Genomic DNA, 60,513 nt, shown 5'->3' with positions numbered 1-60,513 from the left:
GGAAACCTCCGAAATCGTCATTTTTAGAAGCCTAATTTTAACATACTGGCTTAAATGAGACATATGCCAAGGAGACATATTCTGAGGGATATGGAAGAGATTACAGTTTCATTCATTAAGGTGAAGCTCTTAAAATTTTTATGCCAGTATTTTCTAATCTATGTTTAGATAATCACAGGATCCTTCACAGCTCTTCACAAGCAACTGATAATTCAAGATAAATAAGGTCAGGAGAAGATTTATTGTCACTATCGCCACATTGCTTTAGGAAGAAAAGTTCATTTGCTTGCAGCGAGTGACTACATAGCACAGATGGATTCTGTTTGTCTAAAAGTAGCAAGAAGGGCAGAATGCAAGAATATTAATTTTCACTAATGAGAAAATGAGTGAAGAAAAAGTCATGTGGTTGAGAACCTGCAATATGAAAGCCAAGAAGGAATGTTAAAATATATTTGTTACCATGATACAGTACAAATTTAACAGGAATATCATTTGCACAATACTGTCCGAAGTGTTACTTAAATTTGAAACACAGACTATGTATAAAGCAACACACACATTTATATCAAGTGACATATAACCCTGGGACAGGTAGATTGAACAGTCACTAATTATTAGCAGGATGCATCCACTCACTTAGGCACCCCAAAGGATTTCCTGTTCAGTTCCCCTCTGATCCCATTTTGAGGTTCTGTATTTTACTTCCTACATGCCTAAGCATTTCTCCTGCCCGTATATCATTCCTTTCAGGGAATGGTCTCTTTTTATGCCTAGTTGCTATTTATTCCATGGCACTGATCTCTGATGACTCTGCCTCAGAGAAGCCAGCAGCTTGGCAATGAAGAGCTTCTGAAGTCTTAAGTAACCTTCACAAATACCAGTTTTGAATATTTCTCTCCCATCCATCAAGCCTTTTGGGACAGGAGAATGAAKAAGGCCAGGAGCACAATATATCTGAATTATTTTCAGCAGCTTCTAGGAGCCTGCTGAGCAAGGCCACACTATTTGCCCAAGTGACCTGAATGTGAGCACACTGCATACCAATTACATAGCTAATTTGCCAATTTACTTTGATGTCAGTTCAGCTGAGTACTACTGTTTTCAAATAGAAAGCTTAAATGAACCTCCAACTCTGTACTGCTCTGGAAATCTAGAGTCAGAATCAAGCCCTGAACAACAACCTTTTGGGACAGCCTTCACATTGCATTGTTTTTGCTCCAAACTTGGTGAATGGCTTCACTCACAGCTCTGAGGAAGGGGTAATGAGGAAGCTGCAGGAATTTTTGGAGGTGTTGTTTCTTAGAGGAGCTTACCTGATTGCAGTAATTGCTCCTGGTTTATACCATCAGTTCCCATCACTACCAGACATGCAATAGTTTGGCTCATCTGTACGTAACTGTAAACATTGTCCTTTTTTGGCCCACGCAGCCTATAGCTTCCAGAATGATCTCTGCCCTTCACGATCCAATGAGCTGCATAAAAAGGAGGAGCACAAAGCAAACCATTTCCTTAGCCTCACCGCAGTAAAACATTTGCAAGTTGCTCTTGAAACCAGCAGCCAAGGTAAATCCTGATCCTTTACTTCATCTCTACAATAGCTGTAGCAGACAAAATTGGATTTTTTGTGGACCTGAACTGGAATTCCTGAGCTGAACATATTCAGAATTTTCATTTTAATTTGCATTTATACATTAAATTCGGATATTATACAGTATATTGGAATAAAATGTTGTAATTGCTAGAGTGGCTTCTTAAGTCTTTCTTTTGTCCTTAATGAAATTGTTTAGGTGGGAATGAGGCATTATCTTCTGTGCAAGTTTGCAAGATCAGACTTGGCAAAGTTGCCTGATGGGAAGAAATATAACAGTGAAAAGACTTCCGTGCTATGCAGTGCATTTCTTTTTTAACAGTAGGATAATTTACATAGTAATCAATTTTCCATGTGCACTGAACAATTGCACTGATTTACTGCAATTTTATCAGTTATCCYTTGAGGAATGAGAAGATGYTGCTTCTCTTCTGAAACTCCTGTAATCACRGAAGCGTAATATCGTAGTCAAAAAGAGAGGTTTCTGTGATGAATAACAATCGTTATGCATTACTGTGTGAAATCACAAATTTTACTATCTTATTTAATTCCAAAATATTTTCAACTTCTTAGAAACTGTGATGATAATTTATTTATAGCAATGCCATGATGATGGATTAGTATTACCTTACAGTAAAATAATTATGGTGAGTTAATAATAGTCTTATTAGAAGCACGTCTAGACTCTCGTCACTGTGTCTGGCTAAGCCAGAAGACTCCTCTGGCTAGAAAATTGCTACTGTTTTATCTCTGTCTCTCTACCTTTCCTTAGTATTCTTATCACCATTTCTGCTGTTCTCAGGAAAGCTACAAGGAACACTAGTGCAAAAATGCATTTACTTTCTTACATTTGTACAGAGGGCATTAGATGCCCTTTGCAATAAGAGAGGAAGATGTGGAAAGCAAAAGAAAATATACCTGTCCTGGGATTACAGTAGCAAGACAAGAATTGTGTGTGGGTGTAGCATATTTATAAAACACTTCAGCTGAGAGATATTGCTGCTGTTATTGGTGAGGAATGGGATGAAGTAGCCAGAACTGGGAGGCAAACAGGCACACACAGGGCTACCCTCTGCACCCAGGGTGCTTGCAGGGACACCAGGACAAGCACCGATGGAAAGCCAYGGCGCAGCTCCGGATATCTGGGAGCAAAGTACATTACAGAAACACCCGAGAGGACTCAGACGTTCAGAATAACAAAATTTTGTGCAAGCACCCAAGTGGAGTATATAACTATAAAGGACTTTGAGGGAAAGAGTAATGAAGTGATTGATCATTTGCTAAGTGCAACTGAATGTATATGAAAAAAAACTTTTACTCACCCATATGTATTTAACCCCTTTTGATCTAGAATAGTCACACACCTGATAGGAGAAATCCTAAACCACACAAACTAGAGCACAATGCACAAAATAGCACAATGCAGSGGTCACCTTGCAAACAAAACACAGCAAATCATTCTTGCACACAAACTGCCTAACAAGCAATCAAAAATAAGGATCTTATATGTAGGAATTATCAACCGTTTTCTGAGAATTTCAGGACATTAGTAAGGACATTAATGATAGATGTCACTTATTCTGCAACATAAAGGTGAAAAAAATGCAAGTAAATATCATTTCCATAACTTAGAAACAGAAACACTATTAGCAACAGCAGCAAAAATGAAATACACAATAAAGATAACTTCATAGACGGACAAATTCTTGTAAAAGGATGAATATTTCAATTATCATCTGCCCTGAGATTTAGGCTTTGTCAGAAATGGAACAATACTCTGCAATGCACCCTGAAAGAATCTCCTGCTAAAATGGGGTGACCTGAATTCTAAGGCAGATAAAAAAACCTTGTTTTTCTCTTTGAAATGGGTACTCTAAGTAAAGTACCTAGGAAGCAAACTTGAGAGAATCAAATCTCTTTCCCATTCAGCCAGATCACAGAGCTCAAGCATTACTCACATAAAATGTGCAAGTTGTCCCGTATGTTTTGTCTACAGAATTTCCCTTATTTTGATCTGTCATCATTGTATCTACTGAGAACAGCACACTTTCAAACTTATCCTTTAAAAAAAGGTATGAAGGATTCTTCTTCAAACATGGCTTGCTGTAAATGCATTTAATGTGGTGCTATCTTTTATGTTAACTCAGCATCAGTATACTACATAATCAAATATTATCTATGTAAATATAGATTCTAAATCTAAATAAATATATCCCATTATTTTAAAGTACAGCCTCACTGTTAAGACACAGAATGAAAACTAAAGACTGAGAGAGCACTTAGTTACTTTTCTGAAATTTTTTGTCACCTTGCAGAAGACTTAGCAGAACTAATCTTGCAGTTCAATGTTTCATTTGTATGCTACACATTTAGTAAACTAATCTCACATTTCTCCTGTATGCCGCTTTAGTTTAGGGACATTTAAATAACTAAACTGAAAAAGAATGTTTAATGTAAACATGTTGTACAAACATGGGAATTTCTGCTGATAGCTAATTGACTGATACAGACACTACGTGGCATAACAGAAATCAAATATATAACAATCGGGCTTCTGGAATATTTGGTAATACAAATGTATTTGTATTACCAATCTAATATTGTATTGACAATGTATGTGCAAGGTACTGCTGAAATTTTAAGCCTATATAAATTCTACACTGAGGACTGATCAAAAATCTAATGAAAGCAATGAAAATAATTCCTTGGACTCTAAAGGCTTTGAATCATTCCTATGCCAGAATTAATTTGCATCAGRCTGAATTTAGCAGTAAATCCAGAATCTGAAATTCAAACAGAAAAGATTTCTTCTGTAATATACTCGGTTCACTTCATATTCTTTAAACCACATCTGCAATTTCTAGCTTTTTACCTGCCTTGCTTCCCGCTGCTATCTTCTATTATCCAATATGGATAGCTAATTAGGGGTTGCTCTAGAAGGTCTTCCAGAGAGGGGCCCATACCTACAGCAAAGTGAAAGAAAACTGATTATGCTTCTTTTCAGTTTCACACATCATTGTTTCCGTGAGTTTAATATCATACATTTTCATGATTTATAACCCATTTTTTCAAAAACCATCAGAGCTCAGTAAGCACAATGTTATTATAAATTCATAATACTACCCTACCAGTCATAGCATTACAGCACATCTGCAGTGTCTTCCAGATAAGTATTTCCAGGTACTTTCTAATGGCAATGACTTACCCATGGAATCCAGATGAGTAAAAACAGAACACATGAAGTTACTAACTCAGTGGCTGTAATAATGTGGCCTAAGGTCAAGGTTTTGAGTAATACTGATGCTGAGCAGCCTTAAAACAGCCTAACTGAAATAAAAATCTCGGCACTATTAGAAGCCAGAGCTACTCAGGCACCCTAAAGTCAACTCTTCTCCTACTGTTTATTAAAGGAGGGTACTGATCCCGGTTATTTGCTCCCTCTGACCTCAGGGGAGCTAATGCTTCAAAGGTTGTCCTCCTGGGTAAAGATATAGAAAGCCCAAATACAGTATCTTCAGTCTCTCAAATATCACGGCTTAGAAGAAAAGCATATGGCTCAGGCATCTGGTCCTATAACACAGCTACCTTCCATCTCAATTTTGATCTTTGCTTTTACTTTTTGTTCTAGAACTTTAAGATTTATCACAGTTTAAGCATCTCTAAGTCTCTAAATCTTCAGAAACTTACTTAAAAAAACCCACAACAATGTATAGCACTATATGCTATATAAGAGTAAATCTTTGGATCAACTATTAAAAAGTCAGAGCCATGTAAGAAAATGAAATACTTCTACATACTGATGCATCTTTTCTCCTTCAAGGCCATCCTTTCTATTTCTTCCTGGCAATTCATTCTTGGGTTAGTACACATGCATTTGCTTCCTATTTTTGGAAAGTCTGAGTCAGATAAGAACTAGCTATTATCATCTAACAGTGGCACCAAGATAAGACGATGTCAAAGTGGTGGAAGCAGAACCTTTCAACTGCTTAATAAATTAGTAGAAATGGCACGTTGATGCAAAGCAAAACATAGGTTGTAAGGCATAAATAGCGAGAAAAAAAAAACGCTTTCTGTTTAAGCATTTGTTACTTTATATTCATGTAACAGTCTATTTGTCTAACTTGCCCACAAAGGTACGTRCAATTTCTGATAAGAACATTTTGAATATCTGACTGGTTCTACTCAAGTTCTGGAGCTAGTCTCTTCTCAGCTTCTGTGCCAGTGAGCTGTTAGTGCAACCACAGTCTTCAGTAGGCATCTTTTAAGAAAAGGAATTACTGTACTTCTTGTATCACAACACATGCTTTAAAATTACTATCCTTGTTGTGTCTATTCTCTGCATTCACAACTGCACACTTGTCTTACCTTTTTTCATCATCTTACTCTATCCTGACAGTCATTTATAAAATGTTTCAAGTTTCCCATGTCGACTGTGTAAATGTAGGACTGCATTTTGTACTGGTCTCAGGAAAGAGAATTATAATTCACAGTTAGAGTTCAAAATAAAACATGAATACATAGTGCATCTGGCATATAAGTAAGAGTTCCACATTTAATACCTAAATGCAAATGCTATCAGGAATTGGTGATCACAAACTTCAGCAGATTATGTACCACTTCATCTTTAAAGAAAGACATCAGGCACTTTGCAAGAAGCCCAGCTTCTTAGACAAGGAAGGCTTACTGGTCAGCTTGGTAAGCTCAGGTGTGRAGGCCAGTGCTGTACTTGTCCAGGTGCTGTTCTCTGAAGGGTAATGCTATGTTTCCAATTTAATGTATTACAGGAAAAACAACGTGGTAAACATAAGGCCAAAAGGCTTCCCTTCAAAAGGCTTAACTAGAATTTGTTCAGATTAACTGCATTTCAAAACAAGAGACATTTCTATTTAAACAGTTACCTGTAAGGATGTGTCACAAATATTCCCGCTTTGGCTAAGATACTGGACTGGAAAGTGAAGCAGCAAAGAAACAATTATGTGGAAAGAAAACAGGAAAATGAGGGTGATATAAAGAAGGAAGTTGGATCACCACATAGAATAAATATGAGAGTTTCRCTGGTCCTGATCTAAGAATCTGGACTATAAAATTCATACATCAGATCCTTCAAAAAAATCCGATGCCAAATTCCTGTTTATCCATCACAGGATTCTTTTAACACTTCATTTTTAGCCTATCTTTGACTCAGGCAAGCACATATGTCAAGCTCCAGGACTTTGCAGCACCCTGCTAGATACAAGCACTATTAGATAWTTTAGCTTAGATTTCAAGTCTTAAAATTGGTAGCATTGCTGTTTTTTAATGACTTCATTTTTCAAGCAGACTATTTTGACACAGATCCATCAGCATTATGATAAATTTGTCCTCAATTCATTTTAAAAGGCAGTTCTTATGGTAATTTCAACAAGTATCAAAAACACATTATCCTATCACATTTAACTAAATATCATTGCTTTACAGTGTTTTAAGAGGTCATTTCCTCTTATGTTCTGTAATAGATAATTGTTCCCTTTAAATGTTTTAAGAAATTAAATTCTATTTAGAGAGAATTTAATTACAGACCATGTGTTAGAAGAGCTGACTCAGCTGCTGAAAATATGAATCARTTGTCATTTAATTTGAGAAAGTGCAGCAAAACAACACCAGAACAATTTCATTCAACTTGGTGAATTTAATCTCACTTAATAAGCACATCTCACAACTTGACCTTACGAAGTGTAGTAAGAGGTATGAGAAATAWTTTACAGTACCAGGAAAGAGAGAGAAAGGGAGAGAAAGAAGGGAGATATCTAGGGGTGACAGTTCACTCTACCATGCTACCTTGGCAATGCTGGATTGCTAAACAATATTGAAGCCAAGAACTTTTAAGCAGGGCTCACACTACCTGGGACATTCATCAAATGTAGATCTGCAGCTCCTAAGTCTTTCCTTGATCCCCTCCTCCTCAGTCAAGGCCTCAGACTCAATAAACCCTTTCCATCATTTTTTTCTTTCCCTCGTGTTGCTTGGGAAAGGATTCCCCTTTATATACCCTGCGGAGGGTTAATAGATTACAATATTTTGTTCAACTTTTTCCAAATATGCACATGACATTTCCTACTTTCTTCAAAATTACATGTGCTTAGTTATCCAACAAGGTCATGCTTCCTACAGATATTTTGGCAGTTAGTGAAACATTTGTTATGATTCAGTCAGTTCTAGCCTCAGGCTTTTACTTGCAGGATAGACAGTAGCCTGCTCAGTATTTTTGTAACACTTTCAGATGTGGTTTCCTACCAAAAAAAAATCATCTTTTGATCTAAATATATCATTTTTTTCCATACCTGCAAGTTAAGGGAAGTCCTAATGAAATCTGATGGGCCATTAACTATAAAAAGTCACCACTAGAGCTCCATTTCAAGCCAGAATTGCAGAGATCAAGTGGATAAACCTATCCCTCAGGTGAAACACTTCAGCACAATTGACTAGAAGCAGTGTGTTCTGCTGCTCAAACATCTGACCACTGGAACTTCCATCTGCGCCTGGCTGAACATGGGCAGCAGGCAGGATTATTTAGTCTATTATTGTTCAGCCAGCAGAAAGACTTTGTTAGGGCAGGAGATGTGGGGCAACCTTCTCAAATGAAGGCATCTATGAGAACAAATTAGGAACTCTGAAGAAATAGGATTCCACTCGAGCGAGCTTATGGCCTGCTTGTCTATAGGCAGAATAGGCTTCAAACAGAATTTGGAACAACCTGTGCTGTAGGATATTTAGATTTTGATTCAGTGGATAATCATCCCTGCACCTTCAATCAGTTGTCAGATGCTACCTTTGCATACTCTTAAAATCAAAGCTTTCCTGTTTAATACACAAGAGAGGTATTTCCAGCATTAAATAACAATAGCAGAGATGAATTAAACTTTTTCTTATGAAGCATATTTTAACTAGAGCATAATACAGGATAAGATATTCATGCTTATTTGGTATGTCACGCAGCAGCAGCTGTAAGCCTTCTTTTGAAAATATTAGCTTACACTGTGTTGCTTCAAGTGAAAAATGCTTCTAGATGTTCTTTAGTGGTTGAAGGCTGTACATGCTGCTTAAGCAAGTTGGATTTTCATTATTTAAACATGTCCTTTAATTATAAGATTAATCTTCAAAGTATTATGGAGTACATTTGCAAAGTCAGAGACAACAAAAGGATTACAGAGAATAAAAAAACACACAAAGCATAAGATGGACCAATGCCTTAAGTGAGGGGTGATTATGAGAAGATGCACACACGTTAAAGCTATATTTATATGCCAAGATTACACAGCCTACAACTGAAGGAACTACCATTCTTCTATCTTTATACCTGCAAAACATATTAAGCAACTGTTTATGCTAGCTATTGTAAGAGTTTAAAATCAATCCTTTTATAAGGCTTTTTCTGTTATGTATAACTTCTTGTCATCCCTCATAGGGCAAGATGAAAATGTTATTTCTATGTATGATAACAGCCTTCTCAATTACAGATCTTTATTCACCTGATTCAGAAAGTAGGAACTTGTGGTCTACTGTTGACTCCTCTTCTGTCATGTCATTAGGCTAGGATATTAAAATACCTCCCTTATCCACTCATACTTTTAATAAGCTCCCCAAGATCAGTGTCCCAGCTGCTCAGACATAAAGGGACACAAATGGATGAGAAATACATTGGTTAAGAACTGACAAATAAATCTGCTGTGCAGGGTGAATGCTTACAAAAAATGATTACTGGGTCTATTTATTTATTGGGACCCAAATCCAACACATCTGCTCTACTATGACATTGCTGTTACAAAGGATTTCCTGGCTGACAACCTGTTARGAGGAACATGGACTCATAACTGCTCTTTTAAGCCTCTCTGTGCTCTTCTGTGCTTTAAATCCTACCCTAGGGCACACAGTGGAGCAGAAGACAAACCAGCCAAATTATCTACCATTCCCATACTAGTTTCCTTCTCCATTTCCTAATACACTGTATTTAAGTTAAATAGGTTTGCTATTACACAGAGCTCCACTTTCTCTTTCTAACTTGGTTTTTGAATGCGAAAGCTGAACTTTACCGGTTAAGAAAAAGTTTCTGAAATGCAAGCATACTCTTTTCAAAAACTATGAAGCTGTGAGCCTATCCCAATCCTTAGACCTTTCTTCTAGTCAAGATTTTGGGGCAGAAAATAAAAACAATAAAAATTAACAAGCTCTCATTGTGAATGCCCTCTTTTAATTTCCCCTAAACAAAAAACACTGCAAAAAACCCAAGCATTCATTTGGTCCAGCCAAGAAGAGGTAAGAGAACAAAAACCTAAGCGCATTTTCAAAGACTATGAAGACACAAACAATAGCGCTAATTGYATGCTAAGCATCAATCTTGGGGGGAAAAAAAAGCATTAGCTGTATTTCAAGTAATACTGATCTAATTGAAAGAATCATGTGGTCATAAAAGAAATATGAACCAAAGTTTTATAAACTATTTCCCATTTACATTTTGTTGTCAGTATTAGGAAACCAAGTTTATGACTCAAAATTTAACTTTCAGATGTGACCAAATTACACAAGATTAAGACTCCAACTTTTCTTTTAGCATATTTCCTCTATGACTTGTCTTTCTTTCCCACAAATTCTTCAAATATACTCTCAGGCTACTGCCCCACATTTTTTCTGCAATTTTGGTAGGCTCTTATTCAGTCTGGCTTCTAATATTAAAACACAAGAATTATGTATCTGTCACTTTTTTTCCTTAAATCAATTTATCTCATAGCTCCCACTTGAGGAGGAAAAGTGCAGATAAGACCACATATTAAATTACATATGAATTTCTGACATGCTTGTTCTTGAGTCAGGCTTTTTTTCCGAAAGCATATGATTGCTTGTTGAATTTACATGCACGTTTAAATCGTATACGAAGTAAAAACTACTTTAGCAGGTAAAAGTTTCAACAACAAACACCTCTGCTGTGTAGTTCCAGTGCTACCATGTTGTTTGCTATCATGATCCTACATGGTAGAAGCTTGAAAGAGCTTCTAAAGGCTGCACGCCTGCTAAGGGGCTGGAGGGACAGAGTAACCCAGGTGTGAGGAAAACAGACCAATGCCTTCAAAACACTTTGCAGGTGCCCATTTGGAAACTAGGAGTACTCCGTGGGTTCCCCTCTGCATGATGAGGCTCAGGAAACCACGTGCACAGAGCGGTACCTGTGGGGCTGAAGCTGAAGCCTCCCCCTGCGCGTGGCTGGGCATCAAAGCAGCCGCTCCGAGGGGTTGCTCGGCACGCAAGGCACAGGTAAATTACTGCTGTTAAGCACTGTCCRCTTGGATTTCTCCACGCTCACAGCTGCTGCTATCGGCCACAAACAGGGAAAAACTGGCTGGGAGAAAAGATGCAAATAAATGTGCTGTTCATTAAAGGAGCATAAACTGTACTGAAGCCAACTGTTCCCGTTTCTGTAGCGCATTTGGAGCACGGGGGTCTCTGCAGCTCCGCAGCTGCGTGGCACTAGGCTGGGCCAGGCTGTGCAGGTCCCTCAGCCACGAGGGGGAGCGGCAGACCCGCTCTTGCCTTGGCGGGGCCCTTCGTCCAGGGCCCCGGACCCCCCTGCTGCCCCTCGCCCAGCTGGTGGGAAGCAGCGGGGCTGCGTGTGCAGGGCAGGTGGCCCAGCACCAGCACCTCRCACACAGCCAGGCACCCAGAAGGGACCGGCAGTCGCCTCCCGCCTTGCTCCRGCCTTCGTTCCTCCAGCCTCCCCAAGCTGCCATGAAGGCACGAAACACCCATGCAGACACCTGGCCTACACCAGTGCTCCCTCAAGTGAAGTTATGCTGCTGGGGCAAAAAAAATTCTTCTAGATGGAAGCACGGCCCTTCTGCAATGTTTTAAGTGCATCCTGAGGCCAGGTTACTGCTTCGCACTGGTATCACAGCTGCCTGACTAGGGAACTCATCCATCTACAGCCCTGCTGTTTTGAACAAATGTATTGCCAGTACCTTTCAATTAGATTTTCTCACAGAACGTTATGGTCTCTCTGGAGAACTATCTTACATCTGATTCACTAATCCGAATATGACACACATTCAGCTTCCCCATTTCTTTTTGGGATMCAAACATAACTGGATTCTACACAAGCCTCTTGCTCTTGTGTACTGTAAATTATCAACCTCAGTAATGCAGAGTCATGAAACTATATCTAAGGGAAAAACACCTCATGGCAACAAAGTCAGTCCCAGGGCATACCTCCTCCTCTGCTGTCTTTATTCTGTCATGTTTGGTTTGGAACCAGTCATGGAAGACATGAATTAACATCTATTAATACAGCATCTATTAATATAACATCTTTCCTCTTTGAGCAGTACTTAGGTAGGATTTCTAATCRCAGCATAGGACAGAGCTCGCAGCATTGCCTCACATACAGGTGAATGTTGCATTATTACACAGAAGAGAAASTAGGATTTAGATGAGTGCAGATGAATGTTTTTAAGAAGCTAATTACAGTCTTCTCACTTGTTGTGTCCATGAAAAATTGACTGGCTTGTCTGTTTTGTGTAGGCAGTTTTAAGAAGTTAATATGCAATAACCTTTTTCGCTAGTTATGGCAGATTTCTGTTAGCTGTCAGAGTTAAGAAAATATAAAACACATTCCATGTTGATGCAAAGACACCCATGGTATTTACAGACAAAAAATRCTGTATTACAGACAGAGCTTTTGCTAGTGCCTACTTTGACCTTGATTTTCAAAGCCAGCACAAAAGATGGCACAATCTTAGGTTACAAAATGTAGCCTAACTCCCTTCATCACTCGTTATCACTACCACTAATGTTAATCCATCATTAGATGTGGAATCACTCCCAATCTGCCTGCACCCAACACTAGTTTCAACAGTACACAGGGACARCTGATTGCCTTTCACTACACAGTTGTACTGGATAAAATAATATGAGCTGTCATATGGATACTGCTGACTACCTAGCCATGCAGCACTATGTTCTCCAAGGAGATTTGCACATATTATTAAAAAYTATTACTAAAAATTACATCATTACTACTCAACACTATTCTCTGATTATGTACAGGCAAAAAAGTGTTATGCATGTCTAAATCTGCTTTCAGAGGAAACATTCCTGCTTCCTGAAAGCAGAACTTCAACAATTATTTCTCCGTTCTGCTGTGCATTACCAAAAATGCACAAGCTAATTCTTTTCCCATCAATGCATTATTTATTTAGAACTATTTACCTACTATTATCTGCCTCATATTTAAGCCTATGAGAAAACCTATTTCTTAACTTTAAATTTTAAACCAGGTATAATCAAACACCATAGTCACATATTGCTTGTGTTACCTAATTAAGTGTGATATATTTTAAATGGAAGAATAATGAAGTAATATCATGTGTTTTCAATAAATCTCTTAAAACTGAGGGACTTTATGACAAATAATAATATGGCTACTCAAAATCCTTCATATAGTACATGATCAAGATATTTTCAGTGAATTAAACTATTGCTTTTGCTATATTTCCAAAAAAAAGGTTCCTATGTTGCTGTTTTATTCAAGTAACATCACTCCTGAAACAGTAGGTTATTCTGGAAATTCACTGCAGCTTTTCAAAAGACAACCAAATACATTCAGAATCCTAGTGCATAGTTCAGGCCCTCTAAGTAACAGCAATATCATCCCATCATGAAACCAATTTTCCTCTTCTCCATTGCCAGAGAGCTGTCATTTTGAAATGAACAGATGAAAAGCCATTCCTTCCCAGCTTTTCTGGCTGCTTCACTGTTATATGCTATCTTACATATTTCACTAAAATTCCCTAACCCTGAAAAGAGACAGACAAGACTTTCCATCCTGAGCTGCAAAAGTATTATTTTGCTGGAGTGAAGCCCAATAAATTCATGGGAGCAAATGTTTTCATACCCAGACTGAGTCTGTCTCAGACTTAGAATAYATCAAAAGGATAGTTTCAAGCTACCAGTCCATACCCAATTCACTTTTTGATAGCTTGGTCAGRGATAAATTCATAAAATGAATATTAGCTATATTTTAATCTCAATTTGGTTAATGAACAGTTATGTACATAAACTTTGAACAGACTCCTGTCCTTCAAATCAGCATGAAAGTGGATGTAGGGCAAAACAGTGAGAGAAAATATAAAAAGGGATCATTGGAGAAAATGTAGAGGGCCTCACACAACAAATGGGCTGGAGGTGGGTAATGGGCTACAAGAAGCCAGTCTCCCAGCTTGCTGCTCGTGTGAACCTCCCATATGTTCCAAGAGATGTCCCTGCCTATCCGGAGATGACACCCACGTTGAGAGAACAGGCAGACAACTATAATTATGGCATTGAAAATGCACACACTAACTTCGTTACAGTCATACCCCTCATCTTTTCCTTACTTGCCTTGAAAGAATTACAAACATTAGATCTTGAATATCTTACCTGTTAATGCAAGAAAATGACTAATTACTGGGAAAAGTGTACAGTAGATGCCTCAGGTCTGCAGGCTTTACCCATCCATCTCATTTCACTAGGAAAAAAAAACAGAGATTTGGTTCTTTCTCAATGATCTCAGTAATCGCATTTCACAATATTTTACTTGCATTTAAAATCAATAAAATATGTATCATTTATTTTTATATAGTTTTGTGCATTTTTAATTGCCATGAGCATYTTTCAAAGCATCTTCCTATTTCCATGAGCATCTTTCTTTTCAGGTCTTTGGCTTTCATGAGGAAAATTTAAAAACAGGGGAAGAGTTAAAATTTAAGTTCCAGTTCTCTTTTCAGTTCTATTTTCTTGATCTGCACATATTGATAGGCTTTCTTAGTGGCTAAAGATTCCTRTTCTTATCCTCTGTGCTTTAAATGTAGAAATGGTTTTGTTTAAGAGTTGTTTAGGATAATAAAGGATTCCAAAGTGAGGACAAATATCTATTCTATGAAGAAATACTCTGCATCCCATTTCTGTTTTGTGACCTTTACCTCCTATCCCATTTCTGGGAGAAACACCAGGGAATGTGTAAGTAAATAATCATTTCTAGTAGAGGATGTTTCCTAAACATTTTACTGTAATATCATATCCAAATTGTATTTTGCTTCCCTGATGACTGCTGTCTATAAATATTCATGTGCCAACACCTAGGCTGCTGTTTTACTTTCTAAAAACTGTAAAMTTGTTATTGCAGTTGGGGTTGTGGACTGTAATATCTCATTTGAATTCATGAGACCTGTAACCAACTTTAAATATATATGAAATAATATTAAAGCCTAATGAAGAGCACGAATCCCATCTGCTACCTGAAATTTAGTAATATCTACATAACATAAAAAAGGAAAACCATAAAGTAAGCAATGAAGATGGAAAAAAATTGTTTGCTATTCACAATTCCATTTTTTTTTCCTTTACATCATCACTTCTAATGTCTTTTGGTGAATCCTGCTTTGAATAAGATCGGGTGGCTTTTCCTTCAAGATTTCTATAGAGCTCTTTGTGTTCTAACTTACTAAGAGTTTGGTAAAGCATCTAACTCAATTTTTTCCTAAAGAAGAAAATTATTTAAAATCCCTAACAACAGCTTATTTTACATGTAAATTTGTTCATGCATTTGACTCTTTCAAAAAAGGAAACTCTCACTTCTATTAAGGATCTTAAGCAGAATTTACCAAATAATTTGGGGCTTCCAATTAATTTTTTTTGGTGCAGTGCAGAGACAAAGTTTATATTACATGAAAATTTAAGCTACTTGAAAGATGTTGGACGTTCTACCTGATGCTACAAAACATGTTTTGTCTTATTTGCCAATTCCTTTCAGAAGAAATTGAAGTGATTTTCCTCARGCTCCATTAAGAGCTATTTCTGAGCTGAGACACAGAAGAAGATTCTAAGGTGAAGCATTATTGATTGTAACTTTTCTTAGTGCCTAATTTACCAAGAAAATAAACACTTGTCGACWTTTTCTAAAACCTGGAGAGTAACTGAAGAAGTTTTGCACATTTGTTGGGTAGGTTGTCCCACGAACACCCATAAATCTCTGTATTTATGTCTATTTTGCTGAGGTTATTTACATTTGCTACAGAAAAAATCCATAAAAGCAGTCTGTATCCATCAGCCTGATGCTTACACTCAAACTATTTTCATGACTATCTTTTAAAGTTTTGTTGCTCCTGTGATTAAGTGTGAGAAGTCAGCATCTATATAGCATCTATACAGTGTATGCACATATGTGTGTACATGTCCTTCATCTACCACAGTTTCCATTAGGCAGGGTCAAATATTTTCTAAATTTCTCAAACAGAAGGAAAAAGACGCAAACAGGGATGAAAGAGTTGAACGTTTTCTTCTTTCTTTCTTTTTTTCTTTCTTGAGAAGCTCTGGTGGGAAAAGGGCACAAGAGCAGAGAACTGTAAGATTAGAGCCAAGTATGGAAATGCTCAGGAGTAAAAAAAAAAAGGCTAGATAGATAGAACAGAACAAGAACAAACAGCTGACAGCCACTATGAAGCCTTTAGGAAGATGCTGTTTGTTTGTTTTCTTTTTTAAACTATAGATTCTAAGTACAAAATGTTAACGTACAAAAATCTTCTATATTGCCTAGATACACTCAGACATTTGCTACAGACATTTATGAACAGTCAATACGGGGCTTCTGTGACTGCCTCTATCATGTACCATAATTACAGAATTTCTTGCTCTGTGTCACTAAAAAATGTGCAATCAACTACAGGATTCTCCCTGACAGATGCATGTAAATGTTCCAGCAGTGCCACTCTTACAACTGTCTTTCACTCTGCAGCTGCAGAACGAATAAGCCACTGCAAAGGTAGGAAGAGGAGCAGCAGCAAAGCTGAGACTGGTTACAGTTGTCGTGCCCAGCACCAAAGAAAAAATCCTGCTSTGTTAATTGAAATCTTGTTTACAGATGTCTCCAGTGATACAGTGCAACGATGAAAATTGTGTAGACAATGATGGTGCAGAAACATGGTTGCATTGTACTGAACAACATCTCCTACTCACAATACCACAGGAACTGGATTTGCTTTGCCAACTGGATTGGCAGGGCCCTAAGGTAAACTTCTGCTCTTTCTGAAGTACTCCTTGGGGGTTTTGCTTCCAGATGGAGAAATGATAAAGTCGAGTTCATCATGTCATCTTCTGGATGACATCTCCTGTAATGAAACACTCCCTGTCACAGAGATACAGTGCCAAGCATTGGGTATGAGCCTAGTACACAAAGTGGAAATGGAAACCACAGCCTTCTGCTGCAGAGAAGCAAGCCAATAGTTGACTCATTCTAAGACCTTCATATAAATCCTTATACTCTGTTTTCTACATTAGAAAAATGTAAAAATTGAAATAAAATTTATAAAATGGTTAAAAAATGCAGTCATGATCAGTTCATTCAGGTGGCAAAAAGGAAATAAAGAGAACAAACACTGCAGTGGGATCGAAGAAGAGCTCTGTTTTGTACAGTGTGCTCTCTATGCATTCCTGGAAGCTTATCAGACTGTAACAAATCTTAATTAGAACTGAATACAAAGAAATAATTCAAGATTAGACATTCAGGGAAAAGATAAAAATCAGTATTACCTGAAAGATGATAAAACACCTTACCTTGACAAGCAGGCTACAGAGGAGATGACAGGCCAAGAAATTGTTCACAGCTAATCTGTGCTAGACTTGCTGTTTAACTATATCTGATAGTACCTTATCTTCTGATTCAGAGTCTGTCTTTTGTTAGGTTCTTTCTCTTACTCTCCAATTACAATGGCAAAATGATTGCCAGAGATTTAAAGCTTTCCAGTCCTGAGGACAATGTTCTTGAAGGATTTCTACATACCTCACAATGATAAAGGAGAGACCAAAGTCACCAAGAAAAAAAGAATTATTTGTKCAGTGTTGCAAATAAACAGAGTTGCTCCTGTTACTATTCACAACATCATTTATACAAAGTTTACAGATTCACCTTAGATGTCAGCTGTTGATTTATTCACTAGTAAATTACACTGGTTACATAGATTTGAACACACTAATCACTATAGATCCAAAAACTCATATTCAAAGTGGGCATCGTTCACTTCTCTTCCAATTTATCATCTCTTTTATGAGATTGTACGTACAGCTTATGTAAACTCAGTCATCTTACCTTGGTCATGAAATTACATATCCTAAGCAGACACACAAAAACCTTCTAGCTTAGGATAACCTAGAATTGGAGTTTGTGAAGAAAGATTTAGCTGGAAAGAAGTGAAAAGTAACTTCCTAAATTGCACAGCAGCTGCTACAGGCAGTGTTAACGTGTGGGGCCTGTAATGGGACAGAGCGAGCAGCGATTTCAGTGCCTGGTCACAGTGAACTGGGTGGCACAAGCGCATTGGGAAGAGCGGACTAGGAAGGCAGCCTAATGCTCTGCTTAGGCACTTCACACACACTGCTGTTCACAGCTCTGGTCTGCTCTCACATGCTGTTCCCAAGGCAGGTAGAAGATCAGAACTGAAGCTTATAGCTGTTGGCATCTTATTTCTCAAGATGTTTGATATGTTCCACCCACAGACAGCCTTTCCATGCCTTACCTCTGCCAAGCATGTTAAGCACCAAAGGCCAAGTTAAAAAGAGAAGGGAAAATCCCCCTTTTTTTTCCCTAGATATAAGGAGGTTTGCAACATAAGCTATAACAGTCTCTCTGTTCCTCAGCAACCCTATACAGACACCGTGGGCGCTTGTTTAGTCCTTCATGACAGAAGCTGTTCTGCACAGTCCTTGCAAAGGGACTCGCGTGGGTGCAGCRACACCCCGGGACGTGCTGGGCTGCGGAGAAGGCCAAACTGGGGCCTCCTGCATAGTCCCTAAGCACCCATCGTTACCTCAGTCCCTCCCAGCACCTAAAGGTAACATAAATGACAGCTGCTGTGAGAAGTAAATTATTTCCTATCTATTATAGCATTTCACCTATCAGCCTCAATTACACCGCTTAGGAAAGGCTGCAGAATTGAAATAGGGATCTATGCTGTACGGATAACATTACAGATATACTGTTTAATATTTACTTTCCCCCTCCCCAGAAATCTATTAAGACCAATAGGCATTTCAGAAATATTTCTTATTTCCAGTTTTTACTATATAACATACACATCTCAAAGGGGGAGATAAACAGCAGTACCACAGCAAGCGGTGTGTACAAATGTACACATTACAATTTTGCAGCTCTCCTGTGAATTGAATGGATTCCTGTAAGCTTTTGTTTAAAAATAACTAGAGTGATTATAAGGGAAAACAATACAAGCTTGCGAGGATATAACCTTACATCCGAAATGTGTTTCCCCGAATATTTTACTCTTTCTTTCGTTTTTCCTTAGCGAGTAAATTGGGATCAAATAGATTGCCTGAGTTAGCTGAGGTTTTGCTTCAAGTTGTAGTCAGCCAGAAAAGCAGAAAATGCACAGGGCACCATTATTACACAAAAGAGACCCAAATGTCCAGTTGTTGTAACTGCCCATTCGTGCCAAAATATTACCCACTTCTGTTGGCAGTACAACTATATGCACTAATTACTCACACATACGGGTTTCAAATTGACTTTTGCTACTTGACTTTATTAGATATACATGGTACTTATGGGGAAACAGTCAGAGAAAAACAGAAGAGGAGCTAAAATAATAAATAAAACCTAACACAGTTGGTAAATATTCATTTTTCTAACTATACCTCATAATACCGTCAGACAGTTTTTATATATGTATATGATAGACATCAGGGTCAGCAAAGGAGAAGGACAAAAGAAAGAATGGAGCGGTTTAATGCATTAAAAAGGAGACAGAAAATAAGAGAGAAAGAGAAGGACAGAGAAAGAACAGTTTTAATTTCATGATATTATGCTGATTACGTGAGTTTGCTTCCCCTCACCTGGAATTCTTTTATAGTGTAAAAACTTTTGATGGATACTCACATCTCCACGTCCCAGAGAAGCATCCCAGCCTGAGGCTCACACGCTGCATGGACATCAGTGCACAGAACGACACATAAGGAAGGTGTGAAAGATGAGGGAGTATCACAGGACAGCTACACAACTACTACAGCTGCAATATTTCCTGCTTTCAACAACTGCTACACTTACATTTCACTTTACAGCAACTGATACATTTGCTATAGAAAAGGAAAGTAAATCAGAAGTTTGATTTGTGCAGTGTGGCTTAGGTGGAGCTTCTACTTTAGATTTAGTCAAAAAGTTCTCCAGCCCTTTTATCTTCTCAGAAATGGTATGTCCTAAAGACAGATCATTTTTTGTTGACTATAAATCAGACTAAGACCATTCATGCTTCCAGAGAGCCATGATACCATGCTAAAGGCAAAGCTATGCAGAAGCAGTAACATTATACAGAGATTACTGCAAACATAATTTAGATGAATAATTCGGGGGTTATTAATTATAACTGTGAGGATTTGTACAAGAAAAATATTGCAAGGAAAAGAGAAACCTGCTGATATACCACATAGCACAAGGATTGTGTTAGTTTATGAAGTGTCTTTGGTAACCATGGGTACTAAACAATTTCATAAAGATTTCAGATGATCTAGGAACTATAAATAGATTTGGAAAAAAAAGCATCTTAATTGCAGTATCCATGGGATATGAAGTACAATATTCCTCATAACAGAACTCATTTTTATATGCTTCAGCAGGCATTTTAAGGTGTTTATGGCAATACAACTACTCTTACTGACATTTTAGAGAAAACAAGGCAGAGAAAGTAAAGGTACAAGCAAACACTAAGAAAAATTAACCAGACAAAGAATGAAAGGAATATTAGTCAAAATGTGATAGAATTTATTTATAAAAAACTACTGTAAGTATTTATTCAATGTTATCGCTTCTTTTTTTCCCTCATTGCACACTTGCTTCTAATAAAGAAGCAAAATAATATCTTCCTCAAACAAATGAAGCAGCATATCAGGCAGTTCCATTAACTCCACAATGGGGCTGAACTGTGGAGAACCCAACATGCAGTTAACTCAGTTGATCAGATAATGTAACTCATGATCTAAGTAGCTTCAAAAGAAAATCAACAAAAAATTGTGTTCAGTATTGCAGCTTTTGGGAAGAGCTCAGAAATTCAGGATAATATGGAGAACTTTGCTTCAACAGAATAGAATTGCTATAATTGTACCTTCTATTCATATTTTAGCATCCTTCATCACACACACCTGCCCTTTCAGTGTCTACCCTTTCAGAGGAAGAGGCACTTATGGATGCTTTGGGGGATTATTTTGGCATGAACAAAAAAAAACAAAGCAGAGCCTCTCATGATTTTGCACAACAGAATGAAAAATCTTAGGCCTCATAAGCTGAATTTGATCGGTATATTTGTGAACATTTCTGATAAGCTGCTTACATTAGGGAGACTTAATATCCTTACTCAACCTTGCATCATTGCAGTATTAACTCAAGTTACAAGCATATGTATTTTCACTAAACTGACTCACATTCATTCATAGATATCCCTAAATGATTTTAAGAAATGCTTCCAACCTGAACTAGGCCAGTTTGAGGATGGATAAGGCTTAATCCTTGAATTCTGCTGAGACTCAGAGTAACCACACAGTGGGACTTCACCCACAAGCCACAGTTCAAAGGAGCCTAATTCATCATCTGCTGTTCAAATGACCCTGAGCTCCAAGGCTGTGATTAGGCTGGGTGGAATAACTGGCAGTAATGCTCTTGCAGGGACCACACTAGGCCAAATCTAAGCAAATGCTCCAGAAGTTTTTCTCTGTCAAACTAATCCACGGGTGCTCAGTTTTTAATGAGAAAGTTTTAATGCATTTAACATAAAATAGCTCTTTTTTAAAGGCTAACATATGGATTTATACTTATATAGCTGGAGCTAATTGCAGATCTTTTTTCAATGCTTTTTGGCTAGCTCTATCATTGCAGCGGAAAAATATGTACAATACAACATTGCAGCACAGGAATATTTTTCATATCCCAGAAAGAAGTTTTTGCTGTTAGATTTTTTTCCTTTTAAAAATAAAAGTCACCAGTAATTTTTGCCAGCACAGAGTGGCTACAATTACCTGTTTAGCCGTTATCACGTTAATGGTCTGATGATTTTCAGTACTCACAATCAGTATTTAGAAAGTTTAAATTGCTGAGGAGTTGCCTGCACTCCACCTGCTGAGCCAGACTGAAGGAGGTGCTGGGAGCCGAGGTCAGGGATCCCAAGCCCCATGCTGGGGCTCTTCATGCACTCCAGTACCCAGACCAGCCACCAGGTCTGCAGAGATCCCCCTCTGACCTGCCAAAGAAAGAGGCTCCAGATAGACAGTGGTTCGTAAGGTCCTCATAAAAAGGAAACTTATGAGAACAAAGGTGTTAAAACAAACCTTGCTTTCCTCTGTTTATTCCAAAATTGTGCTTGACTTCACACACATAGGTTGGAATCTGCAAAGGCACGTGCGATATTCCGGCTAATAGCCTGTTTTAATAAAGCTTCGAAAGTGAAGTACAATATTTATAGTCTTCTCCTTTGCAGGGTTTTTCACTGGAAATGTGTTAATTTAGATATGGATTAAGTCACATAAGAGAAAAAAAAAAGAAAGCAAAACACTATATTGGCCTTATATTGGTATCCCACTATGTCCACGAGAAAGAAATCTCTGCCATTTATCCCACTGGATAGTACTGTTTTCAGTGAATGATAGAATTTAATTATACCATAAACCAGAACTTTGTAGAAGGCAAGGAAATTTCATTAATTTGTATCTTTTACAGATGTGGCCACCCACCAAAACACTTAGCTGCCAAATATTTTGTTCCACGTAAGTGGAAAAGCTAAAGACCCCTCACAAAGCACAAAGATCCCCAAATGTAAGGTATTTTATAAACAGATGTAAAATGGGATACAATTTGCACCTGTCAAGGTGGAAGGACACCCTTCTCCCTATATCATGATGGGTGTATATCCAGCCACAAGAAGAGATGTGAAATATTTATTACGCTTGTTTTAAGAACTCCCTTTTTGGGCATTAATTCTAAGACGCAATCACCTCCCTGGCCAGTGGAAACTGAAAGTACAGCAGAAATTAATACCTCTTTAGTTCAGGCCATTTTCTTTTTTTTCTCAGCAGCTACAATTAAAATGCTCTTGTCTTTGCTAAAGTTCTTTTAAGCTTGCTGAAAGTCTAGAAGAAAAAAATAATTTGGCCATTTTTAATACATACTAAAATGACGTAAATGATTTACTCTGTTTCTGCTTATCCAATAAGCTCATACCGTATAAAAATAAAAGAGATTATTTGATCTAAATATAAATCATAGAACAGAAATATCATTATACAAGGAATAAGTTATAATGATTCACCTGTTAGACCTCTATTTAGCTAAGAAGTAAAATATGACACCATTTTCACCACTTACCTTGAAGAAGTTCTAGTTTGTGGAAGAATATTTTCTGTGCATAGTCAGAGTAAGAGAGTATTTTTAAAAATATAAGCCAAAAAAACACACTGATTATATCTGAAGGAGACTATAAATTCTTAAACATTTTGTCTTGCGCTGTATTAGTAATGACATCCAAACGTTCCTGTTCTTTCTCTAGCAAGGACCTACTTACGTCCCACAGCACATCAAGAAGGATCCCAACTTACAATTTGCTCAACATTTTTGAAAGTTTAAGAGAGATTCTGAAAATCCAGTGAAGATCCATACAGACTGTGAACACAGATGACCTATTCTGAAATAGGCACTTTTTTTTTTTCCTTCTGCTTTAGAAGGCAGTAACTGATAAAAAGCCTTTTAGTAATAGGTTATTCTTCCTTTAGATTCCTGCTTCGATTACAGTGAAACCAATAAAGCAAAATCAGCTCAAGTACAAACAGTAAAAGTCTTTTAGAGCTGAAGAAACGTTACACTGCCTTTGAGGTGAAACTGCTCCATACCATGGATCTATCGTTAGGTCATTCCTGCTTCACTCCCACTAACCCATGGGCTTTCACGTGGTTCTGATGACTAAGGATCTCTCTCTGCCTCTTCCTAAGCCTCATTCTCCTCCTCCAACATTGCTATAAAACTTTGCCCCTAGAAGAGGCTGCTGATATGGCACAGAGGATTATTTGTATTAAAAACAAATAACAAAAACGTCTGACGACCTTTATACCTCCTTCTGTTCTTTCCCTCTGGAGAGACCACACTTGGGAAAGATTCTTTACTTCTTTCTATACACAAAGTTTCTAAAAACAAAGACAGGCACATTATCGAACTATGCTTCACTACACAAGTTGCATAATTAACTTAACATTGATCTTAAAAGGTACTATATTTTGACCTCCCAACACCCTTCGAAGGGATGACAGACAAATATTTATTGGACATAACAGTGCAAGAACTTGCTAAGATGAAGTTTGCACATCAGTCCCTTGCTTCTTTGTCCTACTCGCCCACAGGAGAAATGCTAATTCACTGACGCGTTTCTTCTCCGTCTTTAAAATTAGCAGCAATTGTACTTAGCTTTTAAGACAAGACAGACTCTTGAATTTTGGCAGGATTTAATTAAACCCAGCTTAGACTTATTTAATTTTAAAATAACTGCCCTAGGGGCAGGCAGGAAAAGAAGGCAAGAACAGCTCAAGAATCAATGAGAAACACAGGACATTAATCATACTCAAGTTGTGCAGTTTAAAAATTCTCTGAGGAGTTGCTAAGCATCAATTTGTAAGTTACAGGATAAAAATGAAGAAAAAGCCTTAAATGTTGGTAACATGGATACTCGTATACTACTGCAAAATTCAGAATCTCTGAGATTTTCTAGAATAAAAAGTTGATTCCTTTGCATATTATTTCAAGGTAAATTTTCAGTTTTTTTGAGGACTTCATTAGAAGCTGTTTTCATTGACTCCATTTTCCATATTTTGTTGGATGTCTGTTGCAAGGCTATGTTAAACTCAAATACAGGCAGAGTCTCAAAAGCAGTCTAGGAATATAGAAGGTACTTGCTTGAATTAGTTTATCAGATTAACTAAGCCATTACAACTGTGCAGATAATTCATTTCTCCAATCAGATGCAAAATTTACAAAAGAAGGAAGAATAAAATTTTTTAGGGAACTAACCTCTTAACAATCTTTTAGGCCACCTTCTTTTTTCTGGTTTTTTATTTAAAGCAATATTTTTCCTTTTAAAATTTAAACTCTTAAAATGGCACATCCATGAGATTATGTTTAAGCATTTTGTTTAATGCAAAATGAAATCACATTAGGTTCTCTTTTTAGGTTTGGCAATGCTGAAATAATTTCAACTATCTTAAATTAAAAACGTGTTTATGAACATTTCACAGAATGTCCTGTAGCTTCAGGATTCCTCAGGAAAAGAAAGTGATGTTTCACGCCTTCACTTCTGTAATGTTCAGAGGGACATGATAAGCATTTTCATTTACAAAGCTGACTACTGAAAATCAGAACTATTTATGGTATCCAAAACGCACTGCGACTTTTGAAAACATCGGTCAGGTGAGATTAAGCCTGTCCTTAGAGGCAAAGTGCTCTTATATTTTTGTTCTAAATACAGCAACACTGTCATGCCCTTTGAATAAATGCCTGATACTGTAACTTCCCAAACCAGCTGATGGGCACAAAGGCACAAAGCCTGGTTTGAGTCGAGTCTTCTGGCTTGAAAGATCAGTTGATGAACTGAATGAGACKGTTACGGTGCAAGTGCCGCTCTGTGAACAAAGAGGGATGTTGGAGCATTTCTAAACTGCCAAGGCATTGAAGAAAAAAAAAGACGAATGCAGAGGTGATCTGTACAATCATGTAGGTTTTGATATGCTAAAACATGAAATCGAGGGAAATTCCCCCTGGCCCCCATCTCTGTGCATGTTTTAAAGCTCTCTACATTTAAAACAWGACATAGAAGACACAGCAGGGCTCAGCAGTAAGGCAAAAAAATGGCACACCAAACCTGCCTTTTCCAAGTTTTCCTGAGGAAATGTGGAATTAGCTGTTCACTGTATTCCAAAAACAACTGCGTAACGAAAACATTTTGTAATACCACATCTGCCAGTGTATATTATTTCACTGTTACTAAACTAAGGTGTTCAAGCKGACATTACAAGCAGACTGATTTAATTTCTATTTAAAGGGAAAATATGCAGTTTTTATTCCATTTACTTCTGTGGTGCCTTTTTAGCTCCGCTCTGCAAGAAAGGATGTCAGATATTTGGATAAACAGAGTAGGCTGATAGAATATTGATGGGCCAATTTTTAATTTATCAAGGTTATCTAGAGGTACTAACCTGCCGCTGCATATTAACAAGAAACACCAAGGCAGCAAGTGATGTGTGCAGCCAAGGGTTTCTTCGGCAAAACAGAGCTCTGGACAGACTGGGATCCTTGTGATCAGAACCCTGAGGTGGGAATAGGAAGCAGCTTCCTAAAGGGAAATTGGAAGCAGGTGAGAAGGGTAACAGAGAGACCGAGATGCGTTGGTGGCCARTTCTATAGCCTTGCACAGACTGCAACATAAGTCACATGAAATCAGTATGGATGAGAAAGCGAGAGAGAACTACCTTTGTGAACATTGAAGTCAACATGGCACAGAAAACGTTTATGTTTCACTTCCAAATTCTCACAGCAAGCCAGGTAATCATTACAGACCTTACAAAACACATTACCCACTGTCAAAAACCTGCAAGGCTTGGCAACTCCCTACAAAACATCCCAACAGCCRAGAGCAAGAGCAAGCATTTTTCTTCAGTCCATAGGGAACTGAGAACAGAGCTAGCTACCCCATCACAGCTCTAACACCAAAGGAGGATATGGTATTTCTGAATTCTTTCAGGTTTCTTTCCTGGCTCATGGAGGAATTCTAATAAATGGCCTTTAATAAGAGCAGTGGATGCCAACCTCAGAGATTTGCATGTTTCTTCTCATTAGAGATAAGTATTTAAAACACTTAATTCTATACATTTGTCAGTACCTTAAAAGCAATGCAGGGCTCTTGAGGGCACATGAATACAGGCAGGCAATATTAAAAACAGCTTTTCTTTAGAATTCCTTCTCTAGTCAAAAGAAAAGCAGTAAAGCTTTTCTTAAGAAACACAGTAGGACTGAGAAAATAAAAATGGATTTTGAAGTGTGCAAGTGCACTCAAGTATGGCAAAAGATTTGCTGAAATGCTTCAGACCTTAGAAATGCTATTTCCTTCAAATATCCACCAAACCTTGAAATATTCAAATACTTTTCAATAATCTTATCTCAAAGTTTCACACTTTGTGAGAGAATAATTAAAAGAATATCACCCTACATTATCCTATTTGCTTTATATTTAAAAAACAAAGACACTCTACCTTCCTCTTAGCTATCGTCAGGATAGCTTCACTTTCTTTTCCCTCCCCACTTCTGCACACTCAGCAGTAAGCAGCATGTCCACGTGGATTCATTCAGATGGCTCCCACAGTCACATCTAGAAGCGACCCAGCTTGAGCAGGGGCAGCATAAAGCAGGATTTCCTCATTGGAGCTGCATAAAGATCTGATTTCATGGAGGTCTTCTCTGTTGCTGTCCTGCATGAAAGAAACAGAAGCCTCTGGTGAAAGGCTCGCGTACCTCTAAAAAACAAGGCAAGGGAGCACACAGTGAAGCTGAAATTCATTGACGTGCAGGTTGAATTTCATCTTTTTTGAACAATTCATCCAACTCTCGTTTCAATTATTTCTAACTGTTAAACTCTACAAATTGCACATAGAAATCTGAAACAGTGAATTGATAATGTACAACTTTTAATTTCCTAAAGCCATTATGATGCTGCATCAATTTACACAGCTCCAAGAACCATTCTGTGTAAATTAATGACACATTTCCATATCTGTATGATAAAGTTAGGAGGTTGTGACAACGTTTACATCTGATACTAGTAAAGTCTCTTTAGAAATAACCATTAACAAGTCCATTAATGAGAATATAGTTTCCTTAGCCATTATGGCAGCTCGACATCATAATCTAAGTCTATACTCTCCAGAAACTATCCAGAAAGCACTTAAATCCCTGAACTATACAAAGGTTATCAGTCAAATTATCTTACTTAGCAAAAAAAAAAAAAGAGAGGAGGGGATTTCTTTCCATACTTTCAGTCTGGAAGACAAAAATGTACTACTGCCTCTTAAAAAACAAACAAAACCGAAATCAAACTGTATTAGACATGAAATGATGAAAAACTCTTTCCAAATGGCTTTGAATAACAAAGCAACACACGCTCAAACCCTTAACTTTTAAAAGATCATATTTAATTGGAGTAACAAAGTTCTGAAATTCACTGCAGTAATTTAATCATCTAATAAAAATGATTCATTGACATGTTAAATCACAAATCCAGTTGGCTTGAAGCCTGTACCATAATTAAGCAAGATTTGACTGAAATAAGAACTACTGCAATATGCAATTCCTTATTCCTCAGCAGATTATTTAATAGCTCAAGGCCGCTCTAAATGAAAGGAAAATATAACCAGTTTACTATCTTGAAACTGGTTTCACAGCAGGCCTGCCAGATAGTGACTAGGTAATCATGGTTTACCCTACAGCAGCTACCTAGGCTGGTAGCTTCACAGCTGCAAACGCATTGGGCAGAGAGAGACGACTGCTCCCAAGTCCTGGTAGTTACTGAAAGCATGAAATTAGGAGGGCATCTCTCCCAAAATTCATTTCTAAGTAACCAGAACTTCAGCCTCCAGGACTATGGACTCCCTATCATGTTAAATCAAAATCTKTTAAGAGTCAACAAAATTCGAAGTCTTCCTGTAAATCGATATTTCTGGGCATTTTATTGCTTCTTAAATTGCCATAAAACCACATCCTCTSTTCAGTATTATCATTAGATGAAAGGGTCTTTGGCCCTGACTAGCCATAATGTCAGTATCATGAAAAGCAAAATAAATTATGCTAAAATACAAACCGTGGATTGGTGTACTGAAGCCACAGGTGGTCATTTGCAACAATCTTGACATTACCACAATAAACTCAGGGCTGAAATAGTCCACTTTTACCACAAATCTGCTCTGACAATTGTGGATTTTGCTTTTGCAAATAAATGTCTATTTATCTCCAAAGTTGGAAAAAAAATTAATTTCTTATTGTGCAAATTGTGCAGTGCAAATGCAATTTAATCCAACAAAGGAATTTCTGTCTGTGTAAATACARTATAATTTAGAATAGGTTTACATCACTTTCCTCGCACAGCCATCTTGGCAGTTATATATATTATATATATTATTCCTTAGCCAAGGTACAGGTGAAAACAGCTTAAATTTTTCATGTATTATCATTACTGCTACCTGGAAAGGAAAACACACGGTCAACAGTCATCTTAAGAGCATTGAACTTTTAAAGCTATTATAATTTTAACATTTAAAAAACAGCTTGAAATCTCACATATGTGATATATAAATTACTTAGTGAGCATCGAGGTCGCTCCTAAGCAGCTACTTACGAATTGCGACATTTCAAAATGTAAATCCAGATTTGTGTTATAAAATAAAATGAACCTCTTTACAATCCAAATCCTTTCCCTGCCTTAAAAGGAACACATTATTCCTGGAAAACAGCATGCTGCTAGATTCGGAGCATTTTTTTGCCAAATCTGAGACTGTTTCACAGTCAAGATACAATGCCTTGGAAAGAGAAAACACACATAATGAGCCTGACAAGAACAGCAGCGCACACAGGGCCCAGCCATGGGAATAAGCACTGTGCCAAAACTAATCGTATCTAGAAAAGTATGACTCCTTCATGTTCATCTTTAACTCTTGCCAATGGTGCTGGCAACTTTTAACATGCAGGAATACATTAGAGTTGTCTAAAAAAAAATGCAGAGCTAAAGAATGGTAATAAGTCTTCTCATAGTCAACTGAARCAGTTAACAGTGATGAATTTTCAGTTATATTTATGATGACAACTGAAAAACACACTGAAAAACCTGCATCGGCACACAAAGGCGCTACAAGCATTTCTGCGATAATTTACACTATGCACTTCAAAAAAATTCTGACTTAAAAGTTCCAGGGAAATGCCTCTTTCCCAATACATTTGGCCACCTGCAGCAGCCTAACAATGTCTCTCTCAGCCATTGTGGCACTGCAGAAGTGTAATGGCAGAGCTACAGATCAACACTCATTTGCAAATGCAGTCGATTCAAATTCTCCATGAATTATGGAGAATTATCTCCATGAATTCTCCATATTAAAAAAAAAAAAAGAATCTTTCTAGGTCTTCAAAATCCATAGCACCTTTTTTTTGTGATATACTGATACATATTTGTTTCACTTGGCAGCTGCTTTTTTTTTAACCTGCTCACAGGTATTTCTACAAATTTTACTGCATCCAAWGCCTCAAGCAGCTCTGTTTACTGTATATGCACAAACAACAGAGTTTAGACCTTCAAATCTTAAAAGAGACACTCTATGATTAATTGAATCATCCTGACAAGATCATTTCTATAATGTTTTATATGCAGCAGAGGATTGCTGTGTTCAGTTCTGTTTCCAGAGCAGCAGCCAGAGCTGTTTTCATGATTCATTATATTCTGCTTAAGAATCTAGTAACACACAAATTGTTGTACTACTGAATTGTCTCCTTGAGACATGGTATCTTCTTGACAAGAACCTCCTTACCAGGAATGTGGCTTCCCTTCCAAGACAATAAAATACTAAAGATCTTGTAGACACTTAAGCTTCATTACTTTTCGATGACTCCACTGAGTTTAGTGTTTCTGGAAATCACTCAGCACATGCACTGGCTCTACACAGGCTGATTCTGCAAGACAGAAAAGAAGTCTGTTTTAGTGATTTGGGAAGAATAATGAGAAATATACAATGAGAAGACATGCAAAAATAGGAGTAAAGGAGAATCACCAATGTTATGCAATGATATAAACATCAGGAGGAAATAAAACTGGAGTGAAAAGAAAAAGATAAGCAGGAAGGCAAAGCTGGGCAGATGGTAACAGAAATGGAGGGAAATTTAAGAACAATTTACTTCTCTTGGTTCTCTGTGAAAGGAGAAATATTATGTAGAGTATTTAAGTTTAAATATATACATAGAGAAATGGCAATTCACTCTACAAGATTTATGCTCCCAAATACTTTTCCAGGTTCATTTCAGAAGATAGGCTCAGACTCTTCCAAAAAGGTTACAAACTGAAAGAAACATTAATTTGCATTGACAATGGCTCCGTGAACTGTGTAGATTTACAAGAGCAGCAAACTTCCTGGATTTTGCACAAATCATTTGGTAGCTCAGTTTCAGAAAGAGGAGAGACTGTTGGCAGTTTAGAGTCTCAAAAAGGCACTTAGTCAACTTTGTTAACTTCTCCACATCTGATTATAAATGAATCTTCTGTCATCTTCTTAAGTACTGGGTTACACAGAGTTTCAAGAAAGGAGAGAGTCTACAATAGCTGTTGCTGCAAATATTACTTTTACATTTTACACCACATTTTTTAAATGTCATCTTAACGTATATTAGTGTTTCTGAGAGTATCCATTCATAATTCAATCCATTTACATCRATTTACATGGGCTTACTCAACAATAAACTGTCAAATCTGTTTATTTTGGTGGTGTTTCCCCCTTTTCTGCTTTTGGAATCTGGGAAACCTTGATGGGAATGCATTATTCCTGGGAAATTTAAGATCTGCACAGTCTTGCTAATGAAAGACAAGATTCACTAGTTTCATGCACAATTAACCTCTCAGGAGCATAAAACTAAACAATTTTCCTACTGGTTTTAATGTAAATAATACATAGTAAGAAATATATATAAGAAAACTGACCGGACATGCCCGCATTTGTATGCTGTTGACATATTCTTGCTGCTKTGCACTTGGGAAAAAAGAGAGCTACATAGTCTTTGGTCTGACTGCCCAAATGAAGCAGGCAAGCAGCATTTCATCATTTGTGCCCTGTTTATCACAGCATCTTTTGACAAAATAGTGCCCAAATTATGGTTTCTGAAAAGCTCATGACTGCTACAGAGCATCTGCAACCTTTTCACATTTCACAGTTCCAACTGTTGCTTAGATTAGACAAGTATTCCATTTKTTTTCCCTCTCCCTCTTTCCTCCTCATGATTTCATAATAATTTTCCAGGGAATTTTACATGCTAATGATAAGAACTGCAAAATTCCACATTTGAAGTATGATGGATAGTTACTTCCTGTGCAGACAGAAACCTTCAGCTTCAGCGCTGGTGCCAGAGAGCACAGGGATAGTGGGGAGCAACGTCAGAAGGGAACAGGAAGACTTTCTGCCAGATTAGGAAGTGCCAAAACTTCTAATGATCTTCATTCCCAAACCGRAATCACTGTTTTTCTAATTTGAGGCTTAATTCATCTATAAATTTCACCTTTGAGAAACTACGGAAAAAAATGCAAAATGACAGTCTTGTTAAACTRTCTAGTATTTATAAACTTGTAAGAGAAGAAGGCTTGAAAATAGGATAGGGTCCAAATCCTGCTCATGGAAGGGCACTGCAAACATTTAGTCCAAAACTCCTTCAGTTCTGCAAAGAGTCAGCCAATTCATCTGTTATTTTGGCATTTGTAATTACTCAGCTGAGGTAAGTACTAATTTCTAAACAGGACAAAAAGGTGAGTGGCAACAGAGCAGCAAACTTACTAAAACAATTTGAAGCTTTTTGAAGGAAAGGAATTTCAGATGTCTTCTGAGATGAAAACTATTAGTTAATAAATTTTTTAAAATAATTTTTACATGGTGTCACATGTAGAACTATTTTAAAATGTCAAAATATTTTAAATGTTTAAAATGTTAGCCTCATCTTAGCAACTAATTCTAACACAAAAAATAATTATCTAGTTGGTCTTCACATAGGTAGTCTACAGTTTTTTGAAGTAAAATCTATAATATCATATTGTAAGGGGTACTTTTGTAGTACAGTGAATATAATCACAAGTATTGATTATAAACCTGAACTATTCCATCTTATAAACMGCCAGCATGCTTTACGTGTACCAGGCAGTTTCTGGCAAATTATGTGGTACCTGGTAAATACTGCCAAATTCACTTGCACAGAAGTTAATTGCAGATTCCAGCAAGCAATCAGATATGATTAAATTGCATTTTTGGAAACTRTCAAATGTTTCAGGCTGAAGGAAGAGAGCTTAAAATAGACCTTAAAAGGTAGCACTAATTAAGCAAATTCTTAATCCTACTCTTCTCCCAGCTTTAAAATTACAGGGACAAATTCTCCTTTCAGAACACCATATGAAAAGCAGCAGTAATCACAGGAATTTTACAGGTAAATGGAAAGTAAATTTTTAATCTCCTGTGTAGAATTTTTTAGACTTGAGCTTTTTTAGACTTGAGGAAGAAGTATTCCAGAAACAAGAAATTCAAGCTTTGAGAAAGAACATCCAACTGTTCTTATTGAGTTTTCATAGTACCTTGGGACAACTGGCACAGATGCTGTGAGGTATTCAAATAAACACTTTCCTAYTTAAAAACCACTCAAGGAATATTAAAATATTCTTAAACAAAGAMAGAGAAGATAGCAGTGAAGCAGCATTCTACTTAGCTGAGAAGAGCTAACAAGGAGGGAGACAAAAGRAGGTGATGGGAGGTCAGGATCTCCRTCTTCCACAACAAAATACGCAGAATACTTAATTTCATCCAAAATATAAATTGCCTCATATCTGTCTCTGACATCATCCACATTTTCTGGTGGAGTGCAAAAACCTGTTCCTCACTGACTTTCTAAATTCTCTTTTCCTCATCACTCGCTCTTGGAATCAAAATTGTTTTCACTTTTGCACAACAATAAAATATGCCCCCCTCATATACCACAGAGTCCTGAGCTTCCTTTTGCCTCCCATTTCTCCTTCTAATCCCACCAGAGATTCCAGCGAAGTCACCAAACTTGAAAAGAACCAGAGCTTCAAATATGTGAACCTTACACCTATCCTGAACTAAATGGCATAGAYGATCTCCTCCTCCTGCAGTAAAAAGAAACCTACAGAATCAGGAAACTGTGACTGAATAAAGACCATAGGGCAGTAAAGACCGAGTTTTTAATTTTACTTATGACAGCAAAAGATAACTTTGTACACCCAAATACAGAACCAATACAGACACACTGTAATAATCACTATTCATTATATTAGCCACATTTTTCCTATTTACTATGTATTTTCATTACATTCTTTCCTCAAGAAAAGTGGCATGTGCTTTAAGCAGACATAAATCTCAGTTCAAATGCAGAATCTAACTAATGCCATAGAATCTTTGATTGTCAGGAAAATAAAAAGCATATATTATAACCGCAAAAATGCACAAATACACCGTATAATTAAGAATGCTGTGTAGATTATGAAAGTCGAACATTAAATAAAACAGGTAAGTGCTTCATGTTTAATTATATACTGGGAATAGTTTTTCCATTTTCTCCTTCAACAGAACATAACTACTTTTCCACAACGATGCTTTACCTTGAATGAGAGCTCATATATTTTAAGAAAAGCAGAGAAATGGTAAAATAATACTGAAAATCTCTGATTTTATAAATTGTTCTAGCTGAAGCTCAGGCGTTTGGAAAGCAGTAGCAACCAACTCTCATACTCGGCGTATATTTTTCCATTTCTATGATGTTTTTTGTTCCTTAATARCGTACTACTGAGAGGAGTATTTCAGATGAAGACTGAAAGGATAGGGTGTGGGTGGACAGAGATGCCTGTTCAGAAATAAAGGGAATTCTGTGTGAAGCATTATACAAAACTGTCCTTTCCAGTTCTGTAAAATTAAACTCTCCTTCCCACCTCTCAGGAGAATTAGCCTTAGTAGCAAATTAAAATCTTTATTATTATTATTATTATGTTTTTCATGACTGGTCTAACAGTAAGTAAAGGGCCTGATCTTGCCAGATACATCCTTAGCAACTGTGAACTTCATCATGACAGGTCACTTGAAAAAGCACTACTAGGATAAGCAAGATCAATGGCTACTTAAGGCCACTGTTATGCTGGAGAGGAATCTAGGCGAGTCCCTGGAGGTCCTTTACTAAAATCAATCCATCAAACTAAAGGAAGAACAGGATAGTCACCATATGTAAATGTATGAATCTCCCTTTTTTTCCCTCAAAGACCCTCATCTCCATGTCATACAAGACTTGCCATTAACTTCCTATTTAAAAGAAATTCCACCTAAACGAGTAAGCAACACAATATTCCTGTCAGATGTTATTTTCTGTATTTCCTCTTGATCCTCTCCCTTTCAGTCTGAATCATCCTCATCGAGCCCATTGACTAAATGTTGACTAAGCCCTGTAGACCTGCAGAGGTGCTCTTTACATGCCCATAAATAAGTCTTTTTTAAAAAAATAAACACATGAGGACTGAACAGAACAGCAATACCCGCAGCAGCAGGTATATGAGCACAACAGACAAGTGAATCAATGCACCAACTTGCTCATTCCTGAGAAAAACTGTTGAAGATATCTCTCTTTTTCAAGTGGCCTCTGCTTCCTCTTGTCCTTCAAATAACATTTCTCTACTTTCATAAGAACTACAGCATACACCTGTGCGGACAGACAGGTGGAAGGGCTAAGCACATGCATTTCTCTCTTGTTTTGAAGCTAAGATGCACACCTTCTCTTTAAAGAGCTATATACACCTCAAAGTATTACATAATTCAACTACACTTCCACGTTTCTTCCAGAAATAGCACTCGCTGTCAGTTTACACCCTCTGAACATCAAAAGAAACGGACTGCAAACATCACAGCTGCCCCATAAGCAGGCACGTGTGCCGTGTGTGCCTTTCCTCTCTATAAACAACTTGGCCTTGCAAAGTAACCATGGAGCAAACAATTTAGGTTCTAGTAATTAAAACAAACAAACAAAAAAACCCAATACATTTAAATGCAATGTCTAATAAACAAATGCAGCAGAAAGTTGGGATTTAATTATACATGATTTGTCTATTAAATTGCAAAACCCACTCGACCCACTCGGTAATTACCTGATCTTATTTACACTSGCTCAAAGTCATTTGCTCCAGAGACAACGTCATAACAACATATCAACCCTTTAATTAAAATCATGGTAGAAGAGAATTTTAAAACTTTCCTAACATGATATTATTTTGAAACACTGTCTCCATAACAGTGCAATATTATCAGTACAGTTCTTTGTTTATGTATATAACATTCGTCTGCTTTTTAACGTCCCAGGACTGTCCCAATAAAGAATGATTTCTAGGTAAATCAAAAAACCTACCTCAAAAAAGTTACACACCTCATCTCTGTGTTTATCCATCTAGATTTTTGGCAAAGTCCTTTTTTTTTTTTTTTTTTTTTTGGTAAGTAAATTAGAAATAAATAAATCACAAGACAGCCACCAGCCACAGTGATATCACACCATCCACCTGCATGGCAAAACACAAGAAGGAACATTAATTGACACCACACACTGATTTATTCCTGCAGCGTCACTGTAAGAATGCTGTTCTCTGTCTAACATTTTCAGAGCTCCTTCCTAAGCAATCTTTGCCACAAACAGAAATAGATCCTTAGAAAAATAATTACACATTTAAAATAAACTCTCTAGTTAAAGCGTTTCTTAGCAAAGCAGTACACTGACATGAAAACTCAAGGCAAAACAGTGCATTTGCAAACTTGATAACTGAGTTACTTTCAAAACTTGTAAAAATTTYCATGGTGAACAAGTGCAAAAGGCAGAAATATTGTGTAGTTAGGCTAAAAAATAATATATGTATTTTCTCCCCTAAAATGAACTTAAAACGAGATTTCTTGCTGTATCCCAATAACCATGTATGACGTTGCTAGCGTCAGCACTGATCTAAAACCAACAGAGTGGCACAAACATCGTGAGCTAATTTGCTAGCAGAGCTGTTGCAAGGACATAACACACAAACACAGAGCAAGGACTGACGTCAAGAAATAATAAATCAATTCAGTACCAAAAGTGCCYGAAAGAACAGGAGATCAGACTGAAAGGCCCACCAGTAAATTAGAAGCTCGTTTTTAGGCACCTGCCTGTGTGAGCACCACTGACTGACAACCAGGCCCACAAAAGACAGAGCTCTGGGTTTTAACCTGCCTATCCAGCCAATGCAAAGCAGCATCCCACCTCTGGCCAGCTCAGCTGCTATCTATGAAGCTTTTAATTCTCATCAAAAAAAAGTCTCACTTCTTCCCTGCACTTAGGGATTCRCAAGGCTGCTTGAGGCCCGTATGCAACATACCTACTTGCTCTAAAGAATTGCAAGAAATTGATTTCAGGACTGACAGACTTGGGATAATTTACTGCACATTATTTGGGCTTACTTGGTCATTCACATACTAAGCTAGATAAGCTTTAGCTTGTATCTTCTTATACATTTCCTGTAATGATATTTCTTTTTAATTCATTTATAATCATGCCTCACCTACTTTTATCTCTGCAAAATACATCAACATTTTTTTTCTGGAATCTCTATTGCAGTCCCAACCACCTCAGCCTCGATCTCTTCGGAAAAAGAAGAATTCAGTCTCATCTGTGCCCTAGAACAAAGCTTTGTCTCTGAAAAGCTTTGTCTGTTTTTTCACATCATCATCGTTCCCATTCATTCCAATCCATCTTCTATTCAGTCACTGGCTCCTAAAGGCTAGTTCCTCACTAGCCCCCTTCCTCCTTTAGTTCGTTTTTCCTCAGCCACCTTGTAAAGCCATTCCTGGACATATTAGCTGTCTTTATACCTTCCTCTTAGGTCAATAAACTCTTGGACTACCCAGCTTCTGTACATGCACTTGTATTTTTCTGCCAGACATGCCACTTGAATTACTGGAAAGGAATAATTTGAAGCACAAATTATACTGCCTAAAATAGATGAATGGCAGCTTCTAATGAACTTCTAATGGGGTTCTTGAGCCGAAAGCAATATGAGTAACTTAACATACGCAAAAAACTTACTAGTGAAYTAAAGTAAAAGGAAAAAAAAGATATTTTATATTCTATTAAAAAGATCATAAACATCCCCTAAATTCAATATATTGTTTTAAAAATATGGATGATTGCATAAAAATTATTCAGTGTTGACTTAGAGTCTAAACATGTTATTAACATGAGAAAATTKCCACTGAGAGTAATTCAGAATCCTCAATAATTTAACAGATGTACATGGTACCAGTGTTTTCTGTTCCTTCACCTTTACGTTAGCAGGTACCCAAAGGCTTCACCTCACAAGACAGACAGTAGGTCAGAGATTCCAGAAGCGAAGGTAGTTTCGTTTCAAAAGTGTCTGCTGTCAGTGCAGAGCTAATGTCGTATCCAGTCATCTCAAAGGCAAAATACTCCTCAGAGCCACCTGAAAAATATATGCTTTGACCTCCAAAAAGTGTGCTATTATAAAATCCTAAGACGCGGAACATGTCCCTGTTTCATCATGGGAACAAGGTACCTCAATAGCCACTGTGAGCCACTCATGCCATCTGCTCTGCCTTGGCACTGTATGGTGACAGCTTTTTCACAACCACCGCAATGTCTGTGGCAATCATTACTTCATAGGCACAAGAACCCCTGTAATTGTTATAGATATGATACGGTCAGCGGTCAGGTGGGTTGCAGAACATTCAGGTTTACAAAGCTTAGACTGACGTATGATTAGATATTGCTTAAGAAATATACTACAAAATAAAAACATACACTAGAGTGAAAAACATCATAATAAATGATGGAAGATTTACTGTATGTAGCKATAAGGAAAAAGTATTAGACACTTAAGCTTTATTAATGTCTTGATGGCTTGTACACAGCTTCCTTCCCCAATGTGCAATGGGCAGATAGCCACATTCCCAAATTATTACAATTGCTATTCATTCTCACAAGGCCTCCTTGTGAGCAGAATCAGGAAAACAGCCAAGAATTAAATGAGCAAAAAGTTACCTTTCTACTGCTGGAGGGAATCCACCGGTGCAGAAGGGCACCTGAGTCACTGGGAGAGAGTAGCCACGATGGCAGTGGGGAGCAGCACCTGCTCTGCAAAGGAATGAGCAACTGCTCCCTCCAGAGCTCCTGCTGAGGCAATAAAATGCAAAATTCTCATATGCTCGAAAATGAGAATCACCAGACTACAAGGCACCTCTAATGTTGTAGCTAAATAGATSCCTATTTCCGTAACAGGTAATTAGGTTGCCTTATGCTCACAACCCTAGTSAATTTGTCAGGTCTAGATTCTATGTCTACTTTCTTTATATGAGAGTTTATGTGAAGACTTTTGAGGATTACTAGCAAACAATATCAAGGAGATGTTTGATTAAAGCTGCCGTAATAGTCCTTTGCTGTGCATGTTAAGGGTTGAAAGAGGAGAAGAGAAAAATTCAAAACATTCTGAAGACTTTTTTTTCTATGCAAAACTCAATTTTCTATAATTTTAATGAATTTTAAATAAATCTATTATCAACAGGCATATTATGTGAATTAATAGAGCACCAGAATGAAATATAAAATGTGTTCAAACAGATAAAACAGGTAGCATTATTGGTTGTTAGTTGTTTTACTGAAATTCAACATTTCCTCTACTATACCATGAAAGCTCATCTTCTCAYTACTTTTTGTTTGCTTTACCTCCCTGTAATACATTTCCATAAAGAATAAAATGTCTCTGTGCTAAGAATGGAATATAGATAACACGGTAGGAAGAATGCCTTTAACTTTATTAAAGAGGAGCTCAAAAAAACAAGTTTTCTACAGAACACATTCATTAAAGTAAAAAGCAGTATCCTATTTGAGAGAAAGCCAGCAGTTCTTGGGACACATGTTTATCTCAACCGCTCTTTTGAGATAAAGAATTTTACTTAACTAATCTTGTCTCATGTAACAATCAAAATCTTATACAGACAAACAAGTTTCCAACCAAAATAAATGGATTGATTTTCCCTGTGATGTGATCTATTAAATGTGACACTAGATATAGGGGGCTACRGTGCTATTCTTACCTGTATTACCAAACCAACATCCAGTATAGGGTTTTTCATCTCCTAAACGAAGTTGACAATTTCTTCATAAAACTTTGAGRCATGAGAATGAAGTATGATACATATTAGATATAGAGTACATTTAAAAACATATATCAATAGTCTGCAATAACACTACACAGCATCTCCAGTGTGCAGGCAAGTCACTAAAGCATCATTTGTAACTTAAATGATAATTTCAAAAGACTGGGTAAAAATGACGTCCCCATTACTAATGCTATACTGCTTTTGCAAAGTRTCCTAGTCAACCCTCCCATCTCAATCACGTTTTTGGTTTGACAATATACGTGAAAGACAGTGGCATAAGAGGTCTTTGCCTGATTTATGCATCAATAAAAGATTAYTCATCACAAAAAGTGCAACCTTTTGAATTATTCACTTTCCTACGTAGGAGTAGAATGGATATTCATTTTGTAGAGATAGGAATCAAAACGTTGCTCTGTAGTGCTAGTTATAAGGATATTAACACCAATACAAAATTCAGTCAAAGTATTTAAGTCTGGTGATAGAATAAAGAGATGAAAGAACAATAATGAAGCCACCCTAAGAGTTTGCCTGTAGTAAGAAATGGTTCTCAAGGCCCAAAGTAATCTTATTTTCCAATCCACAATCGGCGCAGGACTTAAAACCTTCAATTTGGAAGAGGGTTGCAGTCACAGCACTGCAGACTCATCCTGACCAAAGAACTCTGAAYTGAAAACAGTATTAAGTTTGTTTAGGCACCACATTTGTGCCTAATGTGCACAGTTTTGTTTCTGTTGCAGCCCAGGACTAGCCAATATCAGAAGACATTGTGGCACTGTGGAACAAGATCTGTATTCAGGCTTAAGGTGCCTCTAAACCATCAAAATCAAAAGGAAGAGGAAAGATTATTATAGTTTTAACCCTGAGTGTCCAAGCTTCAGGAAAGACATTTTACGTTCATTAAAAATATCTTTTCCAACAGATGCGTTCGTAAATTTTCAGSCAGCATGTTCAGAAGCCCTGCTTCTTTCCCCCTCTCATTGCACCTGTAATTTCCAACAAGACGTTTCGTACTGACCACAATACAGAGGTTCACTTCACTGACCACAAACGAGAATTCTGCTTTAGTGCATTACCCTTCACATACTGACACTGATATTTTAAATCCCAGCTGGATGTTCATATTCATGATGAGACTGCAATTATTTCTGGATCTCCGTTGTACTAACAGGAGAACTTATCTTTCAGCAATAAGCTGAGAGATTGTAAATTGTATATGTGAGAAGGCGAGGATCTAAGAAAATGTTAATCCATCACATATAGAATCCATAAGAAGTGTGCATTCACATCTAAAAGACATATTCATAAGATTTCACACACATTCCACTTTTTTGCTTATAGAAATATTCAGATGAGAACTTATCTGCATCTTGGCATGAATATTTTTTTCCAATGTAAATTCTGCAACACTGGATTTGGGTGGCAAGAAGGTAAAGTTGCTCTGAAATTATTGCAATGGTAATTCCCTGAATCAAAAGCAGTTGATACCCTATACTCACTGTAGCTGCTGGCTTTTAGATTACTAATACATAAAAACTGAGCTGTATTTTAATTTTTGGTCCTGTCAGAGTTAAGTGTAACTAGAAATTATAGCTTAGTATAATAGTATATTTACTAATATTGAAATGTGAATAATTAGACTGAGTTTCTTACATTGAGAAGTGGAGCTTAGAATGCTAACCATGCCCAAAATATTTTAGTGCTTTAGATCACGAAATAACCTTTAGATCATGAAGAAAAAAACAACAAAAAAACCTAAAGGCCTATAATGATACGTCATATGAAAGAACTGCTCAAATTCTGATTATTTCAGATCATTCTACATAAAGACTATAAAGAATCTGCCTTAATTACACTCCCAAAAGCCACTAGTAGGTAAGCAGGTTTTAATCAGAGTACTGATTGCCAACATTTTTGTACCTAATCCGTAATGAATTACCCTATTACATGTCATCCATGTAGCAAGTTATATCAAATTTGTCTTTTTGTATTTAAGGATATAGGTATACTTTATACCAAGCTGCTACATGCTATTTATATACACACATTAAAAGTCTGAATTACACAGACAGCATGTTTATATTGCATGTTTTTAAATGAGAAACTAACACTTTTGTTTCCCTATGATATCCTTACCAGAAAAATAGAGCTGAGAGCAGAACTGCTGCAACTCCAGAAAGAGCAAATCTACACATTGGGCRAATCTGAAGAGGGCAGCAGCTATTATTATGCATAACACAAGGGCCAGTATCTTGTCAGAGCSTTGAATGTAAGTGATAAATTACACTAGTAGAGAGTTGAAAAATTGCCTTCTTAAAATACAGTAGTAACTAAAAAGGGAGCTGATCATAAGTAGATTAGATCTGAACACAGAGCTTTTTTTTTAAAAAAAAAATTAATGATTATGGCAAAACACAACATCACACTGAGCCTGAGTACCTGAAAAGAATTTCAAAATTTCCGTCTTTGTGCAGCCTAAGGTCAACAGCTGCATGTATTTGAGTATCAGGGTAATATTTTGGTTTGCTGCTCTCTACCTAATATTTTGCATGGATAACAGCCTTTTATATATTCCAGGAAGCTGAGGGGAAGCTGCACTGATCTAGGTTTATTTTGTCTTACACTTCTACTAAAATTCAGTGCGAATGGCAAGCACCCCATTTTGCTCCTTTCCCTCCCTCACACAAAGCCACACTTGAGGAGTCACTGGAGCCTGAAGGGTGTGAGAGTCTACGTGGTTTTCCTTATTAGAAGACTCACCTACCTTTCTTTCTCACCTTTTATTTTCCTTTGTAGAACCATGATTTGCACTTGGGCTGGTTACCAGGGTGACTCAGCTGAAAATTTCTGCAGAGTGTCTGCAGTATACAAACTCCAACGTCATTTCCAACATATCCTTCTCAGCAGAATCCCTTGACAGATTCAAGATGGGAAAATGGCAGTCATTTGTCATTATATAGTCCATTACAGCTATGCAGGGGTCCAAGCCTCCAATTATTTGCTGGACAACAGTCTGAGCTTGTCCCTAAAACTGGATACTGCAGCTAAGGACTATTCCTAGTTCAAACAAACCTTTTGTTAGTGTGTGATATTCTGACCAAGAAAATCTGCACTCATTTCCAGGCAAACTATCTATAGTCTTCCGGGGTGGCAGAGTGGTGCCTCTATCACCCTGATAAGGAGAAAAGGATAAATATGGTATTATACCATAGGTTTTTACTGCTATGGACCAGTAAATGCGTTTGCAAAGCATTCAAAGCCACAGAATATTAGTATTACAGAAAAAATATTGCTGGTGAATTCTCACAGGAGAAGAATGTGCCTCCCAGTTTCTACTTACTTCTGAAACTCCATCCCATGGACATCTAATCAAACACAGGTTAACCAAGCTGTAGAAAGGAAGAGGGCAAACAAGGAGCACACTTGCATGACAGGAGACAGTGACTACGGAGCTTTTCCCCCTGCTTGCCCATGCACAGCCTTCCTAAATCCATCCTATGACATGAAATTTAACAACCAGAAGCCATTAAGCAAAGGCAAACCAAAACAGCAATAGCAAACTATTTGCTTTGAGGGGCGTGTGGGGAGCGGGATTTGCTTTTGAGACTAAGCTACAGAGCAAAACAGACAATTAAGATGTCATTTCTTCTAGTGCTTCTGGGTTTTGCTTCAGTGCTCTGCATACCAGTCCAATCTCACATTTACAGCTCTATCAACACAGTTGACTAAAACTGCATATTAAAGGAAATATTCCCTACCTCAAAATGCTTACACAGTGCAAAATGAGCTGAAAAAAATAGGGGTTGCCACGGTTCCTTTTCCTTGAACAATTTTCATTAGAAAAACCAACTTAAAAGTATTAAAAATTTGATGGGTTGTTTCTGAAGAAAAAATCCCCAGGTTAATCCAAAGTACCATTTCACTTGCTTTCTAAAATGAAAATTTAGACTTTTGTGACTCTGTAATAAAAATATTAAAAAAGGTTTTCACAATAAAACACACAGATGAGAAGTATTTTGATTAACTCATTCTGAAACATTTTTACCTGCTTCCAGACATTTTCAAGTTTCAACTTCTGTCATATTCTGGACAACACAAAAAAGAAAGTAATAAACCATTATTTTCAAGATAAGAAAACATGTACTTGCAATAAACTATACCTAGTTTAGTTTAACAATTAGTTTGAAGGTACCACTTGCACAAAAAATTATCAAGATCACCGCCCAAAATAGCTCAGGAGTAAACAACTGACCAAGCCATCATAACTTGGAATGAGAAAGACTGGAATTCAGCATCCCTGATGTTACAATTGCCAAATGCCATTAACAGTTGGCTATAGCAGCCTTAAATTGTATGTTCTGCTGACGCTGAGATCAGGAGGTCACCACTCACCATTGAGCCTAAGCAGTGCTTGCATTAAGGTGAATGAATAGTCTTTCAGAAACTTTATTAAAATATATATATATATCCTTTCCATATGCACTGACAAGCTGAATTTATTAGGACTTGCCAGTAATTGTGTCATGACACAGAATGTCCAAGACATTGATTGTTCTCCASCTACTGATGTCTACATGGGCTTTAATATCAAATCTGCAGTGACTTAAACGGCTTAAAATGCACGCTTGAAATTCTTAATGGAACTTTACCCTCTTTTTTGGCCCACACAGTTCAGAGACATGGTAAAGCAAAGGGAAAAAGGACTTAGTGAAAACTCTCATGCTGCAAAATTTATTCTCCTTACAGTCTACTGAAAAATAAAGTACTAAAAGTATACCATGCACATTTTTTGCAGACATAGGTGTTGCTATGTGTGCCTACGTTCAAACTGAAAGGATGATATCTCTGCATGACAGCTTCTCATACACACTGAATTTTATAAGTTTCTGCTACATGTACCTTTTTCCCACTATCTATGCTGTTTATTGCAACATTACCAAAACCATCCTACTTTTGAGGAATGCATGTGGCAGCTCTAGATTCTCCAGAGCGCAGAAAGATGAGTTTCTTCTGTCAGTCTTTCCTGAAAGACTTTAAGGCAGAAATAATTTTAATCAGCATCACGGTAGCTTCGTTGCCTTTCTTTATGAGACATGGGACCTCCACTAGAGGTGGAGGTTCCTTGTTTCTGATTTGCAAGTTCACATGTCAGGGAGGACTGAAAAATATTTAGGGTTTGGACAGAAGATAACTCTACTAACTGGAGGAAGCAGATTTAGAAACATGAGAGGCAGCTTTCGCACAACATCTGTGATGCTGGAGGCAAGTGTTTTTTGTGTGGGCTGCAACTTGACTGATTCTCTAGCTGCTTTACAAAGCTAAGTAGTACAGCATGGACTAAGCCCAACAATTAAGAAAATAAACAACATTATATGTGCATATTCATTGGAACTCTGGGGAGCATTTACCTGTAATTCATACAGTACTTGATAATTCCGCAGGGCTCAGTTTCCAACCAGTCTCGAAAAATGTAGGTTGAAGATGATGCTCTGAAAGTTCATTTCTGTACTGATAAAAATACTGGACACATGCATTATGACGGATGCAATGTTTAATTTACATTAATTTTATTGTGGTCCCCCTTGCTATGTACTTTGCTAGGTCCCAGTTCAGTGGGCAGTGTGGACATTCTAATGTTCCAAAAACGGTTCCTGCTGCTTCCTCAATTATACTGAAGCTATTTCAAATTGGAGAGCATTAACAGCCTGTAAAATATGCATGGTCTAACTGGAGTRAGGATACACCTGCCAAAGTCAAATAAGAAATATTTTAGAGCTGCACAATAACATGCAAGCCAATTTTAAGAAAACCAAAAATAAACCAAACAAGAGGAGCAACATAAAGAGCAAACAAAACAGACTAAGGAAGCTGAAATGCACATAACAAAAAGAAAAAAAAAAAAAAAAAATCAGAGTGCAAAAAAGAAATAGAGTAGCACAAATCCCTGAGACTTCCCCTTCGCCTCTGTGCTGTGTGCAGCAGCATGAGGATGCAGGTCCTCTGCATAAACTGGAAAATCAGAGACTGCAACTATAAAACCTCTAAAGATGTGTTCAGGAATCCTGGAATGGGGAGAGGAGAGGTGAGATCTGCAGAATGAAACAGCTGCTGCTAAGGTCCACACCATATAGATTTCACTGATTTTTTTGCTTGGAAACAGCTCTGTAGCTAGTGACTGATAGCCCACTTCTAGGTGGGGTACGTCTTCTATATAAGTTTCAACCCAAAGAAGCCCAGTTCATGAGCTACAAGACCTCTCTATGACACGAATTCAAGTTTGCTATTCAAAAGCGCAATACTGCCCTGTTTTACTAACAGCAACATACCCACAGTCGCACGAAGGGGGAATTATTTCTTTCTAGCTACAGCAAGATCAAACAGCAGAACATTTTCAAGCTTTACAGCTGTCTTTCATTATAGCAGTCTCACAGTAAATCACGGCTTGCTTAAATTCCATCTAAAATTGCACTTTTCTTCAATAGACGGGGAGGGTCTTGCTTGATGTCCTTCTTTATAGTGAACAAATGATCAGATTTAGCTAATTGGGAAATATGAAGAATTACAATGCAACGACTATGTGGAACAAGCCAAATCAATCTTGCTGAAAATTGGAATAATTATGAGAAATCTATGTACAGCATTATGGTTATTAATATACCTGTAGAGAAGGAGAGAATGACAAAACAATTCTGATGCAGATAATGTCAAATAACTTTGCATTTCCTTAACCCTTGCGCTTTGTAAGAGGGGTAAACTTTGAATGCCACCAATTTTGTCATGAATATTTTGCACATCTCTAGGGCTAATGATGCTTATGTACATCAGAGGGGTGCTATGAGCCTTAATTAATCTTTGCAAATCACTGTGAGATACAGGGAGGAAAGGTGCTACCAAACAGCAGTATCTCATTGGTAAAACTTTGAAGATCTTCAGCTGGTGTTGTCAGTTCTGCTTACAGCCACTGAAACTCTTCCATTTATAACAAGCACTTCTTCCTCAAATCAAATGGATTTTGAAGGAAGACAAACATTCTTCTCATTAGAAAGATACCTRCAGAATAAAATGGCAGCTTAGCAGCAGAGTTCCCTTACTGGCTGTCTCATAATTTTAAAATATACTTTTCTTTTGACAAGTGCATTTCTTAAGCTACAAAAAAGGTCGGTCTTTCTGTATTTTAAGCAACCGACTGACAACCCYAAAATGAAATGCTGTAGTTACTGGCATGTTATGTCTTTTTTTATATAACAAGTATAGATACAACAATCACCAAATAAAAYAGATAAAATTTCTGCTGGTGAAGATGGACACTGCAGTGGGACACTGGCAAACAGAAGAGGTGCTCTGTTTATGCCCACTAAACAACAGGAATATCAAAATAAAGCTCTTCTCTAGTCTGCATTGCTTTGTCTATGAACAATTTCTAACGCTCAGAAAAGATTACAAAAAAAAAAAAAAAAAAAAAATCACCCTGCAATTCTCAGCTCGTATGACTCCCGCTTGCAGGTGCAAACGGTTACCAGGGTGACACATTCGCAGGCGACAAGCCTCAAAAGCCACGGGCGAGCTGCTAGCACGGCTTGCGACAGGCGCCCGGCTCCTTCCGCGAGCGCCCCACGATCCACCCGCGAGGCGCGCGCTCCGAGCGGGAGCGAGGGTGCAAGGCCACGGTGGCGCCCGGCCCGCCCGCGGCCGTGACGCCATCTGTCAGAATTGGCTATGGCGGTCGCTTTCTGAGGCCAGGGTACTAAAAGGTCGAAGCYTCCAAAGCAGCAAAACACTCCTGGCGAAGCTTACCTGAGGATTTTTCTAGAGGTCGTCTTCGTGACATCTCACAAGTATTTCCTAAGAACAGTTGTTAGCACTCACCTTCCTTCTTTCCTCTCCTCTCACCCCAGCAACAACAAAGCTAGATTGCTTTCAAATAATTATTTTTCAGGCTCAAATATAATTGAAGGTTCACCAAAGAGTAAAACACCAATGCCTGTATATTAAAAGACATGTGTGCATACACTTACATGCAAAATGCACAAAAATCAATTGCAAAAACAAAAACAATAAAAGAAAACAGGTGGTCAGAGTGTATCACCCTGCTAAATCCATTCCTAAGGCTCACTGAGGGTGCTGCAGATTTCTCCACAGAGTCAGGACTTGATGTTGACACCTCTGTGACAGCTACCGGTACATCTGCCACCCTAAATCCTGCCCAACTCCCTTAGCACTACACAGTCACCACTTAAAGATTATTGCTCTTTAGGAAACTGTGCGTGTCATGGTACCACACCTGTGTGTGTACCAGCTCTCAGGATCTAGACACCGTCTTGTACTTCAAAAGATTAAAATAATGAAATAATTACCTTTACACATACTCTTCCTTGAGCAGATCTCCAACTACTTTGAGAAATTAGGATTTAAGCCTCACTGTGCCTCTCTGCAGTCACATCATTCTTATTTTATCAAAGAGAAACGTGTGAAAGGGATAAGGCTATTCCCTAAGGTCACATGGTTAGTTAGCTGCAGCAAAGAGAGTTTTTATTGATGAGATCTGAGCACTAGACAACACTGCTCCCTCAAGTGAGTGAACTCTTGGAATAGGGCACTATGTATGTTCCTACGCTGCCTTGTACATCATCTTTCCTGTGTCATTTGGGAAAAATACCACATATACATTTCAGCTCATTACAGCACCGTTCTCAGCTTCAAAGCATTTTCATTATAATTAAGCAGTTTTCTTATAATGAAGGTGATTATAATAAAATGAAATGTGGCTGGGAGCCATGAGACAAAGAGTCTTGTATCATTCTGTGAGAGTAACAGACACATAGCAAAACATGATCATAAACACAATCAATTAAAGAGAGAAGTACACTTGTATTGTCTCATAAAACAATTATGCTAGAGGGACTGTCTTTTTTGGAAGTCATTTTATCATCAGCTCCTTTCTTTCTTGAGAGGCAAATGATMTAAAATGCTCATTTACTAGATGAAAAGAAATAAAATCAGATGAATAATCAATAGCCCTAATTATCACTGAAATAAATGCCCTTTGTGGTTTTTTTTTTGTTTAATAGCTGAAAATACGTTGTAAAAAACAAGGACAAAAACTGTAGGAGAGCGCTGCATTTTAATTTAGACTTTGACAAGTCTTTGCACAGATTGCTTGAACAATTCCTTCTGCTGAACGGGGACATACGCAGTCCAAGAGTCAAGAGTGCCAAAACACTCCGACTAAGAGAAGACTTACAAAAAATCCTTGCTGTGCCTCATCCAAACCTCCACTTTGCTTTTCTCTTACAGTTTTAAGTTCCCTTCTGCAGTCCCAATTCCTTATAAGAAGCAAAAAGAACATTACTGTGTTTCTGCAGTGCAGACTGTAGTGGGGAAAATGAGAAGGCTGCAAATGGATAACTTCTTATGCYGTACAACATGAAAAAGTGGTAAGGTTTAAAGATACCCAGCACCAGAAATAATATCATATTTGGACACAGACAGCAAGACAACAAACCTTATCTAATGAACTCCAGACCTGCAAGGTTGTTTGAACTCAACTTTCATAACAAAAAGATGAATTTTGGATAGCAAAACAGACACTGGACCATCTTCCAGGACATCTGGGCACAAATCCTAGAAAGCTTTTTTAGAGTTTGGTACCAAATGTAGCCAAGTTTTGAGTACTCCAGGGCCAGCCTGCAGCCCTTGTTTGGAAATGCACAGTCCTGTTAAGATGACATAATCTTCTACTAGGAAAGGTTCCTTTTGGCTGCAAAAGCACCACGAGACAGAGATTTTCCTTTGTAGTTCACTTTGAACTGAAACAGCTGAAGGACTCCATTTGGTAAGAAGCTGCAAGGTGAAGATTTCAGACAAATAAATGTCAACTTCTTTTCATAGACACATTCCTTAACATATTCCAATTAAGCTGGACTTCTACATAGTCACCTTGGTGCTTACGGACAGTAGGCTTACTTCTTCATTTCCTTTCCTAAGAACCCAAAGGAAACCTCTACTGAAGGCCCAAAATACCACAAACAAATTTAACAAACTTCTATCTTCTGAGAAAGTAACAAAGCAAAATGCAGAGATGAGGCATAAAAAAATAATTTCCTTTTGAAAAGCAAATTGATTCACTTGGGGAGTTTTACAATGTGATTCAACTGGACTRAGATTTCATCTTGCACATGTAAACTTGTGCAAAACACTAAATAGATAAGAACCTACAGTTTTGAAATGGTTGTCAGTCCTATATAATTGACTGCATTCATCATTTCTATACAAAATATTATTATTACATGGGAAATAATTTTGCTCAGGAAAGTTCTTCGACAGCCCTTCTAGAAAGCAGTTAACTGTTCAAGTTTTTTACTTAATATGCATCTTCTGTGGGAAATAATTTGGGAGGAAAGAACAAAGCAGCGGTTATTTCATGAAGCCTTAAAAATAAAGAACAATTTTTCCACATTTGGTCTTTTCTTTGGGAAGGAGATCATTTCTCTGGGCAACTTCACTGTCCTAATATGATATMTACTCAGGAGTCAGTATTTCCTTCCTTACTAGGTCATTCACAGTTTTAAATGCAAGACCTTAAAGCGCATCAAATGAAAATGATAGTACAGAGATGAAATCACTTAACATCAGATTGGCTCAGATAAGATCTTTAATATGGTCTTGATTCTGCAGATCACTTTTGCATATATTTAACTTTAAATCCATGAATTATCATACTAAAACCCATGAGGTCTTCATTTGATGAAACACTTTGGTAGATTAAGGACTTTACTATGATTTGCACATGCCTCCCCAGTTATTTTTTAAAACAAATAGAGTATCAATATTACAAAAAAATTAAGAAAGGAACATTCCATATTTGCCTGTATTTAACACTGCCCTTCACCAAACAACAAAAATTTCCCAGCCCCACAAAAAACCCTGTCTGTGAGTTACTACATGGTTAGAATGTAAATATCCTGCAAGTATGTGCATTCTGTATTTGTCATTTAAAAATAAAGGGTCAATATCTTTCACAGGAAATATTATGTACCTAGGTTGAGATGCCTTGAAAATAAAGATCATGCATATCCTGATTTTGTTCAAAAATTGGTAATTCTGAATTTATACAAGATTTGCTACCACAAAACTGTTACTGACATCCTCTGAGAGGTTTGGTTAACATTTTTGTAGGAGATAACACCAGCATAGCATGACTTTTGCTTAGGTCTATATTCAGACCTCTTTTTTATCRTGGCTAAAAGAACAAATTAGAGCTAAATATTCTAAAAGCTTCAAGCAACCCGAAGCATTAGCTTTCTCTACTGTTTCTGGGCTTCCTTTTTTTAAATATATATATAAAAAAAAGAAAAAACCACTTTTTTTCCTAAATTGCATRATCCTAAACTACTGATTGACTTTAAAGCTCTTGTTTTCAAGTTAGTTTGTATGGTGCCCATGTGCCAGGTAGTGTCTACACACATCTGAGGAAAAGGGCTTTTTTGCTTTGATTGCATCTTTCAGGTTTTATTTTCTATCGTGCAACAGCAGCCGATTGTATGATTTTTAAAAGTGTAGAGAACAAAGCACGTGTTTTCCAGGTGCAGCTTAACCACTGTGGAACAGCTCTTCTACATTAAGTTCTTCTATTTATATACCAGAGCATYGGATTTTATGGCAGCAATGAATTTCACAGTCAAGTTCAATTTGATGTTTCCTCTCAAAGTATTTCTTTACYTGTGCCATTTCTTCACTTCCATCTCTTAATCAGCACTCCCTAAGCTTATATTTATACATTTGATTACCTGCTCCCMAAGGGACTGCAATGGCATTTACTCTGTGTCCATCTCACCCTTCCCATTTCTGCCTATTCCTCTCTCTCTTTCTTAGACACCTTTATCTGCCACAGTATTTTTAATGTGCTTCCCAACATTTGCGCCACCAATAAATTTTAGCAAAACTCCCTCAGGAGCGACATGATACTAAACTAAGAGCCACTGAACCTCTTGAGAACTTTGCTTGCTGATTCCTACCAAGTCCATCAGATGGGACAAAAGTTGGATTCAAGGTTTTCATTCTGGCATACATCCAGTCAAAGGGGACTCTTTTGTAAGAGGAAGTCAGAGAGACAAACTGATAAATTTCTCTTGAACACAAACTGATTTAGCACAGTTCCTTCCTTCTTTTTAGAAAAGAGATGAGATAGAGACACTGCTTCTTTTTCCATTTTGAAGCCACAATGCATGAAAGATGATTCCCAATGAATAATACAAGACTATTAAAAACACTGAATTGCCACTTATGAGGGCAATATCCTTCCCCAAAGGATCATTTGTCATAGGTGAAACAGAATATTGTTTYGTTTCTTGCTACTGGAAGTACTTGTTTTTGTATACATTGCCCGAGTTTGCAGCAATTCAAAATGCTCCGTGAAATGCAAATTGCCTTGTGCAGATGGGTATTCAGTTTATGAATGACATCTATCACAGCTGGGCAATGTCTTTTGTGTCTTTCAGCAGCAAAGCTACTGGAAGCTTCGATTAAAATTGAGCCAACTCTCTCCTTCTGCTTATCTCCTACTGAGGTTTTTTTCTCCTTACAGACAGGAAACAGATACAGTAACTGCTAATTGCAGAATCTCACTCTATTAGACAGATTAGAGAACATGGCAATCGAGTCAGTTTTATTACTTCCTCTTGTGTTATCCACTTCTATCAGCCACAGCTATTTATAGCTGATTTTTCCTGGTAGAAGTTTGAAACTTCAGCAGCAGGCCTTGCAAACAGATCTGCCTGTGACAGCACGCACCCTACTCCGTATCAAGATTAAAGATGTTTTGATGCATAAAATGTGCCTCAGAATTTTCTCAGTGGAAGGAGACCAACAAAGAGAATAGACAAGCAGCATGAAAATGCACTGCCTGGCTTTCTGCATGCAAGAGAAAGTAGAATTTTCTGATTACATGTCCATTTGATAAATAACCTTTCAGAAATGAAAGGAGTAAAAGCAATCATGGAGGTGAAGCAAACCATACCAACTTCCACCTAGCRCTCCTCACTGTTGCCTGGAGAGGACATGAACTTCCCCGTCAAACCTTAATGGTGCAGAAATTTCCCTGACTACAGCAGTCTACAACATACTTTAATTTATTGCATTTAGGACGATAAAACCATGTTTTACTACTGAAACTAATTGTATCTGACACTTTCATCACATTAACACACATTAGGCACCATGACCTTTGGATGATCAAGGAAGACCTAATTTAATAATTTAGAGACAACGTGAGGTTTGAGTAGGCCCCAAAGGGGAAAGAAATGTGGTATGAAAAATGATCCTATTCCACTAGTGGAGACATTTGCTTACTAAATCTGCCAGAGGAACTTTGGCAGCTACCTTACCGTAACATCTACAGGTCACATAACCACATATAGGACTTAGAATACTATATATTCCCTATAAAGCTGGTCATGTAATGCTCCATCACATACACTCTTAGTTCTCTGAAGAAGAATCCACTTAAGCCTGCAAGACTCCAGTCCCAAACCAGAGACATTTCTAACACGGCAGCTGGAAAAGCAGAGGAACAACTGCAACTAAGCAAAGGCATCATAATTCAATTGAACATCGAGGTACAAATTTAACAGATGTAAAGAAATTATTTTGTAAGAAACAGTGTAATCAAACTTAGCCATTACTTACAGAAGACTAATTCTTATCATCTTAACTTAATCTTTACATGAAAGTAGATATAATTTCAGCAGGAACAGACAAGTACTTATTTCAATAAATTGACAGAGTGTGGGGAGTGAGAGATGAGCAAGCAGGCAGGGAATCTGGTCAATTCAATTTCATTCCAAAACAGAGAGGCCCTGGGAAAGTGCTTAACATGTTCTTACCCTTGGAGCAAATTTTATGAACAAAGTTTATGAGAAAATAAAGATGCAGACAGTTACACATTTTATGTTTGAACAAAAAGGGTCTGTTCAAAAAAAAATATTTTATATATTATGTTTTTGCAATTTCAGTAATTATTTTTAATTAAAATTTTCTTCAATTTAGTACAACTTGTAATGGTAGTCCTTCAAAAGGCTTTTTAAGGAAGGTTTAGCAAGTTTATACACTATTGAAATGTGAGACTAGGAGAGAAGCAAAACCCACTGCCACCAAGTACTACTTTTCACCAAATCACATGCTGTAATAAGTCTACATTAATTAAAATTAATACGTAGGTTAAACAGGAAACGAGGACAGACATGGGGCCAAACAAGTATCCCCAAGCTTTTACTCACATTCTGGCCCATCTTTTCACAAAACTTATCACAGCACAAATGCTGAATGTCACTTGTATTCAATTAAGAAGCTCCTGGGGGCAGAGCAAGTGCAATTCTTACCTGCTGTCCAGGAGGAGGTAGCCCCTCTTAATGAAGAGGGCAGCTGGGTGACCCTGCCATTCACCTGGCTTGCTGAGGCTGTGCTGTTAAATAGGGCAGCTGGCAGAAGCAGCTGGCAGCCATCAGGCAGATCCCAAAAAGGCATCACAGCCTTGCAAGTGTGAGATTAACTTGTTTTGCTTTGTCTGAGAGCAGTTCTTAATCCTTTTGGCATGAAGACTTTTATGTTAAAATGTGAAGTTAACAAAGCTTTAGGGCTCTAGTAAGAAAGACATGCCTGAAAATCTATCTAAAAAGGTAAGACTGGCACTTCTCAGACAAGACAACTTACAATTAACTATTTTATAAGCTCCTTTCACCCGGAATAGGACAAGAAGACAACACTGCAGAGACGTGAAAATTAAAAGCGCATTTTAACTGCTGACTCTATGGAATTAATGACCTGCAAAAGCATCTTGATAAATATATAGTCTGAGAGTAGTTATCTGTTGATACAAGATAAAATTTACCATATGAAATGCACAGCAAACACAGTAAGATTTATTTTCTTTCCTGTTAAGAGAATTAAGGTTAGTTCTCACTAACAAGCATATATTTACTTTCTGCGACAGCTGCAATATCCAGGCTCCTCAAAAGCAATTAGCAAGGTGACAAGAAAGTAGCTAGGTTCACTTTATGGGCACTGGACAGTATTTATAGCTATGTTATTTTCACACCTTGAGCACAGTGGCCTAGTTTTCCAATTTTCTAGTCTCTCCACACTATTAACAGTTGGGTCATGCTTCCCTCTCTGTAATGCAAGCAATTTTGGTTTTGACACAGATATCTATAGTCCTTAGCACTGAGAGTACTTTCATGAACAATTTCTGCACTGATTAGACTAGAATTTCATGTAATTTCCTTGTAAAACAACTTACCTCACCTTGCCTGCAGTGTTTACTGAAGCAGAGCTTGTTCCATAGCCTTGGTTCCTCAGTAGCCTGCAGTGCTGCAGGATGGTTCAGGACACGTTGCCTTTCATTCCGCATCTCACCCTAGCATGAACCTGGAGGAGGAACGATGGGTTCATTGACACAGGCGGATATTTCTTACACAGCCCCACCATCTTCACTGCAGAAATGCCATATATATGTATATATATGCTGTGCCCATCTTTCCCTCTCGGCTCTCCTTTTTCCCCATTGAGTGGGAATTACTTAATCACTTATTCAAACAGAGATGCTTTAGAGAGAAGATTTTCATAAATTAAAGAATTTAGAGAATTAATTTTCATAAATTGAAGCTTCTGCTTTAATGGATCCCCTCTGTTCTCTACTACCATGAAGCAATTCAATGATTTGAAAACCTCTGATAAATTAAGGATTAAACGTATCTTGAGCAACCGCAGCATAGCAGTAGATAGTACATTTTGCAGATTGTAAGTATGAAGTACTGTTTACAGGCTACTTCAAATTCTAGTTTGCYTTGAACTAGGCCAGTTTTGCCAAGGATGTGCTGGGGACATGCAGAGCCTACTCACTCCACACACCACACTCCTACATCCTGCTCACGTGAGTGCTGTGAAAGCAGCGTGACTCAGCACAGCTCCCGCTTCCAAATGCAGCTTCTCCATTAGTGTTGACACTAATTAGCAGAATGAGCGGGACACTTCATGATGCTGCAGGAGCTGGTGCAGTCAGAAGGGAGCCTTCTCCACCACCGCAGGCAGGGCACTGGTTGATGCTTATGCACCCGTGCCCTTTGGATGATGAAACATAATCTTGGGGAATGTTAATAACACAGAAAGTGTTTAGGGAATTTACCTCTCTACATTTTGGTTTAAACACTCATCCTTTCCTTTCTTCTTAAGCATTCACATATTAACAGAGAGCTGCTGCTCTGCTGGGAAAGCACATTGAAGTGAAAGCATAGTTTTCCTGTCATAGAAACTTTTGTGAATGCAAACATTTTCTAAAGTGAAGCAAAATTTTTCTGTCATATATCCTTTTGTGGGGACTTATTGCAGTACGTACCTCTTTTCCTTCTCATGGATTTTTCATGTAAAGGAAAGAGACAAAGACCTTTCCACCTCCACATTTTTACTCATCCCTCTTAAAGCCTCTGGAACTACTCCATCTAAGAATGGAGTTTGTCCTTACTGATCAAAAATACATACTTCAGTCTCAAGTTCTGACCTGTTTTAGGCCTAGTTTAACAATACACACAAATATGCTAAAATCTAAATTAAGTCACAGGGCCCACAATCTGTCTTTCCGGATTGTTAACCCGGTTGCTTTTAGCGTGATAGCACAACATGTACATCCTTTCAAACAGATGTAGTAAAAGMCAAGTACCACTTCATCATTTGATGCTGCTTAATATATACTAGATATTTTCTATTAAGTTACCATTTACGTTAGAGAAGGTGTTACCAGTCAAATGGACACATGCTACATTTAATTCCCTATTGTTTTACAACTGTTCCTGTTTTGGCACCATAACCTGATTCTTACATATATCACATATGCCATGATAACACAGGGCATACAGAATCTGTAGAAAAGCCCCTTGGCTGCACAACTGCTTTTTGTCCTTGAGTACTAGGGGGTTAATAAATATAATGGTTTCTTATCTTGCTAAAATTACAGGGCTTACCAAGACCCAAACATCTTTTCAAAATATTTCAGCAAAGAGTCTCTTGTTTACCTCAAGCAGAAAATTATCAATATAAAATCATTATTGTTGGAGGGGAAAGAGGAAAGAACATAGCCTAACATTTCTGAAATATAACTATATCCCTCTCTGGAAGGCAGAATTTCCTCTGTAATTTAGACAAACCACTCAACAGAAYGGCATCCTTCTTTGAAAAGATTTCCACATGCTCTAGTGCTCTACCTGCTTCTGATGTGAAAAAAAGAGCTTTAAAGTGCTGACTATCCACCTAAAACCAATGCAACAAACTTTGGTCCTGTGTACATTATGCGAGGAGGAATGTGGCATTTRGGATCATTTTACATCCTAACAACGGCCCTCAAAAATATTTCAAGGAAGTATTTAATGTAAAATGCTGCAATGTGAATTCTGGTTTCCAATTTACAGTCTGCAGCAGCATTCACCAACCATCAATTAACAAGCAGCTAAAAATGCTAAAATAATTTTTTTGTTGTTGTTGTTTTCTTTTTCCTCCAGGAGCTGGAAGGGAAGGAAGGAAGGAAGGAAGGAAGGAAGGGAACATCTTTATCAAGAATATTTGCCAACAAAATTTTGCCGAAAATGTTCTATAAGATTATCATTCTGGATTATTGCTCAAGATTTGATAGAGCTAAAAATAGACCAGAAAGGGCTCTTTCTGAATAGCTGTCCTGCCCTGCTATTCAGCTCTTACAGCAGAAAAGCACTGCCTTGAAAAAATGCCAGTATATATCCCTCAAAAGCTGTATGAAAAAAAWGCGAACGACACTACGTTTTTCCATCACAATTATCCACTAAGAACATTTGTAAAATAAATGCCAAAATACATTTTCCTTCAATGCCATCTTTACCTTTATCAGTGGCAACAGAAAATGAAGCACTCAATCTGATGCTCAGAATCACAACCAGCATTCCATATTCCATTTGTTGCCAAATCCTAAGGTTGCACAGGAGTTTCCAACACGGGATTTTTTTTTTTTTTTTCCTGTAAAACATGAAAGCAATATAGCTTCATCAGACAAAAATCTGAATGCCATATAGAAAACTGGGAAAAGTAGAAGCTTTTATTATTCCAAAACAAGATGCAAATATAAAATTGCGCTTCAGCTTACTTTCTTTACGCCTAGCTTTGTAAGGATATCTCATCTCCTGAGATTTCAGTGTTAGCTGTTGACAGCACTGTTATTGACTTATTAAGATTCTTTAGAACGTGTGTAAACAAAATAAGCAAGATTGAAATATATTATTCAAAGATAAGGTGTGTATCCAGCCTGCTATTGCACATCTTGCATTATCACAGAGCACAAAATCATTTTGCACATTGACACAAGTTGCTATAAATATGCATTTCCATTTCTTCTGAATWTTAGACATTGACTCACATTATGATMTTTTGATATGGYGGTARTAAGAGTTCATCACAGAGCATTAAGCTTTGACACCAGAGAGACATAAAATAGCCACCCAAAACCTTTGCCTCCAAAATGCTGTTGCATTTTCTTCACCCTCATCTTTTCAGACTTTCTATTTGCCAAAGCAAAAATAAGTAAAAATGTATTTGCTGGAGTTAAAAAAAAAAAAAAAAATCTTGCAGCAAAGAAGTGTCATGATTCTGCATAGTAATTATTACAAAAATGTAACTAAAATGTTTCTAAAGGAAAAGCTTACATAAGCACACATCTTCACATTTTTTTTCCCACAATCTGAAACCATTCCAGGAGAAAAAAGATATTACTTAGAAACTTACTGACATAATTGACTTATGCACTTATTGAGAAACACCAATAAAAAGCTGTCAGACATGCAATAAATACAAACCCCTGTTGCCTCTTTAATTTCGATATGCAATAGCAGGGTCGAATTGGGTTTCTCTGTAGAAATGAGGAATTCCTGTCATTTTGGGACATAATACTTTAATGAATGAAAGAAAAAAATCAAGGCTTAAATAACCTACCTGCCCATAAAAGAAACCCTATCAGATTACCCGATCTGTATTCCATTGCCTGTTGTCTACAGAGCATCAGTCCTGATCAAATCTGTGATCATTACTGCAGATGAAAAAGCTAAATGAAGACATACTAAGGATGGAAAAGCTGTAGGCACAAGGAGTGTTATAGCCAGCAGGGATTTTCCATCAGGCAAAGAAATATATGTTAAAAACAGGGCTGCAAAGTTTTAGCAAAGCCAAACTGCAGAAATCCATCAGAAGGTCAGGGGTGTGACGCATGCGACTGAATCCCGCCAGATGCGCCCCAGTGCTCCTTATCACTAAGTGTTTTACTGCAAAGCATGAAACAAGTCAGCAAGACAAAATGGGGCTAGAGAGAGGCAATTCATAGTCTGAATGTTTTACTAGATTTATGAGGCTTTTCTGGAATGTCCACTTCAGGCTGGAGAGCTGAAGTGCAGCAGCKTGTGGCACAGACAACCCTTGCCATGTTGGGCAAAGATTGCCCAAGAAGCCAGGGCTGGGTTTATGGAGCGTCTACACGGGCACGTGCCGGGATGCAACACGGTTCCTTCCGTGCTGTTTTTCTACAGCAGCGTATGCCACTCCAGCGGTGTTTCTCTGACTCTCCAAATCACCTCTTAGCAGTCACTTCTTAACAGTTTCATGAAGAAACTATCTCTGTTTTTCATCGAACCAACAATACTTTGCATCTCATCATGTAAAGGACAAGCAAAAATCCGTTCTTTTTTYTTTTTTTAAACTTGGTGGACATGTGAAATATTTTGTAAAGGAATTATTGTAAGCTCCAAGTCAGCAGAGCTGTGTTTCAGACGCGATTAGGCTCACATGATAAGGTTTGGATTCCAGACATGAGATTACGGAATCTAAGTCAGATATAGCTCTTGCACCTCCCTCTCTTCATGACCTTCCACAGATTCCTCCCTTGCCTCCTTTTTTTTCTGGTTTTGATATTTTTGCTATACTTGATCCAATATCTACCAGAGTTCCAGGGACTCTTAAAACAATTTCCTTGTCCTTCAACATTACTTTGMTTCTTGGTAGGTTTCCAAGGTGTTGCTTCCAGGCTAATTCATTTATCTAAGTTTCAGGCAAGAGAAATGAAAAGAGAACAAGATATAGCAGGATTTCTGTTCAGCAGATATTTGAAGTGGCAGATAATGCTTGAGAAAAGCGAGAACAGGAGCAGTTGAGGCGGCTGCTAGCTGGAGACCATGCAGGSCTGGTGGAGGGCTGAGGGCCACACGCCAGTGTAGGGGAAACAGAGACCAGGAAACATTTTCTCAGTTGGAGGATGCCAATATGCCCGTGGCGGCCACTGCTCTTGACGTATCCACAGCCCCTTATTTACCCCATGTGGATGCAGGAGCTCAAAATGTAAAATAGGTTTCCAAGAGCTAGTTCGGTTTCTCAAGTGAGTTTTACAGCCTACAATGCTTTCACTGTTAGTTCTACCCAGCCAAACTAGTTTAAAGCTAGATTCACTGCACTWCAGTCGCTGCCTTCTGGACGAGCCCTTAGAAATCCCACTGTGCAGAGCATGTGGAATAGATCAGGCTCCTCTCCTCACTACCACGGTCTTACTCTCGCAAGCAGTTTATTTGGCTTAAGGTATGTCCTAGAACCGTAACTATTTCCAGTGAAATAAATGTGTTGGAAAGTGCTGGAAGTTAAAAAGTTTGGAGTTCGTATCAAGTCAAGGAACTTCATTGCCTTCCAGTTCCTCCGCAATGTGAAAACAAGGAGCCAGAGAACAACAGCTGCATACACACACACACACACACAAATTGGAGTTTTCAGCTTTTTTTTTTTTTTTTTGATTGGAAAGTGTCAATTTGTTGAAATGTAAATTTTTTTGTTAGTAA

The 60,513-nt window shown here is 37.6% G+C and overlaps 2 long non-coding RNA genes across 3 annotated transcripts; both read right to left on the bottom strand.

Annotated features, from left to right (window-relative positions):
- Positions 1 to 19,545: 19,545 nt before the first annotated feature.
- On the bottom strand, positions 19,546 to 27,115 carry LOC112950499. 2 transcript variants are annotated; one of them, XR_003250016.1, is made up of 5 exons: positions 26,924 to 27,115; positions 22,674 to 22,765; positions 21,968 to 22,125; positions 21,707 to 21,879; positions 19,546 to 19,575 (listed from the first exon to the last, which is right to left on the bottom strand). It is a non-coding gene; the product is annotated as an uncharacterized LOC112950499 (long non-coding RNA). The 2 variants fall into 2 exon arrangements; XR_003250015.1 differs by lacking the exon at positions 19,546 to 19,575 and having other exon boundaries at positions 21,473 to 21,879.
- A 21,689-nt stretch (positions 27,116 to 48,804) lies between these two features.
- LOC112950445 lies at positions 48,805 to 57,654 on the bottom strand. The gene is made up of 3 exons (XR_003250007.1): positions 57,531 to 57,654; positions 54,927 to 55,054; positions 48,805 to 49,474 (listed from the first exon to the last, which is right to left on the bottom strand). It is a non-coding gene; the product is annotated as an uncharacterized LOC112950445 (long non-coding RNA).
- Between the last annotated feature and the right edge of the window lie 2,859 nt (positions 57,655 to 60,513).

The sequence above is a fragment of the Nothoprocta perdicaria genome, unplaced genomic scaffold, assembly GCF_003342845.1.
Source record: "Nothoprocta perdicaria isolate Ctin4 unplaced genomic scaffold, notPer1 scaffold_32, whole genome shotgun sequence".
In the NCBI taxonomy this organism is placed as follows: domain Eukaryota; kingdom Metazoa; phylum Chordata; class Aves; order Tinamiformes; family Tinamidae; genus Nothoprocta; species Nothoprocta perdicaria.
Note: the sequence above shows the minus strand (reverse complement) of the source record. Positions and strands in the feature narration are given on the sequence as shown.